A 72,089-nucleotide genomic window follows, 5' to 3' on the forward strand; every position below is an offset into this window, starting at 1 on the left:
TAATTTTTTCCGCAGCTGTATAATAAATCATAATTGAGTATGCTTAAAATATGATGAAAAATACTTTACCTAATTTCCAAGAAAAAAAAACTTGTAATCTTAATGTATTGACAATAAACACATTTAAACACAAACAGGCAATTGTGTGAAGTTTCTTGCAGCATAATATGTCTAACATGAACAGGAGTTGGTTTTTCCTTGTGATCAATGTTAGTGGTACTGGGTCTGTGGGCACCTGAAAACAAGCAGGCAGCTGAATCTTTCACCTGTGGTTAGTGAGCATGTGATGTATTCTTGCCTGCAGCTCTTCCCTGAAACCCCCAGGGTGGTTTCATAGATACTCAGAACTCTATTGTGTCCCTCAATCACACTTTAAATCTAGACTCATGCGAAATGTGGTGTAAAATGTTACTCCTGTTGTGTGGGAGATTTTCACCTGTGTTGGGCCCATCATTCTGGTTTTGGGCTGATGAGACTGGTAATGTAAGGAATAGGATATATACGGTTATATTACAATTTAAATATAGTTATATAATATCAGATGTCATTTAACCTTTATGCTCGATTAGTCCAGTGTTTACAGTACTCCTGAACTTGTTTACTGACTGAAATAATTAGATAGTCCAGAGACCAGTGGCCATTGGTTGTTGCCAACCCTGGTCTGACCATATACAGCCAGTGTCGATGTATGAAATGCCTGAAGCCATGTGTATAACATATGAGTGCACATGAAATAACAGCCATCACTGGCAGATACAGTGTACAGCAGGTGCAGAGACATGTATCACATTTTATTGACAGAGAGGCAATTTGGAAGAAAATAACATTGGATCTGCCCCATTTAACCCCCACACTCACGGCAAGGAACAACTACCCATAAAGCTCTTCTGGAGTACCTCCACCCCAAATAGAGGGTGGCCTGATGTCACGAGCACAAGCCCCTAGGGTTGTTTAAGGTCGGGGCCAAATGTCAGGTTAGTTCGGGTCATACATTTCTGGCTGGAGTTAAATCTGGGTCATGTAATAGTTATCTACACATCCCATGCAATAAGGTCCTTATCTCTGCAGCAAGTGCTCAAGACGGTGTCTCCAAACGCCTGCATTTGCTTTTGCCTAGTGATGCTTTACAGCTCACGTCCATCACATCAACGGCGATACTAATTATAGTATATCATATGGCACAGGTGGCTGATTTATCACCAAAAGATTGCTCTGGACGACGCGCCCTTCATGCGAGTGTGGCCTGCATCACTGTCTCCAGCCCCGTAAACACCGGCCTCTCAAGACTGACAGCAGCAGAGCTTTATAAGCCCAATCACGACAGTAATTACTTGATTCAGACTGCTAACGTCTAATTGCACCCTGTATGGGGGGGAACACATCCTGTTGTGATGCCTGTCTGAATCAGAGCCATCGCGGCGGGAGCCTAGCAGCCGTGCGCTGACATGGCGCTGAACGTGTCACTCCGGGGAGGTTTATAGAAATCCAGACGTTAATGAGAGTAACCTTAAGCTATGGGTGAACTATTTAACCAGCCTGTTTAATTGCTGGGGATAATCAGCACTTGTGATTTACACATTGTAAGGGACCTAAAAGAACACGTTGTGCTTCTAGTCAAACACTGAGGACAGGCACTGAGAAAAGACAGAGCGCTGTCACACCTTGACCTAGAAAGAGCTAAACGCAAGAAAAAAATGAAGAATTCATAATTTATATTATATGAGGAATATAATTTCACAAAAGTCTGTCCACAGGTTTCACTACAGATGTGTCATGGGGGTTTCTTTCACCATGTGAGAAACACACTGCTTGATGGAAACCTAAAAAAGAATTAGGAAGTACCTTCAGTTCTGTGGCAGTGTTTTGAAAGGTGTTTCTTGCAGCCCTTTATTAATAGTCTTTACAGGAAACATGTATTTTTCCTGAAATCAGCCAGGCCATGCCTCTGACGATCAAAGATGAAAAAAAAGTCAGAAACATAACACTATGTTTTTGTGCTTTTCATTTTAATTCACAGTCCAGTATAATTATTAGAACTATTGTTTACTGTTATGTATTAGCATTGAGTTGATGTTTTACGTCCTAGTAACTGTCATTTTCAGCATATACTGTCAGCGGGGAACTTCTACATTTCAGAACAAAGCATGACACCTCTTTGCACTGGTCTTTCAGTATGTGGTCGCTTGGCTGTTCCTGACCGCTCCCTCATATGCCTCTCGTGACTCAGCCAAAACACAGGAAGTTGTTTAAACATCCAGGGTCACGTCTTTCTCTCTGCTCAGAGTCGTGAGCTTTACATTCCCAGGCCCCTTGGCTGTGGAGATTTACACTGAAGTCCTCCCTCTTTGTAGTACTGTATACAGTATGTGCTTATTCAAGGGCTGCCACAAAATGGATGACAGTCCAACCCTGTGTCGTGCATCTCAATGTCAACAATTTCTTGGTCTGGGTTGTACTTCACAAAAGATTGTTGTAGAGGTAAACTACTAGTGGTCATTTGTAACAAAAACAAGTTGGAGTAAAAAATGTGCGATGGAGATATGATAAATATCTGCATACATCCACTGACAGCCTTCACACAAAAGCCGAAGTGACTCATGGTGCTGGGACACTGAGTTACTGTGGTGTTAACCCCTTCATGGGAGTTGGGATGGCTCTAAAAATGTGCTAAATGAAAAGGGATATGTTGGCAATTTTATTATGAAGGAATCAATCTTGACATGTTTGCCTGAAAATGAATAAATCACCCATTCTAAACATATTATTGTTATCATATTTATTTTCCCTTTGTTTAATTAAAGTGTGACCAAAATAAAAATGGGCACATTCTGAAAAATGTATCCTTCAGTCTAAACATGTACCTGACAAAAGGACATTTCTTCTTCCCCCCATGAAAACTGCAACTGCTCCCAATTATTTTCCACAGGCCTCTTCATTTTATTGGTCTGAGGTGGGTCATTATTCTGAGACTGTCGCCTGCCTTTTTGCTTTTTCTTGTCCATACTGGCATTCTTTGCAGCAGTGAAAGAGACAGAGAAAGAGAGGGGCACACAAAGAGAAAAGGGTGAGAGAGAGAGAGAGAGAGAGAGAGAGAGAGAGAGCACACACACATCCAGAGAGGGAGGGAGAGAGTGTGTCTGAGCAGTGTCTGGGCTAGCGCTCACAGTGCCTCAGGCGATCAGACTGGGACACGCCCAGACATGTCTCATAGCAGCTCTCCCTCTCTCTCTCTCTCTCTCTCTCTCTCTCTCTCTCCCTCTCACTCTCTCTATCTCCCTCTCCCTCATTCTCTCTCCCTTTATCCCTCTCTCTCTGCTCTTTGGACATTGCAGTGTAAACATGGTCATGCAATCTGTGCCAGCTGCTTGGGGCAATGCCTGACTCGGCTGCAGGTTGCTTTGGTTGACTACTCTTCAACATACACACTAGTTTTCTCACACTCACATCATACTCACACTTTACTCTCCCAGCTGTCTGTGATGTGACAATTTGCTGTTTTATTAACTTTTTAAAACCACAACTGTGGACAGGCTGCCCTGCAAACTGAACTACACCTGCCCCTCTTGATTATTGGAGCACAACTCCTGTTGTTTTTGTCCGCTTCCATCTCTAGGTTACAAAGGACATTTGCTGAAGATGAAAGAAAGAAAGGAAAAAGAAACATAGAAATGTATCAACTATCAAATGTAATGGAAGTTTTTCTTACCTTAACTAGCCTGAATAGAAAACACTTGATCAAGCTATTGACACAGTTGGTCATGGTATTTGTCGTGTCTGATTTATAGGTTTGTGATTTGGAAAACACTCATCTTTTCTGATATGAGTAAAACTCTAATTTTATGGTTCTTTGGTTCTTCAAAAACTTCAGGAGTCATGCAGTGTGGATCAAAAAAGGTTTATTTTGTTATTGCATTGCTAAGTACTGGCGTTACAAAGTCTTCCATTCTCTTTAAGACATCTGAAGAGACCCTCTTGTTGCTATAAATCACTTATGGCCCTCCCCGTGGGATATATGTGGCTGGAGTATTGAGGGCCTGGAAATGCTTGGTGTCATCTTTTGGTCAGTTATCACTGTCTCCCTTTCCCTTGCCTCCCCCCTATGTCTGAGCCTTAGCCACCTGCATCAAAAACACTCTACGTCACCCCTGGTTTGGAACTGTGCCCAGTTCAGTATAAGAAAAGGGGGGACGGGGGTTACCAGGCCTTCAGGCCGGCATATAGAGGGTTCCCACAGCTTTCTGTGTTGTTACTCCCCACACACTGTGCCTATACGTGACATGTATTTAAACATAGAATGCACATAATGTAATTAATATCAATAGTGTAACTCATTTTGTAGTAGTATAGTAGTTTTGATAGCTTGTTATTAGTGAATATCCTAGTGGTTATACGGATCGTTCATTTTCTACCCACACTGGTTATTATGATGATAGTTAGAAGTCTACACAGTGGTTTTCTACTACGTATTCTTGCTGGTAAAATTGAGATGAACCAGCTTTAGAAAGGCTTGCCCAATGATGCTTACAAGCTGTCCAATGTGAAGTATATGAAATAAAAAATGACAATTAATGCAAATGTCTCCTGTAAAAAATGAATCATGAGCACTGCATTTTCCCATCTTTGGGGTATGCAATGGATATCTTACAAATATTTTAGATGTCCAAGTTGTTTTAATACTTTTAAATTACATTGATTATGACTGATGTTAAACTACTAGGCACAAATAAATACTTATGCTTTTAAGAATAACAAAGCCAAGGCATAATAAAAACGAAAAAGCCCAACAATAAAATGGGGTCAGAGGTGTAATATACATCTGAAAAGGATGATGGCTCCACAGGGCAGGCAATTTTGCAGTTTGCCATTGGGGGACCTCTGGAGGTCACAGGGATCTCTGGGATAACTGTACTTTCTACCTTGGAAGGGCACAGATGACGCTACATCACTTTTCATCACAATGCAAGCAGAGCTTTTCCGAGAAACAGACGTTTTGTATGTTTTTCCTCATCCATGCTTCAATGATTTACAGGCCCACTTCATCAAAGGACTTTTGAGCATGAGCCAACACATGGCTCCCTGTTTCACATTTCTCCCTCTGTCTCCAGGGGTGAGTAAAGAGTCCTGGGTTTATTAAGATGACAGCTGATCTGCATGCATGTCCCCCAATCCCTCTGATAACCCCCCACTCAGTCTCATCCTCTGGAGCTGTTTGAGTGTCATTCCTTTCGGATGGTCACCTGCTGAGTATGGCACCTTTCCAGTGAACATGACCCATGACCTCTCCCTCATTTATGACCCATCATTATGGTGCCATTAGAAACCGAGGGCTGTAGACAGTCAGCACAAACACTGCATGCTGGGTGGCATGTACACCTTTACCCTGTGCTGACCCCTGCTGTGACGCGTGGTGGCGGCGTTATCTCTAAATTATAATAATAAAAACAAATTTGATTTGATTTATGTAGCACCAATAACAATTGAAATTGTCTCAAGGTGCTTCACAGAGCCCAGAGCCTGAACCCCCGAGAGCAAGCACTAAGGCGACGATGGCAAAGCAAAACTCTCTTTTAATAGGAGGAAACATTAAGGAGAATCCCGCTCATAAGGAAGGAATCATCTGCTTAGGGTCGGCCGGGTAGAGAGATAAAAAAGAGAAGGGGGGAGGAGGAACAGAGAATCAAAAGCAAGCACATGAATTTATACATGTATCAGGATAAAACCTATTGGCATTCAGGCGGCATATACATGATACACCATGTACCATTTTCTTTCTAATTTTACAAAGTCATAGTTTTTAAAAACAAAAAAATAGTAGTTTGTATATAGTAAAAACAATACAATGGTAATTATTGAGCCTCTGCAAATATTCCTGGGGAAGCCCGTGTCTCGGGCATGAGGCGTGCTGATAAGAGCCGAGGCGGCTGTCTGTGTGGCGTCGCGGTTCAGTCGCGTTCCAGGCATAAAGGCTGAGGGGCTGCCCTCACCGGTGCCGGCAGGCAGATGAGAACGGACGGGAGAGTGCTGAGTGGAGCCTTTTGTTCAGGGGCGCTGGTGTTTTGCCAGGCTGCTCTCCCGCGCCTAGGCTCTGGCACGCTCAGATCAGATATCGTCCGGTCTGGGAGTTCAAGTTCCCTGCAAGGCTCCTCTCCCCTGTGCTGTGATTAGCAATGGACCGGCACGCGTTCAACGCTTTCACATTGACTACAAAACATGTTTTGGTTTCTGATTGTAATTCATTGCTGGTAAGAAATGCTGTGGATAACACACGTGCACATGGAATGCTCCCAATGGCAAATACCCATAGCAACAATAGGAATAGGCCTTTAAACATCAGGAATGGGTCTATCAGTCCAACCCTGAGTTTAAAGAGTACAGTGAACTGAAACATCTACACTGGTACTCAGCAAATGCCTTTAAGCTGGAGCCACAGACATTAATCAAAAGAAAGTTATTTAGTGAAGTACAGTCTTGTTGATGTTACTCTGTGGGGCGCCAGATGAGTGGAGGAAGAGGGGTTAATTACCGGCTGAGCTTAAAAGCAGAAGCAAATATGACAGTGTTGAAAGATGGTGGCCCCAGTGAAACCGGCCCTTTGGTAACTGATTCTGATGACTCATGGGTGGCGCACAGGCAGTCCTGTTCATGGAGAAGGCAGAAGGAAGCAGACTTCCCTTTGATCATGTATCCGCCGCTGGACTCGCCAAAAGTCAGAGCCATTTCCGCAACAATGAAATGAACACACCATGAACTGATCTGATGTTAAGTTTATGTTGTTTGTTTCACCATGGAGCAAGTTGCTGAGCTGAGTCTGTGAACCTTCACAAGACGTACTGCTCAGAGTGGGTTATGGCACTTCCTGTTGTGTTTGATGATTGAACACCTCACACTCTGAGACCTCTTCCCTTTTCATCGCAACTGAGAAAGTTCTTCTAAAAAGGAGAAGAACAGCTTTCCTTTCAAAAGAAATCAAGGCTTACTGTAAAGTGTTTTAATATTACTAAAATTGGACATGAGACAAGCAACTGAATCATACAGGATGTCATTGAGACATGAGGCTGACGACTCAGCGGCTCAGCTCTCTGCGACTCAGCGGCTCACCTGGGCAGTTTTTATACCTGCTCAAAAAATAGCCCAGCCCATCACCTCTATAAACCGGCTTGGGAGGGACACTGACTCATCGGCCTACTGAGAGGAGAGCAATTGTGCTCCTGACTAAAGATAACAGAGCACTCAAACACACTGAGACTCTCAGTGAGGACAGAGGTGTGTGTGTGTGTGTGTGTGTTGGGGGTTGGGGGTTGGGGGGTAAAAGTCCAAACCATCTCCTAAACTAGACATAGAGTTTTACCTGCTCCAAAAATAGCTCAAACCAGCACCCGAGCCCCCCCCCCCAGCCCAAGCCCCACCCCAACAGGAATGGCAGGACCAGTGACTAACCACTGAGAGGAGACACAGGAAAGACACAAGAGCGCTCGTGATTTGTTGTGTAACGTCAGCAGACAGGGACATTACCACATATGACATATAGTCTTTATGTGTTTTAAAGTAAGGCCACATGAGACACCTCAGACACAAGCGCTGTGTTGTTGGTGGCGGTGGTTAGCCCCTAGCGTTCCTACACTCAGCCCCCAGGCACAGTGCTCCTCCGGCTTCCTGGTGGGGGAGGCTTTTTTTCATAGGTAGATGGTAGATGGTGCCGTGGGCTGACGCTGTGGGCCGCCCTGCTGGATGACTAAGAGAGCAGGAAAGTACCTTGTGCCCCGTGACTGAGCCCCAGGGGGCAGGACTGGGGCCCTGGCTCAGGTATATGGAGCTGGACTTGTTGCACGTACAGTGGGCCCTCAGGCCCCACCCAGGCAGCCAGGTGAACTCTGTTCCTCAGAGCAGTCTGAGTGACAGCTTTATGGCCCTGCACTTATCCAACAGGTTTCTCTCATACAGCTGAACTTTGGGTGCTTCCTAATATTAAGATACTGCACTATTTACCATGACATGCGGCAACACTGCATGTTAAGCAGCCAACATCACACATTTTGTAACTAATGTATTTGAAATAAAAATTATACATTTTATTTGTATAAATATATATGTTTGTATATATAAATAATTGTGTTTAATTTATATTTATATTCAAATCTAAATGATGATTTAATAATTTAGATTTGAATATAAATATACATTAAACAAAATAGATTTAAATCTCTTAAATATTGTTATTCTAAACTGTTTTGTCATTGATGTTTACACTTTTCCTGGTCTTACATACAAGTCAGATATTTTGGCTGTGGTGTGTGTGTGTGTGTGTGTGTGTGTGTGTGTGTGTGTGTGTGTGTGTGTGCGGTCACTTCCAAACAGCGTGAAGGACTCAATAAGCAACAGCCACCATACCCCCTGACACGCTGGCCACCCCACAATGAGCGATGGCTAAGATATGGGCAGTATTTGCTCTGCACGAACTGAGGGACTGTGACACACATTTTCCATTAGCGTGAGGACCAGCTGATGTGGTTGTCCTCTTTGGCGTGTCTCAGGCTCTGCCCCGAATGGGCCTGCAGCCCCTGCACCCTTCCTGGAAACAGCTGTGAGCCGAAGGAGAAGGAGAGAGAAAAAGGAAGGCAATAAACCAGACGGATGGAAGGGTTTGTTTGTTATTGGTCAGGATTACCAGTAGGGTATGGTTTCTCTTCCTGCACAGCCACCGGTGAGCCTCTCTGATGTTTGAGTTTGTCATGTCATCTGAGGTTAGCCATGTTGTTGATAGCAGTTGTTTTCATCCTTGAGCCATGCCTGTGACAATCTACTTGAGCCTTGCTTGTGAAGGTTGCTTAAAGACAGGAAACAAGAAACAAAGAAACCATCTTTTTCTCTTTCTCTCTCCCCCCCTCTCTTTCTCTCTCTGTAGTTATAATATAGTTCACAGTGTTATACCGAATTAGTTGCATATATTTATATTTAAGATCTGCACAACTAAGCCAGCGGTATAAGTGTTGTCCTGTTAGTAATTAAATACAGGAAGGTGAGAAAAAAACTCTAATCCTCATTTTCCTTTACCTCATGAATCCTTTGGGGTTTGTGGACATTTCACTGGGAATCCGTGGGCTGAGTATGAAACCACTGTTCAAACAAACAACTGCGGTTCAAGTGACTTCGCACAGGGCAACATCATGTCAGATCCAGGACTCTTTGGCCACATAACAAGCTGCTATGCTCCACAATATGCACTCACACACCAGTGTGTGTGTAGCGGAACAATTCAAAGCAATTATGTTATGTTAAAGGACAGTTATTTTTTTCAGTTTTTCTAATGGGACTTATAGGCTCTCGTTACCTAGGGAGCAGTCGTGCCCTGCACCTTCAACTACAGCTCCTTTGGAATAACCATCCATCACTAATGACTGACGAGCGTCACGTTGCCAGGATGCCTTGGGAACGAGAAGTTGGCGAGTTGGTGATTTGCTCTCTGCATCTCTGCCAAGTGCCACTCTAACCCCTGAAAAATACTCATGAAGAAGGTTTGTGTGTGAAGAAGGTTTGTGTGTGTGTGTGTGTGTGTGTGTGTGTTTGTGTGTGTGTGTGTGTGTGTGTGTGTGTGTGTGTGTGTGTGTGTGTGTGTGTGTGTGTGTGTGTGTGTGTGTGTGTGTGTGTGTATGGCCACTGTGTTTTGCAGCACCAAATCACAACCTGCATTATTTGCCAAACCAGGAGCACAACTGTGGGTAATAGTAAACGAGGACACGAACAGTGTAATTACAGTAAAGGGGCCCTCAGCGCTGCCACGTTTGGTGTAATGCACAGTGAAACTCGCGGCTATATTTGGAGTGTTGGTCAAATAAAATTAAGATTACATTTTATTTTGGAGTCTTGTGATTTACTTTTAAATTTTTGGTCATTCAGAAGAGGCTTAAAACTTGCCAGCCATAATTTACTGAACTTTTTTCACTTTAGCAGTGGATTTTGTTTTGCTGTAAACACATCTTCATACTGGGGGTATTCTTTGTAGTTTACCTGTCACACTATCCTCCACAAGCTCCTTTCATGCTGCGGTAGCACACAGGACTGCCACAGCATCCCCCTAAAGTCTAATCCAATGCATGGAGCAAAGTTTCATGCATCAAAAAACCTAGCCCTCACAGAGCTGATGCAAATGTGATGCAATCGTCGTAAGGTGCGGTACAGACAGAGAGAGAGAGATGCCCGCGTCTTGGGCAATGCTCTGAGGGCTTGGCTGGAGCTGTCATTCAAAATGGAGAGCAGAGATTTATTTCATGCATTCACACCCCACAATGGAAATGAAGACCACGTGACAAGCATGAACATCTTTTTAGACTGTGTTGATCTCATGGTTGAGAGGGAAAGTGCAAGTTTCCCTTTAGGAGCAATTGAAGCACAATTTCAACTGTGAGCCAGATAGTCACATGTCACCATCAAGCCATCAAGGGATGGCTGGAGTCCTCTGTTGTTTAACTCACTGGTCATGTTCCTGTGGTTTATGATCGGCTAGGGGTTTAGAATCAAACTGGACATTGTGCGTGTGGGGGGGGGGGCAATGCTTGAAGCTTGTGTTGAATTTATTTTTTGGACAAATCTATGCCTGCCAGGAATTATTCACTCAAAATAAACATGAAAAAAAAAATACTTATGAGGATATACTTCACCTGATGTCTCCAGGGAGATGACTGGAGCCAGAGTTCAGCACTCTCGCCAACACAAGCAGTCTGCTTTCTTCATTAGTCAGCTGAAATGGAGCTATTGAGCAACTAAATTACCATCTTCATGTCAGTTACCAGTCATACACACAAAAGGCAATTTTAAAAAAATGTGCTTGTTTTTAGATGAGATAATGTTCATTGTTTATGTTGACAGATCAATGAATAGCTGCGCAAAATAAAAAAACGGTGCTAAATTAAAAAAAAGTGTGCTCAACAATAGACGCAGTTGTGCTCTGTCAGGTTTGGCTGACTTGCGTTAGCTGACATGGAAATGGAAATTTGATAAGAGTGTACGTGTCCAACTGCCCATCTGGTGATCAGAATCAGAGTGCTTTCTTGCCAAGGTGATGGTTGCTGGAATGGCTGGTTGTGTTTTCACAACCTGGGTTTTGCTCTACTTCTGTTGAAACCTCCGTCTCTCTCTTCCTCTTCTTCCTCCTCCTCCCCAACCCCCCCCCCCCCCCCCCCCCCCAACCTCCCTGTGCCCCGATTCGCTCTCACACACATGAGCAAACATTATGCCACTGCTTGCTATGGAAACTGCTCCAGAGCCCCACTTCAAACGTGCCGTCAGATGAAAGGCTGAGAAGCAGCGCATTTCACCTCAGTGTTTCCAGAGCTGCACGGCCCCTGCCCCCCCCCACCCCCACCCCCATCATACACACACACAGACACTAGCGTGTGTGAATGTGGGACACATGTGACACACAGTTAAGACAACAACGCTGCGGGGGTGGGAGAGGCATATACGGCACCAGCGCCCCTTACCTCTCTAAAATACACACACACACACACACACACACACACACACACACACACACACACACACACACACACACACACACATAAAACTTCTCAGCCTAACCTAGCTTTTCTCCTGTGAGTGAATGTCACCACAGCAGCCCTGGGGAGAAGCAGCTCCTGTCCTCAGTTGACTTAGGCTCAGGCACACCTTCCTCCCCACCCAACCACATGCACCTCTCCTCTCCTCATTCACACATGCTCTCTCACATACAGTTCCTCCCCAGAGATCCTGCCCCTCACACGCTATGTTTCACTGCATCTCTGACTGAGGGTTTCACGTATATGTAACCCTGGGCCAATAACAACAACAGCAGGTGGATCAGTGACGCGTCGTAAAAAAAAATCACAAGGGGGCATGGGCCATGGTAAAGAGAGAAACGGAAGGAAACACCATTTTTAAAATGCTGACACACGCAGAGATAAACACCAGATGCAAGGTACTGTATGGAGACGTCCTTTTTTGAATGAGCTCAATAGAGGAAGACATTTGTCTGGGGTCTTTAACCACAGTATCCTGAGCATATTGCCCCAGACCCTGCAGAGGTCTGAGCCACGATGGTTGATGTAGACAGAGACGTCGGCTAGCAGTAGGGAACAATCAAGTGATCTTGCAGTTGTTTAGATTAATAACACAGATAATCCCAGTACCTGTCAAAAACACTAATAAATCATATAGGTGTTTCAAAGGGATAGGGACAGGCTAAATTGACTCAGTTGTACAAAGAGTCTCTGACAGCTCAGCATTGAAATTGGTGACAAGCGCACATCTCCTAATACTATAAATAAATACATTTAATTTATAACGCACTCTACATTCAAATTAATCTCAGAGTGCTACAGTAAAAACATAGTTAAAGCGTAGTTGAAAACAGCCTATAAAAAACAAAGTACAGTCTATATAAAAAAAACATAGTGAGTACTGGATACATGCCATCTGGTAACATGAGCTGTCATGGAATTAAAGTTTATTAGGCCCTTCTGTGCTCTTGTGAGGACTGGTGTCAATCAAGCTCAGGTATCATCGCCACACAGCTGCAAGTGAGAAGACATACCACAGAGCCGTACAGAGCAATTAACGTGTGCTGTGGTTTTCTTTTCTTCCTTGGACAGCAAAGTGACTAGAAGTCAGGTGTAGACTGACTTGCACTGTCAGGCGCCTGAATAACACCCAGAGGGATGGACTAGTGATAAGCATGATGCATCTCACATAACCAATCATCATTCAGTATTTTTAGATGAATCCCTTTTGTTCAAAGATCCTTGAGACTCATTCATTCCACCTAAAACCAAAAAATGCAGGTCAGTGTCTAAATATACTGTATGTACAATCCAAATAAAAGTCATTATTTCAAATTGAATGCAACTACTATTTAATACCTGTACGCCATATACTTTAGTAGAGGGATATTTGGCCAAAGTTTAACTTCTATGGGACAAGATTCAACCTGTTGCTTTAAGTGGTTATGCTAAGTAACAGCATTGCAGCCATATTACTGACAATGGGATGGAAGGGATAACGAGTGACTACATTACATCTATGTTTGTTCATGACTATGATGACGCACAGGCATGCTCCATGACTTGGCACAACTTGTAACAACTGCAATCTACAAGAAGTCACTGTGTCGTCCACGAGTTAAGAGTTCAAATGTCACTGGGACACTGAAGTTGTGTGTGGTTCAAGTGTAGATATATAATTATGAAAGTGTTTGTGAATTAGCAACTTTTGTAACAAATGGCATCAACAAAGAGCCACTGTGTCAGTCTGTCAGAGTGTGACCCTGTAAAGAGTTAAAATGTTTACTCTCAGATGATGAAGTCACTGGGACAGGCGCGTAGCTGTGAGTGGTTTAAGTGAGGGTATGTAATTATGTAAGCATGTTTGTGCCAAGTTGTGGAAGGTACCGTACTTTCCGTGTCCTGCAGATGCACCCAGATCGCCTGGCCATTAGGAGGAAGAGAGAGTGAACAGATATTCAAATGCCAGCACTGAGAGCGGGAGAGAAGGCATGTTCTGCACAAGACCAATACAAGATCTCTACTTTGAATGCATTCAGTATATTTAAAATATAATACGTTTGGCATCTCCTTAACAAGACCCCTGCAAGATCTCCACTTTGCTTGGTTATATTTGAGTCATTGTATTATTTTACATTGCTTTTAAAAGTGTTTTTTTTTGTTTGTTTTAATGTTCCCTTTCCTTCTTTCTTTGTCTGTCTAAAAGTGAGTTTTAGGAAGGACTTGGGGTCTGGCTTTGATAAACTGACAGCTTTCCATTTGTCTTTACGAAGAACGTTGATAACATGGAATGGATTAGTGAAAAGTATAAAGCATCTCACCTAAATCATCATTCTATGTGTTTTAAGATGAGTCCCATTTATTTAAAGATTCCTTGAGACTCAGACATCTCACAAACCAATACACATTTTTTAACAAATGCAATCTACAAGGAGTCACTGTATCACTCTGTCAGAGTGTCATTATTGTTATTTAAAACAAATATCTCATAATTAATAATTCTCTAACAATGACCATTCATATATTTCGCAAAGACCTAATTTCAGCTAAAAGTGACCTTGGAGTTCTGTGGGTAGAGTTACAGTCTGACTTTTCCATTCATGTTTAAGAAGAGAGTTTCTGACAGCCATGTTTATTTACAGCAGTATTGCACATTTATTATGAAAGCATAGCAAAATTTCAGTGCAAAATACAAAATAAGTTTTAAAAAAGAAACTGAAAACATTTTTGCTACATATGAACTGGGTCCCATGAGGTGGATTTAGGTCAGCTTCTCCAGGCCCTCAGTGCAAACGTCCTGAACATGCTGTCATATAGAGTCTGTCTAAAAGATGGCCTCCCACTGCCGCTAATGTTCAATGCGAGAATAGTTGTTCTGAAATAAAAGGTTACACAGTAATGGTGTGTACAACAATGCTAACAATATAAAATTACAGGTCAAATACTGGAGAAGCTGGCATAACTTGCCAACTGTAAGGGGAAATATCATACCGTTATGAACACGCAATGCATAGGAGTTAAAAAATGACACAAACAAGATCTCAAATTCACTTGTGTGTTAAAAAAGTCTGCTAACAGGTTCTCTTTCACAACTTTAAGTCTTGCTTAGGTACAGTACAAAAGAGGATCTTTGGTCTCATTCACTGACTCACCATAAGAAAGGTACAAAAGGCTCAGCGGTAGTCTTTTGGCACTGAGAAATACGCAGTTTTTTGGTTGTTTTCAAAGAGGTGTAAAAATGAGGTTGTGTCGGCTGTTGTTACTTTCTCACCCTCGCCCCTGGGTGTGACCAGGAGAATGTAAAAAGGAGTCATAATCAGATAACAACGTATATCTGTTACTCTTGGTTTCTTGCTCACAGAGCTCGACTCGGTAAGCGAGTACAATTCATTTTAGCTCCTGAAGCTACTCCAAGATTTTTACGGTCCAACAAAACAGTAACAAAAGTGTGCTTTGCCTTAGACCAACTGCTGACAAAAGCTTGCTGTTTAAAAGGACATATTGCATTATGGGAAGCATGACTACTTGATTGAACTATATAAATTGGATGAAGCCTCCAAAGGATGGCACACACACACAAAGTAGTAAGCACAATGCCCTCCAGTACTCTATTGCCTTCCTCCATTAACACACATACTTATTAATCATGACTACACAAAAAAGTTCTTAAAGATGCAGTCTGCGATTCGGTTTTGCAAAAGGTTGTTCATTTTTTGGGGCTGGGAATGTTTATGGCTTGGTCGAGCTACTGTGTTTGTTTCCCATTTACAGAGCCAGGGCTGTGTAAGAACACTGGAGTTTTTTTGAGCGCAAACACTGAACAGACAGCTAGGAGACCGTGAGCAATTTGCAGATTTTGACAAAAAGTATATTGGATTAGAATTGCAAACTGCACCTTTAAGCAAAAGCCTCAAGCAGACAGGTCAGGTGGTTATAGCCCTTACATTAGATATGCATGTACCTCAGTGTTGTGATAGAGCCTGTGTAAAACCTGCTTTTAAAACCCTGTTACCCTGGATCCAGTTCATTCAGTGGTTTTCATTGATGAAGCTACTCTCCCCTGTGGGGGAGTCTGGTGTTAGATGATCCTCAAATTACCTGACACTTCAGTGGTGGACATAACCACGCCAACAGTTATGTTGTGCTCGCAAACTGGCACGCATCTGGAGGCTGGGCCTGCCAAAGGTTACAACAGTGAGATGTTGGAAAGTGTAAAACCAGTATCAGTTCATATTTTTCTCAGCCAATCAGATGTCACTTTTTCTTTTTTTCCTTCACAAATCAACTCTAAAATCTGGACATTATTCAACATAGCTATCAACTGTAAAATTGAGTAATAAGGGGTTTTAAAAATATGGAAAGGCCTGAAAATAATAATTCTGCAATATCAACAAACAAAAACGGAAGTGCCAAATTTTAGACCAAGGAGACAACACTGGAGAGACAGCGCTGCCTGTGCAGGAACGTAAGAGATTCTGCTATGCTGCCTAATGACCACGTCAACAACAGAAATTATATCTATACACAAATGTACAAATTAAATACAAAAAAGGTGAAATAAATAGACGCAAAAGTCAAACAAAAAAAGACAGAGGAAGAAACCAAAGAAGAGGACCAAAAAGAGGAATGTTTGTTTCCGCCATGCTCTGCTCGGACAGAGGGCTGCTTGCTCAGTCCAGGCAATCCACAGCATGTTTGGCTCAGCTTTCCAATATCATGCAGGAAACTCATTATTTAAAAAAATAAGATGAAAAATATCCACGTGCTGCAGATTTACCGGAACAAACAAACAAACAAAAAAATAAAAATGCTCCCCTTGCCAGCATTCCAATCTTCAATCTCTGATCTGGTGAAGTTGCCATGACACCAGAACCCAACAGCAAGTCCCATTGCACAGGAGTTCCACCAGGATGGGGTAACCAACGGAGAGACAGCAACTGCAACTGCTTGAAAGCATGCAGGTCGTATTTACATCATGTACATTAAGTTCAGGTGCTACAAGTCTGCTGGGTTTTCCATCTGTCCAATCAGTCATCTCCTCCTCACGATATACTGAAACAGTCGTCCAATCAGCAGGCCCAGGAAAAGCATTAGGCCGGGGCTGTTGGGGAGCTGCTGCCGCAGACGTACTGCCTGGCCGTTCCCACCTGCAGGAGCCTTGTGGAGGAAACAGAGAGGGGTTGGATTAATGATGAGATAAACATAAGCCACAGGCTAGCATAAGGGTTCATTTTTTATTCTATTTTTTACAGAGGCAGCTGTACTCGTGTGAAAGTGGGGAGTGGAGAAAGCAAATCCCTGCTGGGCTTGAAATTACTCATGCTGAATTTCTGACAAGATAACTTTCAGTAAGCATTTCAATGAGCCCAAACGTAAACACTGCACACAAACTAGATCCTGCAAGGATTATAACATTTGTAAGTCTTTAGTGAGTAAAGTTCTTCACTGAGGACACAAAGGATAGATCCAGTGAAATGGATTGTGTATTGTCTCGCAAAAAGCTACGTGAAAGGAATTCGTCTTTTATGAAATCCCTCTTTTTATGTGGGGGAGTTAGCCTTGTATAGGTCAGCGCGGTCTGGGAGAAGGTGGGCAAATAAGGTGGTGGTGACTTAAGAGCTGGGGCCTCAACAGACCTGGCAGCCTGTGAGACTGGAGCAGGTGTCTGTTTTGGCTCGCCGTACTGCGTCCTTGCGATGCATTCGCTGCTTTGGCACAAAAACAGCAACTGCGATAAGCGCAGGGCATTTCCCCTGTGGGGGCCCTTGCCAAGTGGTGCGCGAGGAAACCCACTCCAAAACCCACTTCCCCCTTCAGGAAATAAAAAGAGTATGGAGGGAGAGAGAGAGCGAGAGAGAGAGAGAGAAAGAGCAAAAGAGAGAGAAAGAAAACACAACACAGTGCACTCCTGGGGAGAGTTAACCACCCCCCTCCCCCACCACTTGATTACAATCTCTGACTGCCAGGCTTTAGCTGGCTCTATTTAGGAGATAGACAAAAAGAAACGCAATAAAGAACAAAATGAGTCAACAAAAATAGCAGGTTGCCTGCCCCTCGCTACTTCCACCTCTCCAAAACCGATGAAGACACTATGATGGCAGGTGTGAGGATTTGTAAATGGTTTCAAGCTAAATAATAAGGATGTCAATCTGGGGAGCACATGGCACGAATTAGCCCTTGGACGAGCTGGACACTTTTCTCTAAACAAATGAAGAGGGAAGGGCAACAACTCTCGGTATGAATGGTGAAAGTCTGTGCCAAAAATCACAACGCGCCCCATCGAAGCAGGCAATTGTGTTGCTAGCCAGTCGGAGGAAACAGGTGAGCAGGAAGTAGGTTTTTTTACGGGAAGAGCTTGACCGCTCCAGTGAGAGTGACACGGGATGGCAGCCCCATGTTGCTAATGAGAACATGAGTGATGATATTAGCTGAAATTCGCACTAAGATGAGAGCCGCTTTACGTGGTTGATGCACACCAACATGACCTTAAACATAGTGCTCTTGGCACTGGTTTACAATATGAGATGTTTCGGTAGAAAAAAAGAGGAAAAAGACAGGGGTAAACGACCCCAAATGTGATTCCTTTTAGCCCATGTAGTTCCTGAGAAGCTGGAGCTCTTTTGTGTTTGTGATCTGTACCAATCCCAAAAAACTCAGTCACCTCATTTTTACGCATGCAAAGCTACTTGGCTAACTGCCATTGGTGTTCGCATACGCAAAGGCACATTTACCACAGGATTATCTACAATGCTTGAGTCTCAAATGCATTGAGAAATTAGTCAAATACTTCTCTTCTTCGCCCTTCTGAATGTCACTGTCTTCTAAGGTGTTACACCAGGACGTCAGATAGTGCCTGAGTCATCTCAATGGAACATTTACTCTGCCTGTGAGTGTGAGTGTGAGTGTGTGTGTGTGTGTGTGTGTGAGAGCGAGAACAGTGAAAATCTGCAAGACCACATGCAAGACAAACAGAAAGCCACAACTTACAAGGCCAGGGCGCTGAAAAACAATCCTCGCAAACTGGGAGAGCAGCCCACAATTTGGCAAAGATGACATGCAATTTCACTAACTTGCTAATATGTTTACAGAGGTCTGTGTGGAGTGGCCAGAGAAGGAAGACTAAAGCAATACAACCCGTGAGCTTATGCTCTCACTTTACCTAAGAGAGTTATGCAGCTGTGAGGATAGGTTCACTCATAAAAAACCACTCACACACACAGACTCTCGAACACACATACACACAGTCATGGCTTGGGTGTGCTTGCAAGGTAACACTCACACTAGCATACCACCCAACATACACAGATCATTTCTTGTGGGAATTAAACACTGTAGTAGTAACACAAGTACTGTAGTAGTAACACAAATCACAAGAGATGGGCCTATAAGGGGGAATCATGTGCACTGGCCGGTACTCAACTGACACACATGGAAATGTGGCTGCTGAGTACTACCTGCACAATCTTAAATATGTCAGGAAGGAGGACGTAAATATTATCTGTACTGCACTGTATTGAAATCTTGACCTTAACGGCTAATATGAGACATAAATCTGTGGTTTAAACAAACAAAAGCCTATAAAAAGGATTCAAAAGGGTATGTTCAGAGAGTACTATTACTGTGATCTAGGGTTAATGAGAGTAGTGACCTAAATGCTGCAGTGTATTTCTGTCTCCTTGGAGCATTTGATGGCATGACTCCTTTTGCATTATGTTACAGGTTCCTTATTAGCATTAGTGGTTAACAGTGAGGTGGCAGTCGTATCTGTATGCTGGTGCATTATGGGCTCACCTCAATGACAAAGTGGAGACATTGGCTCCTTTAGAATAAGAACCTCTCTCCATGAAGCCACACATCTGCTCTGCATTAGCCGAGCATTAGCATCTCACGAGGCGCTGTCCACTAATTCCCGCTACCAGAGCCCACAGAGGGAATTTCCTCTGATACAGTCACAAGTGAAACGGGGAGGGGGGGAGGAAGGCAAGGGATGAATAATACACACACACGCTGGTAAATTTGGAGGCCAAGTATGCCAGCCGCCCATGTTCAAATCCAGTGTGCACCTGCAAGCGTCACAGAAGGCCCAGAGTGCCTAAACTAAACACAATTTTGAGTGAGCAAAGTGAACGGTGTTGCTATACTAAAAAGCAAAAAAGAAATATAGCAGGGAATCCTGAAGAAGTATTCCCGCTAAAAAGAAGCAGCAGTGATAGTATCAGCAAAGCCCCTTGGACCTTGCCGGAAAAATAAGTACAGCAGGGCATCCTGAGGAACGGTTTCTTCCAAAGAGAAGCAGCCGCAGTGTTTACAGTGAAGACCAGTAGAGGTAGCAGTAGTAGTAGCAGTGGTAGCAGTAGCAGTAGAGGTAGCAGTGGTAGCAGTAGCAGTGGTAATAGTGGTAGCAGTAGCAGCAGCAGTGGTAGCAGTAGCAGTGGTAATAGTGGTAGCAGTAGCAGCAGCAGTGGTAGCAGTAGCAGTGGTAGCAGTAGCAGTAGCAGTAGCAGTGGTAGCAGTAGCTACAGCAGCAGAAGCGCCCTTTGGAACCTGTGTGCAGGCTGACCCTGGGAGATAATGACAAAGAGCAGGTCTGCTGGGGCCAGAGTGCGTCTCCATGGCGCTGGAGAGGCGGGCCAGTTGGATAATTAAAGCCCAGAGTCTAACCACAGGGTAAACATAATGAAGCCGCCATGAAGCCAGTCACAGTCACGTAGCCTGGCAGACGTCTGTCGCAGGATGGACGCCACCCCCAACCTCCAAACATCTTCTCTGACGTCCTGGCTGCCCCCTTACCCTGCCTCCCCATGTGTGGTAGCGCTAGTTAGCAGTGACACAGAATAGAGGAAACGGACACTGGGCCTTGTGTGCGTGTGTGTACGTAGGCTCTCTTTGGTGACTTGCTTCCTGTGGTGCTCACAGGCTGACAGCCCACACACACTCCATTCCACCCATCCCCTCCCTTCTGTCCTGACTCTGACTCATGCTATCCCACTGCCTATCCAGTTCAGTCTTCCTCAGTCTCTCTCTCTCTGTCACCTCTTTATTTCAGTCTTTGACGAACTGCAACCCTCTGGTCTGAGTTGGAGTGAATAGCTGAAGGGAGTCTGTGAGAGAGTCTCCCTGAGCTGTGTGGCACTGCCCCTGGGCATGACTACAGGGCTTCGCCACAGACACATGTGGACGACAGAGGGGGAAACTGTTGGACAGAGGCAGCTCACTGGTGGTGCATAACTCTTACTAAGTTCTACTGAGACATGGCATGGCATTTGATGGTCCAAACTCCAAAACTCCATTCCTATGTCCATGGTTGGAGCTTATTCATTCCTCCTCCAACACTACAAGGTAACTGCACACCATGCGACACAAAGGGTTGATCCAGACCATGCGGACCACATTTCTGTTTGGTGCAATGAGGGGGGTTGTGACAACCCCTACACTACCTGATCTGAAGACAGCCGTATGCTTAACTGGAGCAATGACAAGCCAGCTGCCTTCTGAATGGTAATGATAGCATAATTAACCATGATGCCACTGTCAGGCAGTGGCGCAAGCAACAGAGAATGCAAAAGGAAAACTCTGGTCCACAGAAGAGTGCATGCCGTAGTACACAGGGCTACCTATCTTCAGTATGTTGATAGGGAGTAGTCTTTAATCTTTTAAAAATAAAGTGATGCAACATAAGGAAACTGAATAAAAAAAATTAAAAAAATCTTTGCTCCTGTTTTAACAGCGCGTACATCCATTACAGTGTTAAGTAACTCTCCATCATAGAAAATACGCAAACAGTTTTGCAACTAGCAAGTAAGAAGCTGACAATTTCTCCTCTTGTGCCCGCATAATGAGGCAAACATGTAAATAATAACCTGCACATCAAAGATGCGATAGCACCTAGCTGAAAACTGCATATATTTGTGACAGTTACTTTCCAAAAAAAGGGGGGGGGGGAAGAAATTCCCTTGGTCATAGGTAAGCAAATGTTGCTCCATACAGTGAAAGATTTCATCACCGCTTTCTTGATTTAATCCTCTGGTTTCCCTGCCTGGATGTCGACACTCATTTCTTGTGTCTCTCTCGAACATTTCACGTTACTCACTCGAAAATACAGTTGATTGAATTCATCGCCGATGCGCCGCAGCTCTCGAGCCATCCACTCCTCTGGTTGCATGTCCCCCCCAGGTGTTGCTTCCGGGTGTGCACTATTGGGGGGTAGGGGAACAGACCATGGCTCTGAGGAGAGAGGGATAATGGAGGGCAGACAAACACACAGGCAATAAATATCATCACACTGAATTGGATATGAAAGTCCACATTGCTGCTACATTAACTAGAGAGCATTCAGAGTGTGGGACTGAATTCTAATCATTTAGTGAACACATTTTGGTTTTCAGCTAATAGCAAAAAGCCAGTCTGGCTGAACTTGCGCTTATCTCTTGCAATGACTCAATGTGTTCTGCTCTTTCTCATACCAAATCATAATACGACCACAAGGCAGATTGCCTCCTGGACTCTAGAATAGTATATTACCAATTTCATTCTCATTATTACTCAGAGACATAAGGCAATTCACAAATTATTATTATCTTGTGCCAACCACATTATGTAATAAATCTTTATAATACTGCAATTACTACAAAAGTATATGACACATTTTTTTGTCACAGACTTAAAAAAAAAAAAACTGACGGTATGGCTCTGACAATTTTTTAACTTTTCTTCTTCTTACAACAATATATTGCTGATTGTTGCACAACACTGGTAATAAATGAAGCTATCTAATGCAGCACCTAATCTCTTTTTAAAAGGATTTAAAATGTATGTGTATGTCTTGTGTGTTCTGAAATCTGAAACACTCTCGAAAACACACACAACCTCAGTTGGGCAACCAACCTACCTGGCTGAGATCAGAAAAGTTATTGCTGTTTTTTTCCATTAAGAAAAGCCTTTGTGGCATGATGCACAGGAAACACTATAGCAGGAGATGTATGGAGAAGATAGCAGGGAGATATCTCCCTCCTATCTCTTTGGCTCTCCTTAGGAAAATGGCCAGAGCTCAAACTCTGTCTAGGGCACACAAAAGCCACAGCCCTCTATTTTGACTGCAGTGGTAGCGTCCACTGAGACCCCCTGCTTAAGGGCCCCATGCAACAGACTGCATAAATAAAACAACAAATTGGTCCCCTCTACCACGCCCATCCAGCGCTGCTACACTCTCATGTTGGTCTTGGAGGAATCGGTCTAGAATGGTTACAAAATGTTTTAACCCCCCACCTCCCAACCACTCACACACACACACATACACACACACACACACACACACACACACACACACACACACAAATAGACAATATCTGCACATGCCAACGTAAGAGACACACGTCTTTTCTAGATGCTTGTGAAAGTTTCAACATATCGCGACGCATTGTCCTTTACAGTAATTATATACAGTGTACAGTGGCAATTCATGAGATATAAGTAGGCGTTGAAAAATATTAGTGACACACTTTAGCATGATAATGTGCGATGATTCAGGCGTGACATCCAAATGAACCCAGTCTGTGTTGACCTGAGGGTGTAGTCAATGACTAGCTTCACAAGACTTTGCATGCACAACAAATGCGTTTAATGCGCAGGATAATAAACAGTTAGGTGAAGCATATAGACGTCACGCAGCGCGCATGCAAAGTGCTTAGAGAAAACGCGTGAGAAGGAGACGAAGAGATGAACTAACTGACCCTTATTACTATGACTAACCTAAACTGTTCACACTAGCTCATCTCAAGTGAGATACCAGATATTCAAATGTGAGTTAGTAGACTTGACGGGGCACAGTGCAGTTGCATGAGCACACCTGCAAGACAACCATCAGTCAGCGGGTGCTTACCATGACTCCGACCATGTTGAGTTTGAGACAAGCGCTGGACGGCATGGAGAATGACTTGACTAGACGGACTTGGCGTTTGTGTCGATTTGTTAGGCCTACTGAACGATGTTAGTGGAGAGCTTGGCACAGAATCAGACGAAACATATCCACTGGAAGAGCTGGACACTGTTCGGTAATCATGGGGAGTACGTGACATGGTTAATCCAGACCGGCTCTGCTCCCCTCTGCTCAGCCGGGGATTGTCAAAATGCTGGGGTTTGGAGTCGGCTTCGTCAACCGGATGAGTCTCTCCACTGCCCTCTCGCTCAACTACGGTGGTTGGGCCATTTGACGGGTTCTGTCGTCTGCAGGATACATAAAGTGTATATTATTACGCACTTTACTTTGAATGCGCCTGGCTTTTGATTTTTACATTCCTGTTCTTATTAATCATCAAACAGACTACACCATCTCATGGACGTCTGAATTAAACCTGATAATCGATACGATTTCAAAAGTGGAGATCAACACAGATCTCTGATTTATTTGATTTTTTTACGAGTCATAAACTGGTATTAAAGCAGTTAACGCGTTCAAACACAAGATATCCATGTGATATTGATGTAGAGGTCCAAGTGAGTGACTGTAAGTTTTTTCCTGAGCGCATTTAACAAGTCCGTTCCCCGGCTCTCATTGTTCAGCAGAGCTGATTGCAGCTTGTTAAAAAAAAAACAGAATAGCTGAGCCGTAGCCTTGTAAACTGCGTCACAAATAAACTCAACTTTAAACCAAGTTTACTTCCTAATTCTCCCTTTGACGTGAAACATTGTTGTTCCTTTCCACTCCTCTCAACTTAATACCTTAGTTATAGCTGTCTTTACGCCTCGTCCATGGAAAGTGACAGCCATGCCATACGCAATACTGGAAATTATATTCAAAACAAATTACGCAAAGACATTTCAACGCGCGAGGAAGGCAAATATCACCCGTACGTTGTTTAAGCCCACAAGACCTACGTATATGGGCCGACCTACTTTGAAAGATGAATGCATAAAGCTGTAACTGAAATGTCAGATAGACTACTTACTGTCTCAAATACGTGCTGCTTAAACTGCAGGAAGCGGATAGTCGACCGTAACGTGAGGTAGCCAAGGAGTCATTTTAAAAGCAAGAGTAGGGTGCGGGCTGTGACAATATTGGTTTCAGAGGCTCGCGTGTTAACGCCGCTTTGTTATGAAAAACTTCACAGCTGCGTCAGAATATTCATAGCGCCACAGAGAAAGGTGCAAATGTGATTGGATCGCCAATTCGGTGAGTGGCAGCGCGAAAGCCAAACGAAATGTTTCCAAAGAAATTCCCTCTAGCTCGTCTAAGGACACCGTGCTGCCCCCTGCAGTGACAGACTGTAGACTACATAATAAGAAAAAGATAACACCGAAAGGAATAAAGGAAAATCGTTATAGTCTCTCCAAGCCGTGCGCGCGAGGGACCATTTGTGTTTTTTTTTTGCTGCTAAATCTTACGCTACTGCTATGCCAGCAACTGACACACAATCAAACACCATCACCACCAACTCTTGCAAATGGGTAAAGCTGGGCTTTACATTTACGCACGCGGGTGCGAGGTGCTTGCCGAAAACGATACTATATGCCTAGTAGCTTGTCCTATTCGACACATATGCTTCTGTTGATACCTCTATTATAAAAATTGGAGTCAACCGACTTGCCTTTCAAATTTATATTAGCGCTCGTTTAGATATGCCAGTTCGTACTGAGTTTCCGAAATAAGCCCACTTGGTGACTAATATTGCCTAGACCACTGCCGTAACTGCGCTCTCAGCAGTTTTTACTGCGACGGCAGAGCGATGGAGCCCGAGTAACATCACGGAGACCGCATTTAAATGTGATTTAAAAGTAAACGTTTATGTGTGTTCTCTGCTTGTGCGCCACACGAAACAGTTTATAGTATAGTTCAGTATTCCATAGATTCAAGATGTTCCCACTGGTCACTCTATTCATCTTGGTGTGCTTGTTTACCAAGTGCAGGCTACAGCCTATGGATGTTCTGTGCAAAATGCCTTACGCGACCAGTACGCTTTCTGTTAGAATCACAGGGTGGAAAAAGTAGCCTACCGGTGAATATAATTGGGATATCTTAAGCAAATGCGTATCGGCATTTCGGTAAGTAACGTTATGGTCTAGGCTGACATTGTTTTTAAGTGAAAACAAATCGAGAAAGCTAAAAGTTTTATCCACTTACCTATGCAAATGTGACATGGCAAAAGTTTTAAGGGATCATGACAGCTGTGAAATGGACAAGACAACTTTTTTTCCGCTGTTTAAACTCCGTCTGACCGAAAAGTGTGAGGTGCAAAAACTCTATTAGTGCTGTCTCCAAAAAGTTCTAAGCGCTGTTCAGACACGAAATAAATGTTCTTATTCTACGTTCTCTGTTAAACAAATCATCTTAAGTACATCGCATCACAAGTCTAGGTCTATTGTTGTGCTGCCGGGGTAGTCCAAACGATAGCTTCACCGCGTCTGCTCTGCTGAGCGTGCCCGTCCCTCTCGAGGCGTCTACCAATATGTCCCGCCTACATTCTGGGTGGAGTGTACTGTTGGGCTGCATCATCCTGAAAACTGCACGACAATAACTCAAATTAATAAGTGAATGCAGTCATGTATGAAAGTAACTTTTTACAGGGCAAAAAGTTACCGTCAAACAATTTCATTGCGCAAAGCAAAGCATTAAAGATTTCTTGCGGGTGGGTGATCTTCATTAGTTGTTACAGCTTCTTCAGGTTGTGGCTAGTGTGGTGGAAAACATGTGAATGAAAAACTCAATAACTGTGTAGACTACTAACCATCAGTATAATAACCCGTGTGGGTAGAACATTAACCATCAGTATGACCACTAGGATATTCATGATAACAAGCTATCAAAACTACTATACTACTACAAATTGAGTTACACTATTGGTATTAATTACATTATGTGTATTCTATGTTTAAATACATGTCACATCTAGGCACAATGTGTGGGGAGTAACTACACAGAAGGCTGTGAGACCCCTCTATATGCCGGCCTTTATCCCCCCCCTCCCACCGCACTTTCTTGTCCTGAACTGGGCACAGTTCCAAACCAGGGGTGAGTACATTTGATGCAGGTGGCTAAGACTCAGCCACATGGGGGAGGAGTGGGGGGCAGTGATGACACCAACCATTTCCGGGCCCTCAATACTCCAGCCCACATATATCCCACGGGGAGGGCCATAAGTGATTTATAGCGGCAAGAGGGTCTCTTCAGTATAAAAGAGATGCAAGACTCTGTAACGCCAGTATAATCTCGCAACCTGCTCAGGTTTATGCTGTTGGTATTGTACTGACAAAACCCCACAAAGTTTGCTGTTGAAGGTCCATGAGCTTTCAGAACATCTCATGGATGTCAGAACAATATCCCATGGTTCTATGTGAAGGGCGTTATGTTGTTTTAGTATGAAATGTGTGATTCACATGTTTTTAAAGAACTTTTCCATATGGGACTCTAGTGCTACAAGTTGACCATTTATTTCATTTTCATTCAGTTTACAAATGAGTTCCAAGCTGAGGTGTATGTGTTTCCTTTTTTTTTCAATAGACGTCTAGAGCAGTCAGTCATTTCGGTATTAACTCAGTTCTTACCGATGGTGCCATCGCCCTTTCAAGTTGTTAACACTTTTGGGCCTTGACTACTAACATTAGCAGTAAGATCCATCTGCAAATCTCGTTCACACATTTAAAAATCTATTGCTCACTTGTTTAAAATATGTTTCACACCTTCGCCCACATATTTTCATAGGATTTCTAAAAGCACATGTTGGCCAGTGATTTGTGCAACAACTGAACTACAACATAAACCGGTCATGATGTGTCGTGTTTATTGATCTTTATTATGACCAGTAAAAAGTTTACTTTACAAACCTAAAATACATTGCATGCCCTGGCAGAACATGGCAAATGTAAGAATGATATTTGGAAAATGACAACTTATGTAGATATTTTCAGAAATAATTCAGGGAAATTCATTATAACAATATAATAACATAATAGAACAAAGTATGTGATTCTCGGTCACGCTGAGTGGAGACAAACAAAAACAAAAAAGGAACATAAAGTCAGGCCATCGTCAGTTACAGACTTTATGAAAATAGGGTGTAAAAGACACATCATCGCATATACAAAACATTTGGAATTATATTCTTCCCGGCACCTTTTACAACTGAAACAACTACACTTCAAGCTATTCACACAGAAGTACTCCAAATACTTTTAAAGCGCTATGGTTGAAGCTGTTATGGGATACTGCAGCAGACATATTGTCTCTCCTCCATACCTGTGATATGACAAGACCCTCGATTGCTGTACAAACCATAAACATTTAGCAACCATTTACTTTACCATTTTTTGTGGTTAAGGACCCTTTACTCACGTGCTATGGCCCAGGTTATATTAGTTGAATGTTGATATAAAAGAAACCACTAACTGGCTCAATCTGGAAATATGGCTAAAAGCAGTCTTCGCAGTTATCAGGGGAAACAGTTTTAAAAGTCTAACAAGAAGTGTGCAATGGTGAGGGTCTAAAAATTGTCTTTTCAAGTCAAAGAAGCCATTTCACACAGAACAAAGCATCTGACAGCCTGTAGGCTATATGGATCATGTTTTAGCACTTCATTGGCATCCCTGCGTATCCCATAGCGACGAAGACACTACATAAGGCATATGCAGCAAAACAAACACAAAACGAAAATTTGTAAATGAAATGAATCTCGACTTCTTCATGATTAGCTCCATAAGCTAATGCCTCACAAATAACGGTGGCACAATACAAAGTCTATCTTGAGAGGTGTGAAAAACTCCACATATTTGGATGAGTTCCTTTGGACAGTCATACATCAGTGGTTAGGTTTCCCTTTGTTTTGAAAGCCTGACAGGGCTCAGAGCTTAGATAGTGTTCCCTGTGCTGACGGGATCTGAGGTTGGGAGTAGAACGCCCATTCGGCCCTTGGGTTGGCCACTCCAGCAATAGGAGCCTGAATGCAGCAAGCCGGGATGTTGAAGTCGGAGACCACCTTCAAGGACGCATCCTTGACCGACTTACAGAGCTCCAGCAGCTACATGTCACAGGGAACGACAGAAGACGTGAGTGCTGTGTCATAATATCTTCTCACACTGTAGGACATTACAGCAATGCAGGTTTTAATGATAAGAGACAGTTGTGAAGAATGACAGAACAAACAAATAAAAAAACAGATGTTGGGACGTTCATGAAAGAACTGTTTGTGTCAATGAGCATTTCAATGATTAGGTGAACTTGACCTGCCATTTATTTGCACAGATGATTTTGAGTAACTGATGTAAATGTATTCACCAATTCATTATGAATGTATTCATTACATGTTTGTATGCATTCAAAAGCAAACAGGAGGGTATGCAACATTGTTAAAATATTTTTTTATGAAATCAGAGGCCTCCTCGTATCCAAACATTGTTTTGTTTAACCAAACTGTTATTTCCTTAAAAACAGTGACGCATTCTCATTGTGAAGAGAATATGTGACCGCCGTTTGCTGAGTCAACACTTTTCTTTTTGTACATTTTAATGTAGTTTCACAGCTGGCCAAGGACACGGATTGTAAATGATCCAGATAGAGGAACTGCTGTGGTACATGTTCTCCGCCCTTCATGTGAAGTGACTTCATATAAGTCACTGCAATTAGTAAGTCTACTGTTCAACATGGAGTGGAGGAAAACAGGACTGTCAAATACCCAGGAAACTTCCAACAGTGAGGGTGCAGGACATACATAAGAGGCCATCAAATACACACTGGGGGAAAAGTCCACAACAACCTAGACTGCTGACACCCAAAACAGATTTTCCATGGAAACTGTCTCTAGAGATTAGTGTTACAGTAAGGGCTTAAGAATTGACAGAAGTCATATAGTTCCTGAAAGACAGTGACTGTTATTATTAAATACCGGCTCTCTCACTGCTTTGATGAGACACAAAGGAGAGGTATCGTTAAAAAGCTCCAGAACTATGGAGCAATGGCAATGTCGTTTATACAACAGTGTTCAAATGTATAATCACACCCTTTTGCCTCTGTGGACCAACTTGTAGATCATGTTCCTAGCAATACTGACGTCATGTGTTTAATACCCAGGGGACATGCATAGGGCTTAAATGTAGCATCTACCACACTATAAGTATAGTACATTAAGTCACTTTGCATTTCTTCATCATCAGTTTCAATCCTACCCTACCCCCTAATGTACCTAACCCAAATAAAGTTTATTCTTCCCATCCAGCTACACTTAAAAACCTTACTACTCTGCCCTCTAGTGGCCAGTATTGAGGATGTGGAGAAAAATACAACAAATGTCCCACTGATTAATCAGAATCTCATAACTATTAAATTAGTGCAGTGACAAAATTCCCAGAAGTGAATGGAAACACAAAAACATGATCTGGGTAGTTATGATACAGAACCAAACACACTTAATGTTAAACCGTAAGTCTGCTCACATGAAGCACAATTGATAATTCAAAACAGCTCAAATGTATAAAAATTACGATAAAGTGAGATACCAACAGGAGTGTGAAAATAAAAATGGGTTGTATAAAACAAGGCATCCATCCAAATCATTTAGCTCAGTTCCAGTTTCAATTAAAAACGGTTTAAAATCTTGAAAATCAACTAGTCTGTATTTCTAAAGTGTTAAATCATTATGTGATCCAGGCTGATCTCACATCTGCTTTCATAAAAAAAAAAAACGCCGTCATGTTCCATATTGATTTCCCTTAATAACTAACCGAGATGTCTACAGCCTACAGCCTTCTTGGAATGAGACTACTCAACGACTGGGTATTTACACTAACTATAGCGATAAAAGGTAGAAAGGATTGCAGTAAATTAGCACTTGGGCTCTGCTCAGCTCATTTTCTGACATTTATAGCCTTACCTTGACAAAAGAACACTCATGGTTGCTCTATTTGTGTAACCTTGCTTATCTCAGAAACATAAAGGGCTAAAATATGTTTGGACATGTCTGCCTCAATAGTCCTCTGTCCTGTAAAATGGCCTCAGGTGTGGCAGCCACTGCGCTGGTTGCTGGGTTCCCTCTTTTACCCTTTCCTGAGATGAAAGGACCTCAGTCCTAAGACTGCTGTGTAAAGACAAGGAGTGCCACTTTTGAACAAACAAAAACAGCAATGATGAGTTAAAAAAAAAAGCAAAAGAGAGAGAGAGAGAGAGAGAGAGAGAGAGAGAGAGCGCAAAGCTGAGGTGTTGGAATAACTCCCTTATCTTGAGATCCCCACTAGTGTTCGCTGTGTGTCTATATTAAGGTGTTCAAAATATAAATAAGTGTATGTTCGTGTATATATGTGTATGTGTGTAGTGTGTATGTATGTATGCACTTACTTGTCGACTTGTCCCCAAGTGACTGAGCATCCATATGTGTGAAGGTATATGTTAACATGTGTGTGTGTGTGTGTGTGTGTGTGTGTGTGTGACTAAGCCCTGTACACCAAGATCTGTTTCCCATGCAGCCAGCTGTGACAGCCCCCCCTGTGGCTCATTATTGACTGGTGTAATAAGAGAGCTCGCCGCCTAATGACACTGGCATTCTGAAGGGTTCGAGACACGCTGAGAAAAGTCACACCAGTGTGTCACCACGGAGGACCTCCCTTTGTCCACCATATGACTGGGCTCCCTGGAGATTAGGCATGAGTAAATGACACACACACACCCTCACACACTCTTCTCCCTCTCTCTCTTTCTGTGTGTGTGTGTGTGTGCTGTACTCATGTCTGATGTGAAGACAGAAAATGTCATATTTCCAAAGGGAGTACACCAATGACCCTCAGAGAAGGTAATCATTTTCAGGGGACAGCATGGGTGACAAGCACCTTTTTTCCCTCCCCTTGTCAAAAATTATATAAAAAAAAATCTTCAATTTCTTCAATGGCTTCTTTTTACAATCTAAATACATATATTCGCATAAGAGTTACGACCATAAAATTGAATTCCATCACAATCAAACCCAGGACCTACAACCTTTCAGTTCAATTAAATGAATACACTGATAACCCTTGATAATGGCACCACAGATTATTTACGCTGCCTGATAGCCTTCAGTACGCCTGACTGTGACCACTATCAGTGGACAGAAGAGAACGAGTGCATGTGTGCCAGTGGGGCCTATCTCTGGGGACGATCGCGCAGTGTAAGCATGACGGACTATCGCACAGCCGGGATAATGAGGCCGGTGGGCCGGCTCGTTTGCATGGTTTGTTTCAGAGCACGACATGAGGCGGTGATAAGCAAAGATGGCTGCCCTTATCTCGCCTGATGCATTTTCATCCACTCTGGCTCTGCCCTGGTGCAACAGGCCTGTATGTTACATCACAACAACACATCTCTGTGTTTCTGCCTTATCACTTTCCATGTCTACACAAGCCTGTGTTTGGAGCAGTTACCCGAGGTACCTGACTCGACTTAACCACAGGCATGGAATAGAAGTGAATGGCATGGATTTGGGCATTTGGTTATTCCATTTAGGAATTTTCCTAAAACAGGTTGTGGTGTAAAAGTGAAACCTGCACGGGGTGCTGTTTGGACAGTGAGAGGCCATGTTGGTTTATGGCCTAGAGCAAACAAGTCACCTCAGTGGCCTGTGATTGGACCGTGCCAGAGCCGGCTCCATTGTCCTCTCGGCCCTGCTCCAGAATGCTAAAAAGGTGAGAGGACAGCTCTCGTGGGACAACCAGCTATTTGATCTCAGCCAACTGTGAACAACTGTTAAAACCCAGAGAAATATGGAGGGAGGGGGGGGGGGGGGGGGGATTGGATTTCCTGATCAATACTACAGCTGCAGCTGGCATTCCCTCACAGCTAGTAAATACCCATGGTGAATCATTACAAGAGACAAGCCTCACAAAGGCAGGGTCAGCTGAGAGGCACTTTACAAAAAAGAGAAGAAGAAAGAGATGAAATAAATAAAAAAACAGGTAGTCAGTGGTCAGTACATCTCTGCTCACAACACCTGTTTTCAGTTCTCGTTTGTCGACAGAACTCTTGCTATGAGTCAAGCCTGCTTAAATCAGCATTCCTGTGAAGTTCTGTGTAAAATCACTCAGTGGATATGGTCTATGCATATGTGGTTATGTGGTATTTTCATAAAGTGGCTCATACCTAGTTAATGCATTATGGACATGTAAATAATGACCCAACTCTGAGAGTATCATCAAGTTATACCAATCTGGGAGAAAATGTGCAGAGACAACACCGGTGATCCTAACAGACACTCTCTCTTGTGTAAAAAAAATACTGTTAAACTTACCTGGGTGCGAATCTGTCGGCTAGTGCTTGGGGTCAGGTACTTATGCTCCAGGTACCAGGCTCTCTCCTGGTACACCAAACTAGTGCCATGCAAGAGGCAGAACTGGAGGGACACAAATAACAGACAAACAGAACAGCTTACACAAAGAAGGGCAAAATAATTAAAATAAAAGCTATAAATAAAAAAAACACAAATTTTTTCCACTCCTGGCATTTCCTGGAAAAAGTACAAAGCGTGTGTTTGTGTTCAGGACCTTAAATGTGGGTTTTTTCGCGACACTCAGTGGGGGCAAAAACATCGAGCCTTGCAGGATGTGCTTTAAGCAAAAGAAAGGCAGTGGAAAAAACAACAAGTGGCAAGCGAGCTAATATCTCGACTTGTTCAAGGTGAGAGTGAGAAAGTACAACCACCAGCGCACATCAAAGAGCTGGACAGGAAAAAGACAGAGGGGCTGCTGTGTCTTCAGCTCTGCAGTGTGGACACGAGGCTCAACTGAAAGAGACAACGTGACCTCTGAACTCTCCGCTTGACCAAACTACCCATCACGGACAGCCCTCAGCTCGGCTTACACGACCCTCAAGTTGTGCTTGTATCCTGAGCTGCAGCCAATTAGCAGATGGAAAATACGTGTGTATGTGCGCATGTATATGTGTATATATATTAGTGAGTGTATTCATGTGCATGTGTCCATGTCTGTTCTGTGTTTATTATAAAGTGTCTATGTTTAAGCATAAAGTTTGTATGAATGTGTGTGTGTGTATTGGTTTTAATTGTGTATTAATGAGGGCATTGTGTATTCTATGTCTATTAATATCTTTGTGTGTGTGTGTCTTATGTCAGTGTGTGCATGTGTGGTTATATATTGGTGAGTATGATGAGTTGATGAGTGAGTTAATGTATATTCTGTTTATTCAAATATTTGTATCCATGTGTGTGTGTGTGTGTGTGTGTGTGTGTGTGTGTGTGTGTGCATGTCTTATGTCAGTGTGTGCATATGAGTGTGTAATTTCTGTGTATGTATTTGTGTGCATGTGTCCGACACGGTTCTTGGTATTTAGAGGTTTGTCCACAGCCAAGCCTGCCACACAGAAAGCCAAGCTTTCTTTTCAACCAGTTCACTCTCTCGCCCTCTTCCTTGTATGCAAACGAGGGAATCTGGGGAAGAGAGTAAAGCTTAGCAAAGAATTATCACAGCACTATTAAGTCCCTTATCACCTGGGTGGCATCCCTGAATGGTCTTTGAAGGCTGACGCCCTTCGGTATGCTCCGGTCAACCTGCTGTGGAAGGAAGCCTGGAAGTGATTGAGTAACACATACCTCTGCACAACACGTACTGAAACTACCAACCATCGCACGCAAAAGGGAAACAGCCACTGCCAGATAAAAGCACAGAGGTTACTGAACTCACTGAGGACTGGGTGCATCAGGCTGGTAAATGCTAAGGCTCAGATTGTGAGAGACACACATTAACGTGGATATGGGCCAGTTACACTGGCCGCTGGACTTGACTGGGCGCTGAATCCAAAGATAATGACCATGGCCTGGCAACCTCGTTGACAGACATAAAATGAGTCTGCAGCGAAAAATAGCCAAAGCTGCGTGTTGCTCTGGTTAACCATTCAATGGGTCACGCCGAGGAGGTACGGCCCAAAGAGGGATGACACCCTTCATTCTGAGGCCAGGGCTTTAGAGGCTAACGGAACATTTTATTATTCCACTGCCCTGATTTAACACAGCTGAGCGCTGAAAATGGTGGAGGAGAATCGCACAGTGGATAAGGATTAATAAATAGAGATATATATTAAAAGGCCTGAACGCTACAAGGAGACAATACTTTTACAACTATTATAACATGCTGTTTTTTTCACCATTTGAACTATATTTTGCTGAATTAAAGTCACGTCTTTCTCTGACTTCCTAAATCCCCCTGCGTGAGGCAGAGACAGGTGAGCACCAGAAACAGAAACAACAAAAACAGAACAAAACAAGAACAAAAAAAACCCCAAACAAACAAAAAAAAACGAGACCCCTTGAAACCACACTCGGGGTTAGGCACATGATTTGGTGAGGGATCCACTTCATCTCGTGACTACTCGTGTTCCTGGGCGGCGTCACGTGAGCCCCGTGTGGGCGGCTGCTCTCCCGGGGCCCGGGTTGGCCCCACAGGTGTGTGCGATCTGCTCTGCAGTCACCGTCACAGGTCCAGTTCCAGTTCCGCTCCGCCGAGCCCAGCTGCAGTGAGGTGTTACTTCTCCACTGACTCTCAAATGACAGGAGAGCATGTGACGCTCCTCCCTGTCCCACAGCTCTTCCTCACCCTTAGAGTCAGCAGGCTACAGGAAGGTGACTGTGAACCAGCCTGTAACAGTAACATTTAACCTGTGGCTGGATGCTTCATTTCCTCAAAAACAAATCGACCAACACAGGATTTCAACAACCACTACAACAGCAATGTAGGGGTCTCCCACCTCTTCCCAAAAATGCAACAGTGGATGTCCCACCCTGTAGCAGGCATGCTGCTAAGATACAGGGGGAGCGTCCTCTGTGCAACACCACAGGCATGTGCTTATCTCTCGGCCACACACCCCCCACCATCACCAACCGGCTTGCACCCCCCCCCCCCCCCCCCCCAGCTGCGCTGAGCGGACAGGGGGTACTGATGGGTGTGGCAAGGTGGGTCACAACTTACACAATGGCTGATGCTCAGGCCTGGTGGGCCCCACGGCTGCAGAGTACATACACGTGCCTTTGTGTGTGTGTGTGTGTGTGTGTGTTTGTGTGTGTGTGTGTGTGTGTGCGCGCCTTTGTGTCACATGGCCCCTACACCTCAGTCTCTTCACCAAGCACAGTGACCGCCGCCCCCCAGTGTAAGAGAGGGCTTCAAACAGACCAATGAGAGAGCAGTGGAAAAACATGTCACACATCGGCTGGGCACTGCTTCATTACGAGAGGCCTTGTTAAGGTGGAGGAGTAGGGGTGACATGTATTAATACATGAGAGGACACACGGTTACCACTTCTGTGTGTCTGTGAATAAGTCGCTGTGTGCATCAGTGTGTATGTAAATATTCATCTGAGAGAGCACACTACTTTGTTACCACTTCTGAGAACTTTCCATAGGAACTGTCTGATGATTCAAAAGGTGAGCACGTGCTTTCATATCTTGCGGTGCGAGACTGATTTAGAGTGGAAAACTGGTTTCACACATACCTTCATGAGCAAGGCGTGGTCTTCTGCGACCTGGCACTCTTGAATAGCCAGTGCAAACTGCTCCAATGTCACTATGGAAAATGAACACAGAAATGTCACAACTGTTCTCTGACAAACAGACCCTTGAACTGGCAATTAAGCCTTCTTAGATGTAGCCCCACTATGCATGTATTGGTATGTAGAGTACAACAGTACTTGGCGACTAGTGTACATATGTTCACTTAAGCGATACAAGACAACTATTCATATGTGAAGTAATGAGTAACACAAGTGAACAAGTGTAACCCGTACAAAGCACAGACCGCTGGACTTCGAGTGACCTTTAGTCATTGATCTTGAATTTAAAGTAATTCACTAGATATTTATGAATATATACACACACACACCTATTATATCTGGGAGAAATATGGCCATCATTTAACATATCATTTTTCAGAACAGTGAGTTAAAGTGTATTAAAGTATTTCAGGTCAGACAGGGCTAGTTCATGATAGGCTATTTTAAGTGAAACATAGCAATGCAAGGGAGAAAAAGCTTTCTGCTAAGGCAATTTCATTTTTTAATAATTAAATTCAGATTGAAATATGCGATAATTAAGAAGTTCTATTTTGTGTATTTGGGTTAAGTTGAGTTGTGAGCAAGAGACTGTATCTCTGCTCATGACTGTGGTATGCTCTATTCATACTATTGGCTTGTGCATGTGTGTGTGTGTGTGTGTGTGTGAGTGAGTGAGTGTGTGAGTAGGAGAGCAGTGAGAGAATGGAAAGATTATGATGACAGGGGGTAGATAAAGACCCACACTGCTCCTTGGTTGAGAACTTGGTCACAGATGAGTACATAAACAACAGCAATGACAGGCACACACACACACACACACACACACACACACACACACACACACACACACACACACACACACACACACACACACACACACACACACACACACACACACACACACACACACACACACACACACACACACACACACACACACACACACACACACACACACACACATAAAGTTAACTAATCCATTCCAGCCATACACAAGGTATGAAAATGTCATAAACCATTGCAACATCTGGCTTTGATAACATTTCCCTGCATCTATCGACCAGTTCCACTGCCTACACATATGAAGACCCACACATGTCATACTTAAAATACATTTTTCAATTACTCAACACAAACATATTTGCCAAATGAATCCACTCCAGCAGTGAAGTCTGCTCTTTCCACGCCTGAAACAGAGAGCTCACCTCGATGAATGTGAGCCAGGGCCAAGCCAGTCACATGATGGAGGCAGGAGTTCCAGGCCCCGAAAAACTCATCTTTGTTCTTTTCAACCTACAGTTGGAAACATGTCAATGTCAACATGCCAATCAAGAAGAATGACTGAAGAGTGACAATGGCAGTGTTGTGTTCAGGCTCATTTGTCATTACATGAGGCAAGACAGGTTTCCAATATGATGGCCTAATCATATGGAAATATCAAATGGAAATTCTTTCTTTCGTGTCAAATAAGTGATGCCACTGTTTAAGTTGAGTCACAAATACATCACGTGTGACATGGAAAAATGATGTGTACCTTATTGTAGAGTCTGGCTGCCAGGCTACGCTGTAACACTCTCTCCCGATAGCTCACAGCCTTCAGAAGAAAACACAAATCTCCGACCTTATCCACGTTGAAGCCTAGGAGACTACCACACACACACACACACACACAAACACCTACAGTCATCACCACTGAGGAGCAATTAATTATTAACAAACAGCCCATTGGATCAGGCCCAATGAAATCTACACTGTTTTTCAGCATGTTATATGTTCACTATATAACTGTGATGCAAATAAACATTTTCAGAAAAGCTTTTAAAATTGAAACCTGGTTGGTTAGGTAATCCAGAAAACACAGTAAGGAAGCTACCTAGCAAACTTGTCCCTTATTCTAAATCTCAGCCCACACTGTATGGGTATCAATACAAATTCTCTAGGGCCAAATATTTACATGGCAGGACCCATTTTACACCATGCCGCACTCTAGTAAACAAAAGCCACATTTACATTTACATATCTCTGTCTCTGACATTTACAACAACAGCCTACTGACAGCAATAGAGCAAACAAACAGCGATGATACACTTTTTGACAAAAATTCACAAAGGCTGTCTGTGCCGCAACAGCAACATAAATGCACCAGGAAATCACTGGCTTTGCAATGAGCAATTACTTAAATAGATGATCCATGTCTGCAGCCAGACAGCTTTTGGCTGTTTCTATTTAAAGGCCAGAGTCAAAACCAACTACTGAGGAACAGCAGGAGCATGGTGTGAAAAGGCTGCCTGTATTCTTGGATCAAAGTTATTTATGGCAACATAAAACCTCAATGATTCAAATAAAAATTATTATCTGTGAAACAGCCTTCATATGAAGGGAACATCCAGGCCACTTTCATGGAGAAATATGCATGCAAATGGTGGGTTGCTTACTCGCTCTCTAAGTACCAGTCTGAGCATTGGATTGAGCCAGAGGGCCAACACAATTACTGCGCCATCTCAGTGCCAACTACCGTTTTCCTAGCATAGGGGCACATCATTCTAACTCGTCCTTGGAATGCCCAATGGAATTCCCATTGTGAATGCATTGTAAGATGACCATAAACACCATTAATCTAACATAGAGGTTCATTAAACATGCAGCTGTTTGTCTCCCTAAGCTTTGTATGAGCTCATATACAATGGGATCACGTGTGTATGTAGCTGTTGTTGGCCGTTTGCAGAGACCAACATTTATTCTTCCCTCCCACTTCCATTTGTTTTGTAGCCAAAGCTCAAAAAGGCTCAAAAGTACCAATATTATAACCGATATATGAACATGATTCAAATGGCCTATGAAAGTAGATTGCTTAGAGAGCCTGTGGTCTGCACATACAAGCACAGCCACACCACAACTTTGGTATATTTGCTTAACCATAGTGTGGGGAAAAACATTGGGCAGCGCAGCAGTCTGTTGCAATTCTGGTGGGACCGGTTTTTACCTAGTTCTGAAGCTGTCCGAGGCCGAACTGGTCCAGGTTCTGATGAGACCGGCCACTACGCTGTCACCCAGCTGCTTGGTGTACTGACTGAGAAGCTCACGCACCACCACCTGAGGGGGAACAGTTAGGTCAAAAGTCAGTGCTATGATGTGGTATGTTCCTGTGGCTAAACTAGTTATGAAACTGGTAAAAAAAATAAAAGATTCCCAGGAAGCACACATAGACTACTAGGGGTGGGGGGAAAAAATCGATTATTCGATTTTTCTCAATTCTCTCTAAAACGATTCTCTCTCGATTCAGAAAAGTTCATAATCGATTTTGTAATTTAAAAAAAAAAACAAAAAAAGCTTTTTCTTGTCACAATTTTGACTTTCTATGAGCAATGCAATAATCGATGCAACTTGAATTTCAAAATAAAATGGATGTGTTAAAAATAAATAAATAAATTAATTAATTAATTACAAAATCGATTTAAAATCGATAATCGATTTAAAATCGAATCGTTGACCTCTGAATCGGAATCGAATCGTGAGGTGCCAAGAGATTCCAACTCCTTTAGACTACTGATGAAAATGTATATCTGTGTAGCCAGTCGTTTGAGACAAAAGCATCTGTTCAATGTGTAAATGCAGATACATTTAAGTCACTCTGCTTTGACTTTGATGTCAGTATGACCCCAATATTTTGAGGTCAACATGTGATGGACGAGGCACCTGCTAGCTTAGGTTCTTTAAGGGCATTGTGAAGATGCTTTATAATGACTGTTGCTATTAGGCAAAACTAAGAGAGATGGCGAGACTGATACAATTTTATGTGACGAACACATTTCTTCATGACATTCCTTTCAGATACACAGAAGTAAGTACACTTTCAACTTACTGCAACTACACCCTGCTGGTGCTTCAAAACACTTCAACTTCTACAACATCCAACCCCTTATGAAACTAAGGGTGGGAATCTCTTGGCACCTCACGATTCGATTCCGAGATCAACTATACGATTCTTAATCGATTATTGATTTTAAACCGATTATCGATTTCAACATTTTTATTTTTTTTTTCATCCATTTTATGTTGAAATGCAAGCTGCATCGATTATTGCATTGCTCATAGAAAGTCAAAATTGTGACAAGAAAAAGCTTTTTCTGTAATAAAGCAAATAGAGAAGGTAATTCATCTGTTGATTTTCTTTAATTATCAAACACAAAGTAGGAAGTGATTTTAGACTCTGAGCTGCAAACTCAAATGATTTAATAGTCGAAATGCATCGATAATCATTTTCGAATTGATAATCAATCGATAATTGCATTTCAACATAAAATGGATGTGTAAAAAAAATTAAAAAATCATCTAAATTACAAAATCGATTATAAACTTTTCTGAATCGTTTTAGAGAGAACCCCCACCCCTACATAAAACCATTAATTAAACACTACAACTACTACAACATCCAACCCCTCATAAAACCATTTATTAAACAGTACAACTACTACAACATCCAACCACTCATGACACCATTAACTAAACACTACAGCTACTACGACATCCAACCATGTATGAAACCATCCGCCAACCTCTCCAGGTTCCTCTGGCCTTTATGACTCACATGGCAGGCAGTCATACTGCTACTACTAGAAACACTGCCACCTTTACTCCCACTCCAGTTTGACTTTTTTTGCCCTCTCTTACTACTACCAGCAGACACCTTGTCCTTAAAAGTCCATGATGCTAGCACCCTTTCTTAGGTCAGCCAGTGGGGGTTTTGGATCTGGCCATGGCAAACTAGGGGTCTAATAAGAGTCTTGTGACAGGTAGTACAGCAATGGCCTCTGGCTACATGAACCCTTCCAGTCCTAATACACTTATATGGCCGGCATCCTGTTAAACTCCAATACTCGATCCAAATAATTAATATCCAGCTGGGATAACCACAACTGCTGTTTACTATTTAAAAATACCCAACACAATTAAAGGCCAGTGGTGTGTCAAGCCTTTTTGATTTTTAAATCAGACTTCAGAAGAGGGGGATTGTGGGACAGTGGGCTTTGGCAGGACTTGCGCTCTCCTTGTGACTTTGGTTGAAACAGCAGCCTAACATCCTACGGGTTAATTTTCACATGCTCTCTCTTAACCTTGGCCACTGAAAAAACAGACACCCTCCCTGGCCATCTTATAACTTAATCAAATCAAAGTGTTTGAATGTCCAGCCGAGCTCGTTTAATGACTGGCAGCCATTTTGTCAGATGGTGGGGGAAAAAATAGGCACATGATAACTATTATACAGCAATTATCCTTACTACGTTACTACTATCCACATAACTGTAATTTATGTGGATATTTCTTCCACTTCATTGGCCAGGGCGATGCAGAACACAAGGCCCATATTTACAATTTACAACCATCATCATGGAAGCATATAAAAAAACTACCATTAAACTACCACCCCCTCTGTCTGACACATTACTACTGCATCCAGTGTGAATGTGTGTTCTCTCGGTACTCCATTCACCTGTTCTGAAGATCCATGCCTATAACATGAACACTCGGCTAAGCTGCGAAAAAAATAAACAAATAAATAAAACCCAATATGCTCTGTGCTGATATTCCCATGGTTTAAAGGAATAATTTATTTTTGTATGTGAGAATCTAATCTAATTTAAAGAGAGAGCCCATTATGTGGGTGTGTGTGTGTGTGTGAAGCCTCCCCAAGCTGGCTGTGAATGGTGAGCTTGTGTGTGTGTGTGAGCATCTGTGCTCTGTGAAGGCCTGTGTTCTCCCCTGCCTGAAGGCTCCCTCTCCTCTCCCCTCTGCTTCAGGGCCCCCAATTACATGAGCATTATTGAATAACCAGCTCCCTGCTCAAAACATGCTATTATTGCCAATCGGATTGTGTGCAACAACAACGAGGGGAAAAAATCTAATAAAACATAAAAACATCCAATTCATTCAGTGATCACAATCCTGTCACAGGATTGTTAAGGGAGGGGGTATTATTTGAAAAATGTAATTAGTCTCCACCTGCATATTGAGATCTGTCCACTTGGCTTTGGCCCTGGGCTGGACTTATTTGTTTGTTGCTTGGCATTGAAATTAAAAAACCCAGACAAAAACACACAAGTGGTAGTAGACATGGCACTTCCCCAGTAACAGACTTGCCAATGACACAGTTTAAACAAAGGCAAGTTTTAAAAAGACATACCCCCAGTTACTGAGCATTCTGTACAATTTTAGTTTAACAATTAAAAATCCTTGAAACTTCAGTAACATTTAAAGTAATGTAAAGTGAGGCTTCAACACACAGCAAAGGGTCACAGTTGTGCTGCGGAGACACTGCTCTTGAGCTCTGCAGACATGAAGATCTTTTACCTGCAGCATGACCACATTGTCGCCTTCAAATGTCACAAAGACATCAGAGTCACACTTCAACGATGGGATCCTGTTTTCCATCATGAAGCCCTATGAAAACACAAGGACTCTTAGACATCTCAGGTGAGTGTCCATTCAGTGTGTGTGTGTGTATGTGTGTTCCATGTCAATATCATCTCATATTCTTGAAAGAATGTCTTTAGAAAACTATACAAAGGCAAATAAATACATGATCTAGTCAGGGGTAGACTGTGGTGTCACATGTGAACCAAAAGTGGAAAATGTCACGAGTTTGGGGTAAAACATACAGCACACCCTCTCCCTAGCTGATGTGCGAATGCTGTGGTTTTTCAGAGTAAAAAATGAAGGTCTGTTTTTCCAAGTCAGATGATTTGGTTAAAGTTGGTGATGCATTTGAGAACATATGTAAATAATAAAAAATTTGTTTTAATTTTTTTAATCTATGTATGAATTTACCATTCAATTGGGGTATGACACCAACTTCAACTTGAGTGAGACAATGAATGGAAAGTTTCAGTGGCCTCAAAAAAAAAACCCACAGCCACCAAACATATCCCCAAACTTCAGTGAATCACACAGACATGGGCTATCAGTTTGAAAAACAACAAGCACCAGCCCATCATCGGTAGTGTTTTGCTTGGCTGCTGCCCATTCTAATGATGATACGAATGTACCTCATATACACACACACACACACAAACACACACACACACACACACACACGTCACCCCACTTATGTACACAGATTTTTGCACATGCACAAAGCTACACCCACACATCCCCCCCCCCCCCCCCCCCACACACACACATAGCTGCTCACCATGCCGCCTGTGCATTCACGGCACTCCTGGAGGCATGCCAGGTTCTCCCAGGTGCTGTAGGCTTTCAGGCCAGCCACCAAAGCCTGCAGGGAGCGATTACTCTGGAGGTCCTGCCCCTGACTCAGGACCTCGTCCATCAGCCGTGCTGCGTACCTGTGCACATACGCGCAGCGCAGCGCAGCGCACACACACACACACACACACACACACACACACACACACACACACACACACACACACACACACACACACACACACACACACACACACACACACACACACACACACACACACACACACACACACACACACAGGAATATCCTCACCATCCAGTCACTCCACCCCCACCCTCCCCACCTCCCAACTAACGGTCTAGTCAAAGCTTGAGGAACGAGACACCTAGTGGCAATAACAGGATATTGTCATTCATTTATATTACAAACCCAGTAATATCTACCTGTTGTCTAGGTGATTTTTACTTATTTCTGAAGTGGTAAGTGGTCACCTGAGCCAACCTGCAGGACAGCAATGCCATTACCTGATTGTGAATGTCAGAGCCAATGCGGCTGCCAGGTGTGGCATGAGTCTCAGGGATTGGGTCTGGTGCTCGATGATCTTCACCTCATCCTGGTCCTTGGGCCCAAACTGCCTCCGACTGTGAGGAGGTTTAAATGAAGACAGAAGGCAATGGAAAAGTGAGTGTGTGGGTGTGCACCGGGCCATGCTTGCATACATGTGTGTATGAGAGAGACAAAGAGGATGTACTGCAAAGGAAGAAGGCTCTGTGTGTGTGTGTTTGTGTGTATGTATGTGTGGGGGGAGAAGTGTGTGTACATGTGTGTGTGTGGCTGCTGAGTTAGGGAGTTTGTGGCTGTGCAGTGGAGCCGGGTGCACCTGTTGCACTGGGACCACCGCAGGGCTTATCTGTTCATCTGACAGGCTGCAGGTGGCTTCCCCTCAGACACAACAGAGTCACTTGTGTGTGTGTGTGTGTGTGTGTGAGTGTGTGTGTGGGACAGGGGGTTGCATGAGGAGAGAGGAGAGTGCTTTAGACCAGGGGTGTGGTGGGGCAACATTGGCCTGGCTAGCATAGTTATTTTATGAGGACTTCAATAACCCAAATATGTTTGTTTTTAATGACTGACTGTCAATTGTATTGTCTTTCGGGTGTTAAAATGGGTGAGAGTTTAAATACCAAACGTAACAGTATTCTGGAAGCATTCTGATAAACATGGTGTAACGTTTGCCAGAGGAACTGCACTTATTGGGTTAAAAGCTATACAGATGCGCTAACCAGAGAGATTTACAGGTCTGATGGAGAGTTTGGGTTCTTCTGTAGAGGTTTGTCAGCCATCTTCTATGACCCCTCTCCTGACCACAGAATAGAGCACACCTGTGTTTTTGTACTCGGAGAGGAAGTCCTTGCACACAAGGGCCCCCACCCCCTCTCTCTGACACATAACTACTGCATCCAGTGTTGCTTGTGGCAGGGGAGTGCAACCAAACAGATGAAAATGACTTCATTCTGGGGAGCCAACCTTTTAAACTAGTTTAATAGAGAAAATAGAGCAAAATGCTTGGGCTGGGTGTAAACAGATCAGCTGAGAGTCATCCGATAACCCTCAGTATGCCTTAACTACTACTAGGCTCTATTTCACTCAAAGACCTAACATTGCAGTACGCCCTAATTTCATTGACGGGCAAAGAGCAAAGCAAAGTCAGTCACGCATGAAGCTATCGGGGGGGGGGGGGGGGGGGGGGGGCGTTTAGGATCCTGCTTCATGGTATGAGTGGCAAAATTCTATAGTTTTTTTTTTTGATTTTGTCAAATTATTAAAAAAGCTTTAGCTCATGCACTCGTAGCTTTTTGCTCGTGGTTGTGCTCGTTGCTAGCTGCTTGTCAATGAAATTAGGGCCCACAGCTCCACTATATTGTAAATGTTTGAGTGCGTTCTGTTTATGGGTGATGCAAGTGAGACTATATGTACAACTTTCTCTTTCTATGCGTGTGTCATTGGGAGCCCTGTGGGTAGAGTTGGGTAGGTCTAGTGTGAGGATGCCAAAATCTCCCTCTCTCAGGGCTCAACACCTCTGTGTGTGTGTGTGTGTGTGTGTGTGTATGTGTGTGTTTACGGGGATGCCAGGCACACAGACAATCCCCTGCCCACGCATCCGCCCCCACCCCTGGCCCACGCTTGTCTGAGACGAGGCCAACCACATGTGAGGAGGAGGCAGCAGCAGCAGCAGAGGGGAAGAGAAGAGCTTGAAAACCGAGTCGGGGAACACACACTCTGAGCAGAGACTCCCTCTGTACGGGATGTTCTCTGTGGCAAGCAGGAGCTCTGAGCGTCACAACTACGCATTGTTTTGGGCCAGATTTAAGCTGATTTAGTTCATTGATGTTCTTGTTGCATATTTTCACAGGTGTTTATCATCACTTTATCGAGTCCAGTGCTAGCATAATTAATATATTCAATCCACCACCCGAATATCTAGAAAACAACAATTATGGACTCACCTGTAAATCTATTCACTTACAATTAAAAAAGATTCAGAGCAACTCAGTAACTGCACACTATTGTGCATACTGCATGCATGCCATGTTGCAGCTCAAAAGGCCCCAGCCAGTCAGCAAGTCATGACATTTATGCTCAGAATGTTTAACTGGATGGTAAACAAGTATGTGAATACCTATGCAACCATGGCAAGTACACACGTTTGGTGATCTAATCAATTTGTGTGTGATGTAATACAATACAGCTATGCAGTAAAACACATTACATGAGCATTACCCTATGGGCCAAAATAAGGGAATGGTACTCAGCTGGTGACAGGAGTTGGCAAGAAAAAGCTAAAAGTGAAGTGAGCCAACCTGTTAAACTATTTCAAAAGAGAAAATAGAGCAAAATGATTTGGCTTGGTGTTGACAAATCAGCTTAGAGTCACCTGATAACCCTCGGTACGCCTTCACTACTACTAGGCTCGATTTCACTAAAAGACCTAACACTGCAGTACCAGCCTCTAAGGACTTCAGTGGGACACAGGCCTATAGCAGGTTTTCAGCTCTATTCTTCACCATTGAGAACTACAAGAGGAAATCAGACACTCTACCTGTGGCTGTAGCGTACTGCAATAATGAGCCCCAACTGCAAGAGAAGGAAAGACAACATCAAACGTAAAAAAAAAAATTCACACCCACATGCCACACACACGTGCGTGCACACACATGCATGTACATACATACACAAGCACACACACACACACACACACACACACACGCGCGCACGCACACACAGAAACTTAGTAAGATCTGTACTAAGACACAGACTTACTAAGATGCATTTATCTAAAAAACAAGAGTCACCATGAACTAGAAAAATCACTTAAGTAATGTAGGTGGAAAACAATTTTAATGTGTTACAAAAAATCCTTGGTGTGTGTCAAGAGTAGATCAAAACATGACAAAAGAAGGTAAATGAGCAATGCTCTATTTCGATAGCTACAAGTAAGAGACAGCCTCTGTGTTCAGTTTCAGTGATGTTGGCTGTATGTCCTCGTACCAAAAGACTTACAGTTCTGGATGTGCTTTAAGCCCATGTTTAACCTATGTAACTTAAGAAAATATTCAAGTGTAGAGGTATCTGAAGCCCAAAGCCTTGTCATTATCATAAACATGTCAAACAACAGTGAACTCCACAAGGAACTATTGCAACATTTCTAAATACGTCATTTAAATGAAATAAGGTGTAATAAAACTTGCTAATTCCTGGAGGTAACTGCAATTTAATGTTTACTGATTATAATCCAGTCAGCTTTGTTTACCAGTGTGGCCTACCAAACAAGGAAATCCTGTCTGCAGCTCAGTTACCATGACACAATAAAAGGGACTAAAAAATAAAAGGGACACTAAAAAAGTTTTTATGGCAGTGAATAATCGACCTAAGAAAACAAGGTGACTCAAACTCATTTAAGAGAATGATATTCCAGTAGTTTCAATCAGGCCTGCATAATGTCTTATGACTGTATGACTCTGACCCTAATCAAAACATGGTATGTCTTAGTACTTACTCACTTACAAGTTCAGAAAAACAGTTATATGCGTGATATTAATCACAAAAGTGTCAAATAAACTCTATGCCTCCAAATATGGCATTATTCTGACTCCGTAGCGTGGCCATCCTTGTTTTTAGAGCTCTCAATATCAAACCTTTTTGGCTTGTTGTCCCAGGTGGGAGGCAGCTAAGGTTAATGTGACACACACTGTAATCTCTACAGGGGCATGATGTTCTACAGCAGGGACCTTGAACCTACTCCATATCTTTGAAGAAGAGCCCCGAGCACCACTGAAATTATTCAAGGTACTTCTATGGATACTTCTTAAACAATGTCTTGTAACACATTTTTTTTTTTTTATTACATGTGCCTTTTGTATGGTTACAGTGTCAGTTGTTTTATTCACTGAAGGTCTAGTCATACTTGAAGTAATGGTACAACAGCGCCCTCTAGCAGCCCAGCTATACAAATATAATAGAAGCGCGTACCCTAGTTCAGGGGTCTCAAACTCAAATTACCAGAGGGCAGATGAGTGTCCAGTCTGGTCATTGGGGGGCCAGATTTTTTGCGGTAAACGTTGGGGTAGCCCATTTAAATCAATGGAACTTTTCTATTTTTTTCTAATTAAATGGAAGTTTGCGGGCAGGATAAAAAGCCGGAATTGGCCCCCGGGCCTGAGTTTGAGACCCCTGCCCTAGTGGGTAGCCAGCTCACTCTTTTACACCAGGGTTTCCTTCCCCAAATCTTTGTCTAATCTGCATGGCAAAACCTTTATTCATCCATGGTGGCTATATATGATGGGACATGACCGGCCCTGCGTGGTTAAAAGCCTTGCCCTTACCTTCATGGCTGCCATAGCCTGGACAGTGAGGCCTAGGCGGGTGGGGGTCAGAGCGGCCAACATGGCATTGAAGCGGCTGCCCTTGCTCTGAATCGGAGAGGAGTAGACCCCATCCTCAGACACTGTACCAAACCTGGACCAAGACAGGGCACACACACATACAAATATAAGTGATTGGAGAAACCAAAAAGACCAGTTGTACAACTCAAAAAAATGACACAAACCTCAGTGAAATCTTCAAACTCACTTGCTAAGGAGGTTTTTCCGTGGTATCCGAACTTTGTTGAATATCAGTATCCCATTGTCAACTCCGTGAAGGCCTGTATTAACAGAGACCTACATATAACTATCCCAATCATAACCAAAACAGGGAGGAACAGATGTGTAACAAAGATGAACTAGAAAATGCATTTCCTGAAGGAAATACCAGTGCATGAAATGCAAAAGTTAAGAAAGGAAGAAGAAAAGATAGAAGAGTGAAAGAAGGAAAGGAGAAAGAAAAAAGAGTGGAAGAAGGAAAGAAGAGTGAAGAAAGGAAAGAAGAGTGAAGAAAGGAAAGAAGAAAATAAAGAAGAGTGAAAGAAGAGTAAAAGAAGGAAAGAAGAGTGGAAGAAGAGAAAAAGAAGAGTGGGAGAAGGGAAGAAGAAAGGAAAGAAAAATGGAAGAAAGAAATAAAAGTTGAAGAAGGAATGAAGAAAGGAAAGAAGAGTGGAAGAAGATAAGAAGAAAAGAAAGAAGAGTGAACAAAGTGGCTCTGGATAAAGCCAGTAGAGAGAGTGAAGAGGGAAAATATTGAAAGAAGGAGAGAAAAAAAAGTGAAGCAGAGAGATGGAGTGTGAGAGAAAGTAGAGTGAGAGGGATAGAGAGAAAGAAGGAGAGAGAAAAAAAGGTAGAGTATGGAAGGTGTCTCTTAATATTTCTAGTTATACAGTTGAATGGAGAGGGACAGAGAGAAGAGGAGCCTTTGAACCTTGGCGCAGGTGTCAGTGAAGCACAGGTGCAAGCCAGTTTAATGACCCTATTATGATGTCATAATGGCCCAATGTAAGTCAATGGGAAAATGTATATTCGTTTTTCTTTAGTATCTTAAAAAGTATAAAGTTTAGAAAAGTGAAAAATACATAGCATAAGTGTCTTTACAAGACCTACGCGACAAAGTTTGAACAAAGTTTCTAAGTTAAGCGGTTCGAGCTGAATTAATCGCAGAAAAAGGTGAGAAGAATAAGAAGAAGAAGAAGAAGAAGCCTAGGAATAACAATACAGGGCATTTCATGCACTGTAATTAAATCAATCCAACCAATACAGTGTCCAAATAAGAGCCTTCATTTACTGATACAATGAACCTGTAAACTAGAAATGGGCTTTATTACTTTAAATAAATAAATATATGCATATTGTGCGTATGTTCATCACATATGTTCTTCACACACACACAAAACAATCATAACCAATCAGGGCATGGCATACTTAATTTATTGTGGTAAATTAACTTTTGTTTTGTGGGACATTATCTGTAAATTTTCATTTAATTGCCCAGCCCTACTGTGAGCCTATGAGGAGAGACCACACCTTCCTTGTGCTTCATGTCAATAGCTGTGACTCCAGGATGCATGACCCCATGCTGGTCTCGGATGGGTACGATGAAACAGTGCGGACCTGAAAGGACACACAGCAATCCTTAGGACCACCACAGGCGGATAGAAATGGAAAGGTTAAGGTTAAGCTTAAGGTTTCTTCCTGATTAACAGGGAGTATTTTCTTTTCCCTGTCGTTGTGCTTGCTCTAAGGGGGTTCAGGCACTGGGCTTGTAAAGCGCCTTGAGACAATTTTATTGTTTTGGTGCTATATAAATAAAATATAATATAATTAAGCAATATAGCACGAGTGGGAGTGGGGTAGGTAAGGGATAATCCCACGGGTGGTGTTCGGCCGTAGCCACCGAGGCCGCCAGGCCGAGTGGCGCAGGCAACAACACCCGTGGGATTATCCCTTACCTACCCCACTCCCACGAGTGCTATATTGCTTTTATAAAACAATTCTACAGTCAACAAATTAACATTTCAACACGAAGTTATTGATTCAAAATGGTTTATTTCGCCATTGTTTCTCCGCAACAAAAAATAGTTCCATTGTCAACGTCTTGTTTAGAATTTTAAAAACTTTGACGGTATATTAACGGTTATCATCAATGCGAATGTTTCATCGCGGAGTGATTTATTTTTAGCTGTGAAAAGTCCCGTAACTGTAGGTATGTTGACGAATAACCTATAGCATGGAACGTCTCTAGTCCAATCAGAAACAGCTAAATTACGCGCTAGAACCCAATTGTTTTATAATATAATATAATATAATTGAATTGAATTGAATTGAATGGAAAGAGACAGAGAGAGAGAGGTGGGCAGACATGAGCACACAACATTGTGGCTGTGGGCGCTGCAAAGTACCTTGAGCCTCTCCATTCACAATAAGCTGAGCAAACACAGCAGCAAAGTTTCCCTTCATGGCATTGCCAATGTACATCTTCTGGGCGTCCTCGCATGGCGTGTGGATGATGAATTCCTGTGGAGAGGAGAATCCCAAAACCTCAGAGGCTCATCACTGGAGACAAGAAGGTGAATGTATTAAGCCAATCATTGAATAAAGTACATACACTATGCTTACGTGTAGATTATTATATCTTTTTTAACATCTATGAAGTAAAGAGTACTGAGATCTGATTGAAAGTATTTCATAAAATTAAGCTAAACTTGTCTTAAATAGAAATGTTTAAATGGGCATTATCATGACTTGAGTTTGAAGCGAGTTGTCCTTCCTTTTCTTATATCAAAATAATATTAGCCTGTAGAAAAAATTGCTATGCTTTAAGGAAGGTTTATTAATATCATGAGGCCAGTTATGAGATTATGTGTTCTTAAGTCATTCCTGTTAGATTAATAAAGGGACTCCTTGGCCAAAGTATATAATTTGTATTGGAAAAACTGTGTTCATTGTATGACTATATGATCTCACTGTTCCCATGCATTATTGGTGTCTTGAAATGAATGTCATCATCAGCCACAATATATCCATTCAATATATTCATATACCATCCCACTGTCAATCCCTCTACTGGCTATACTAGCCCCTTGCAGAAACTGAACAACTTATATCTCTTTGCACTATCCACACACACACACACACAAGCACAAGAACTCTGAGAACTCTATCTTTGCGCTATCCAAACAAGCACACTATCTCTGCACTTTCCACACTTGCAGCACAAGACCACTTGTCTATGCATACTGTACCATAGGGTCAGATCCATTCCTGTATCTGTAAACACCCGACTCCTTGTGTACATGTTCTCCCTATGTGTATGTGATTTATGTATGTATGTCTGTCTGCGAGTTGCACAAGTGCAAAGTGTATAAGCTACTGGATCACATACATTTCCCTTGGAATTAATTAAGTATCCAATCTATCTATCTATCTATCTATACTCTTTCAATTTACTGCGCAGTCTTTCCATACATACAGATGTAAAAGGGGAAGAAGTGAAACTCCTCAGACAACTCTAAGTTGTGACTTTATATCCACCGACCCTGAGCCATCAGAGCCGTATCGATATCAAAGCAAATCCATATCCATAGCACTACTTTTATCAAAGCTGAAAAATGATCACCTTCTCTGCACTGGAAGATAGGCTGGAATACTTTTACACTGTTACGTACTTAACTTATAACCACATACCCATGTCATTACAACCAGATGATTCATGCTGTGACTATAAATACATAGGGTGTCAGAAGACCAGTTGCTATATTCAGGGTTAAAAGAGACAAAAGATAGACGCAACATTTTGACAAGCTGTATAGTATACCTTCTCTATAGCACTGGGCTAGTGTTTAGAGTGAATAATGAATTGTTAGAAACGGAAGAGGGAAAGAAGAACAAAGAAACAGCTATTGGGTACTTGGTACATGCTATCTGTTGATGGGTGAACTCTGCCACGTCATTGTACACAGACTTGTATGTCAAAATATTCAAATCAAATTTGCAAATGATCCACGCCATTCATAGTGGATTCATGCCTGGGATGTTCACTACGGTGGACTGTTGGCCTGCAAATACAAAACGTTAGATGTGGTTTGTGTTAAAGGTGGAGTCCGTGATTCTTTGGCTGTCCGTTCAGTGTGTGCACTCAAAAAAACTCTGGTGCTCATACACAGTCCTGGCTCAGCACGTGCCAATTAACTTGTTGCTTCAGGAACACAGAAGGGACGGGTATAATTTGATTGGCTGTTAAGCCCAAGTATCAAAAACCTTTCAGCAGAATAATGGACTTTAATGAACTCTAACTTTAATGGAGCGATTCAGGCTCTGTTCCATGACTTCCAATAAACGTACTTGAGTGGAGGGTTGATAATGGGCTTCAGTCAGGATTCCACGGACGTTGCTCCCGTGACCCCTCTCGGTCATGGCAAACATCCCGGTAAACTCCAGCTCCTACCAGACAATCCAAATATTGGCTTAGATTCGACATTATTGTCATTGCACAGAGTACAAGTACTGAGACAACGAAATGCAGTTTAGCATCCAACCAGAAGTGCCAAATAGCAATAAAAGTGCAGAGTATGTGCAAATGTAAAGTGGAATAAGTGAATTAATATGATATGATATGAAATATCAGTACAGACACACAAAAACACACCAGGGCCATGGTTTATGCCATGGAAATTATTCACAATGTATTGCAGAATCGAATCACAATACTTGTTGTATTGTAAAATGTAAAGACTCCCAATAATATTTCATGTGGCCCAAATATCATGATAATATCGTATCTCTGCCTCTGTTGCAACTCCCAACCTTAACCTATACCATTGCTAGATTAGGTCAAACATAGTTATAAAGTAACATTCTTGCAACCTAATGCTATGGTGAACAGAAAGCGACATATTCTATTGAGAATCATGTTAAATATTTGGTTCTGACTGGGACCATACCGATACAGGGAGGTACCACTGCTCCTTCTGTTCCGAGCCCCCTAGCTTGGTGACTGCACCGCCATATAGTCCACACACGACACCCAACTGCAATTCAAGACATGCATAAGGAATATAGTGACATGTCAAACAACTGAATTTCACATGAAAACATTACACATGAAAATTCAATGCAAATATTCCCAGCTATGGGAAAGTGGCGGTAACAAAGGTAATGTTTAAAGTCAGTTGAGATATATAGGACTGAATTCATATTGTGTAGTATAACTAATATAAACCGATGTGAGCAGATTGGCTACCTTTACACCAGTTGCCATATCTGCAGAGCATAGGAGCTCTGTGATTCCCAGGCTTTTAGCCAGAAAGGAGTTCTGTCCATCCTTCACCTGTAGTTTAATAACAAGATGGATTAAAAGCTGCCAACATCTGCACATTAACAATTTTCAATTACTGCTGTTCGAGGGGTTTTATCCACCTGGTCTATGAGCTGGCTTCGTATCTGTGGCAGTTTTAAAAAGTAGTGAAGTCTCTCGACCGTCAAGTCCCTTGTCTGGTCCAGAGTGAGGTCATAACTGTTGATCAAATAGAACGCATATTATTCCGGCCTACAATGGGGGACTTCATTGAAATGGACCGCAGATGCGAGTTAGATCCAATACGATACATGAAAGCATATGAGCAATGTAAAAATACAGTATAAAGAATACATAAACGTTAAGATAAGCACAACCTCCCGACTGGTTTTAACTGCGACGACGTAACAAGTTCTGCGAACCCGTATAGACTACTTTGCTTTAGAAAACGGCCGAGGACAGAGAGAAAATTACCCTAATTACTTACACAAATAAAGTTTACACTGGGCGGCAGCAAAATCAACAGCTCGTAGTGTTTGCAACGAAATCCGTTGACAATGTAGCCTAAATAGGCTAAGTTACCTGTTTGACTGAAACAATTCACAGCTGGAGATTTGTCTCCGAATTTGATCCTTAACTTCCCAGAATTCTCCATCAAGGTAATTCGCGAGGGAGCTTGAGGAATATTTTTCAGCCATAGAGGCGTTATTTCCAGGTGTGATTTCCCTATCTGTCGGCACACCATTGACAGAGTAGAAATTGGCTGCATAGAGCGGAACTTCCGTGTTGTAGTGATGTCACTGGATAGCTATATGTAACATTTTGCGTAACCAGTCATAGAAAGGTTTTTTCTCTGTGTTGTAGTTTGCGCCGTCTATTTGTGAATTATAGACTGAAACTGATGCCTGAAACAGTTGCGCGTAGCCTTTTAGAATCGTGTTTCGTTCGGCTCACGATATTCACAGGAATAACAAACGTGCCAAACGAAATTTAATCCTCCGTTTTTAGGACTTCTTAATTCATTCACGCACTGCGGTAGGCTATTTCATAGCGCCTACAATACAGTTAAATGTGCCTTTTCCTGCCTTTTCTGTCTAATCCAAACATGGATGGTGAATATAAAACCCATATTTAATAAACATGAGGAAATGTGCAACTTGCTGTGTATACTAGGCTAATACTAGAATACCAAAATCAACAACAACAACAAAAATATTGTTATTGTTGTAATATTATTATTACTACTCATTTCTTCATAGTAATATTATTATTAGTACTATCTTCTTTTCTTCTTCCTCCTCTTAGCTGTCGTCATCATCACCAGCTCTTCCAATTTACCTGGCTGTATCGGTACCCATCTTTAAGCATATGAATAAGAACATGTTTCACGTGCTTCACAATTCAGTTCCAGTTAACCGCAAGTGACCATTGCCTAGCCAGGCTAATTTATTCTTGGATGAGCTCAGAATTCCTATAAAAACTAGGGACTATCCCAATAAGAGGTTGTTGAAAATTATGATTGTAAAACAGTGCCGTGGTGGTCATAGAGCAGAATTGCAGCTACAATTGTCATTAGGCCCGTGTGCAGGGATGGGTATCATGTAAGGTCAAGCATGAAGGCCAGGGTGCAGGTGCAGACCAGTGGAAAATAACAAAGCAGTCAGAAGGGGGTCTCACACTCACACTCACACTCACACATACACACATACACACATACACACATCAACATACACACACACACACACATTCACACATACACTCACTTACACACAGATTCACACACATATACACACATACACAGATTCACACACACATACGCACACAACCATACATATACACACACAAGATGATGCTTTTCAAGGCCAGACATAGCCTTTCAGCATGTGATACCAAGAAAATTGGCAGGAGGATCTATCCTCCCCAAAGCATAAGTCCCCTCGCAACAGGTGAGCGAGTATATTCTGATTGGCTAAAGCGTGGATAAAATATGTGGAAATATTAGGGAATATTCTGATGGGTAATTTGAAATTTTAAAGGTGTGAGGTCCATGACTTGCATAAACTAACGAATTATGAGTATAAAAGGTGAATGCATTGGGTCTTAGATTCAGAGTTGCTCCATGGACCCCCACTCTCGTTTTGAATGAACTCTCTGCAAGGATTGAATAAAACTTCAGTTTATCGGACTCCGGACTTCTGACTCTTCTGACTGATTTGGAAACAGTTGTTTTTCGCTACAACAAGGTGTTAGCCAATATGTTGTCTGCATGCACTGTGGCAGTCAAGCCTCTTCAGTTTTTGTTATCATCCAGAAATATTGGCTACATTTTGGGAGTAGCGGTATTCTAGATACTACTGTAGCATGCACGCGTAGAGCTTCCGAGTGCAAAACCAGAGACTGTAAGTTCCCAGAATGCAGTGTGAATGTTTAGGTAGAACTTAAATATCTAATTGTGTAGTAGCTCGAATTTAGAATGTAGTTCCTGTTCCCCTTTTGTGTCTCATGTTGGCAAGCATTACTGTTATCATTCCTGTTCATGTTATGTTGTAAAATGCCTGTGTATTAGCCCTGTGTTGTTTAGCGTCTTTGTGCACCGTTACCATCTGTGTCATACAGAGACTAGAACTGCCTCCTGTGTTTCTTTACTCAATGCACATTTACTTACCTGGTGTTGAATGATGCACAAGAACAGACTCTGGTCTACTTGATAAAACGTTGTAGTGGTTATAGACAGAGATATATAATACGATGCTTCATTATTTCTGTTACATGTATTTCAGTGTTTATATAAGTAAATTGCTCTGAAAGGAGTAAAATCAAGGCAGAATACTTATCACTCTTCCTTAAAGACTTTTATAATTATTTATTTAAAAATCTTATACTCCATTACACAGGGCTCTCAAGTTTTGAAGACAGGCAAGAGCGACATCTCCCCCAGCCCGCCCACCCGCCCTGGCCCTGCTATATGCCCACAGACCTGCCCCCCCAGGTCTATTCACATTATTTATCAGATATAGGGAGAGGAAGAGAGTAGAGAGTTATACAAGTGAAATAATTCTCAAATTGCAAGACTACGGTCCTAATTAAAAAAAGGAAAAAATAAGCATTAACCTGTGTTATTAAAGCATTGCTCCATATTTTCAATGATGACAGAGAAGTATTAAGGTTTAAAAGTGCTTTATTTGAGCACGATCATGAAGCATATTATTTATCATTTGACAACATGAGCAGTTGCGCAGTGTGTTCCCTTCAAAGAGGAAAGAGCAGAAAGCCACTGAAGGTGCTGTGGTTATTAGAAGTATCATAGAGCCTGTAGCCTGCAGGCAGTTGCATGTTACCCACATCTCCCACTTCCAGCTGCAGAGTCACACAACTGGAGAGATAGGTGTGATTCCCATAGGTATCAGTCTCAAACAAAAATATGACCTGCTCTCCATTCTTAACAATCCTGATATACATTGTGCGTGAAGATAGTATATCCATGACTGTGAATCTAAAGTAGTAGACTCCTTTTACTGGAGCTGTGAAGAAGCCGGTAATGTCGCTAAAGGCCTGTCCAACATCGGTGATGATTTTAGTGAAGACCAAGTTAAGATCAGTATTCCCAGTCTGTATGTATCCTGAGTTAGTCAAACCTGCTGAGAATGCCACCTTGGGTTTCTCTGTAATCTCTTTCTCCAGATTCACTACTTCAGTCTCAGTGGCTGTCAGTCTGCTCTTCACTGCTGTCAGATCTGCCTCTTGTGCTGCTTGTTCCATCTTCAGCTTCTCCACCTCAGTCTCACTGGCAGAAAGTTCCATCTTTAGGTTCATCACTTCAGTCTTTATAGTCGTCATCTCTGCCTTTTGGGCTGAATACACCCTTTCCAGAGCCTCCACTTTAGTCTCAGTGACTGCCAGTCTTTGTTTCACAGCTGTCATCTCTGTGTCTTGGGCATCATTTTCAGCCTCTATTTTATACAGCAGATATTTGGTGTTCTGTAGCTCATTCTGAGTGACGCTCAGAGTCACTCTCAGTTCCACTACCATGTCTCTGACTTCCTTGAGCTCAGCAGAGATGTCCAGCTGGGTAGTTGACACTGATAAGAATTAGAAATTGTAGATTTTCTAGGACGTATCTGGTTATCAGTGTTGTGGGAAAATACAAACCTGTCACCCATAATGTAGGACAGGTGGGGCTTAATTTTCTGTTCATCTGAGGCTGCAATGTCATACCAGAGAGTAGAGAAGTCTTTAAAAAGATATACGTAGAATAAAAAAGGAAATGTTTAGAATGTTTTTTTTATTTTGCCTCTCTCTCGTCTGCTGCAGTCCTGGAGGGAGCCCGGGCTCTCTCTCTCTCTCTCTCTCTCTTTCTGTCTCTCTGAGAGTGGGCCTGTGCCTCTCTCTGGCCTGCCAGGACGTGGGTGCCTGACAAGCTTGTTGTTGTTGAAAAAACATACTTATATGCAACTCCTGAGGTCCTGAATTTTCAATCAACACTCCCTCTCTGACACAATCAGTAGTAATAGTAGTGGCAGTTGCAGTAGTGCTGTATGAGACCCTTTAGTGATTATTTATAAAGGTTTCATCACTTGAACCTGTCACCCATCATGTAGGGCTGGTAGTGCTTTATGTCCTAATTTAACTTCTTCATCGATTCCTTCTGGGAATGCTAGTGAGTATCTAGACTTTAAGAATCACATCTATTCCTTTTTCAAATGCTAGTGAGGATCTAGCTCTCACCACAGACAAATAGTCATAAATAATTGCCAAAACTCTAGAAGAAGAAAAATAAATAAGCAAAATTGATCTTTGGGTGACTTTATGGAATTATATAAATATTGATAATGGAAAGTCCAGAGAAACTGACTAGATTTAGTCAATATACAGCCGCGGAAAAAATTAAGAGACCACTTCAAAATGATCAGTTTCTCTGGTTTTACTATTTATTGGTATGTGTTAAAGTAAAATGTACATTTTAGTTTTATTCTATAACCTACTGGCAACATTCCTACCAAATTTCAAATAAAAATATTGTCATTTAGATCATTTATTTGCAGAAAAATGACAATTGGTCAAAATAGCAAAATTGATGCAGTGTCTTCAGATCTCGAATAATGCAAAGAAAACAAGCTCATATTCATTTTTAAACTACACAATACTAATGCTCACACTTAGGAAGAGTTCAGAAATCAATATTTGGTGGAATAACCTTGATTTAAAATCACAACTTTCATGTGTCTTGGCATGCTCTCCACCAGTCTTTCACATTGCCGTTGGGTGACTTTATGCTACTCCTGGCGCAAGAATTCAAGCAGCTCGGCTTCTTTTCATGGCTTGTGACCATCCATCTCATCAGGACTCATCAGAGAAGACGAACTTAGAAGAACCTCCAGTCCGCTTTTTCAATCCTTATGGTCTTTTACAAACCTCAGCCAGGCAAAGTACAACGTTGTCCCGGAAGAAAAACTTGCTTCCTTTTGCTCTGACAATGTTCCCCAACTCTGAGAAGTGTTTTTTCCAGCAGGGCAATGCTCCATGCCACACAGCCAGGCCAGTAAAGGTGTGGATGGAGTACCACCAGATCAGGACCCTGTCATGGCCAGCCCTATTTCGAGTAGCATAAAGTCACCCAACGGCAATATGAAAGACTGGTGGAGAGCATGCCAAGACACATGAAAGTTGTGATTTTAAATCAAGGTTATTCCACCAAATATTGATTTCTGAACTCTTCCTAAGTTAAAGCATTAGTATTGTGTAGTTTAAAAATGAATATGAGCTTGTTTTCTTTGCATTATTCGAGATCTGAAGACACTGCATCAATTTTGCTATTTTGACCAATTGTCATTTTTCTGCAAATAAATGATCTAAATGACAATATTTTTATTTGAAATTTGGTAGGAATGTTGCCAGTAGGTTATAGAATAAAACAAAAATGTACATTTTACTTTAACACATACCAATAAATAGTAAAACCAGAGAAACTGATCATTTTGAAGTGGTCTCTTAATTTTTTCCGCGGCTGTATATAGTTTGATTTAAATAATATTTAAAAAAAAAAATTATCAATACCGATTTATTATCATTTCCTTAATCCAGCCCTCTCCCTCTGCTGTTTCTGCCATCATCAGTAGGTGAATTAATGTTACTTCCAAAAGAGTTACATTTGTAATTGTGTGAAGAGAGTAAAGTGTATACATTTGAACAACATTAGCTTTATCAGCACCAGGAGGTGTGTCTGTCTGCCAGTCCCTGAACCTATCCAAACCTAGGCGGCATGGAGTGGGGTGGGCCTTGGAGAGAGGTCATGCTGGGTTTCAAAATGTAAAAACTCTGCCAGTTCAACTGATTGTAGTGTAGCTTTGATATGTGTGAGGCTGTTATCAGACAGATAACTTGATTACTTTCAGCATTAAATATATTCATGGCCAGTAATCAAACAAAAAAGAGCTGAAACATGGTGTCCCTCACCTGTAATCATTTAATCGCTGTTTTTAAGACTTAAACACCTGTCACTGGTAAGATCAGTTAAGTAAGGTATGGGTTAATGTCCTTATTCAGCCTCATTATAACTCACTCAGTCCAGTGCCAAGTTGGGCTGATGTGTCAAGCCCCTGTGTTCAGACAGACCCACTCAGTCCAGTGTTAAGTTCAGACAGACCGACTCAGTCCAGTACTAATCAGGGCTCTGATGTTTTGAAGACAGGCAAGAGTGACATCTCCCCCCCCCCCCCCCCCCCCCAAATGAACAATAGAAATACACATTACTGAGCAGTATTCTGTCCATGAATGTCTTATATATGCCATAGTCATAGAATTTGATTTATTAATTTGGAAAAATGGTATTCATGAACATCTTAGTCAACCTTATGCATTTAAATGTACCTTGACCTCTTACACACTCATCTCTGCAGTCACTGGCAAGTCAAAGTTTTTGACTGTGCTGGTTGACTTCAGTGCCTGCTGTTTGGCCTGATGCCCTTTACTGCCTGTGTGCCTTGTCACATCCCTCACACCTTGATGGGCACAGGAGTTCTCTTGGCGGCAGATAATATGAGCTGGTGCTTCCTACAGTAATAAATGGCCATTAAGAGGACCATTCACTATTAAAAGGGGTTTTGTAGGTGGCTACTCCTGGGACTTTGCTCCCTTTTGTTCTAGCCATCTCCTCCACTGTTTCTTCCACCGTCTCCTACTCTTCCACCTGCACTGTCTTTTCCTCTTCCACCTGCACTGTCTCTTCCTCCTCCACCTGTTCTGTCTCTATGATTACATTAGGCTACACGCATTTTGCTACTGTTATGTTCAATTATTGTAATACATACATGCACATCTCCTAGGCAACAACGTCAACGGCTAAGTTTTGGCTACATAAACATATACGTTGACACCTTATTGGCCATTGGGTTCGTACATCAATGGTGTAGCTGTATTGAACAAGGACACTTCCCACTTGGAAATCTATGGAAGTCAATCCCAAAACATTATATTAGTCCCTGAGTGGAAATTGATGGGAAAATGGGTTTGCTGGGGGTTGTGCACATTGTACCACTGGATCCAGGCATGGTATGAAATGCCCAAGGTTAACTAGCTGATGTTAGAAAGCTTAAGATCTTTTTGGCTGAATTCAATGTTACAAGCCTCATTCATGGGGCAAAATGTTTGTGAGTGTGTGATTTATTCTAAGACTGATTAACACGTAGGCCTACCATCCGTTGAAAGGCTACTGTAACTTCAGCATCTCATCTGATCGGTCCTTCCTCAAAGTATAGCATGACTTGTAGCACTCCTAAACTCAACAAAGACACAGCGAAGTTTAGTTTAGGGCAATATGTAATGGAAAATTATTTTGTAGCAGCCTATTAGGTTCACATCACTTCAAGTGTGTCCTCCCAGTAGTTTGACATAATTGATGAACGCCAGCTGCTTTTTTGGTATCACTCATCTGTCACATTGTAAATACATGACTAACCATAAGCTGTAACCCTGCTCTCCATGTTGGAACAACAGACGTCACTCAAGGTGCTTAAAGCTGAGCCAGCAGAGAATGGGAAAAGCTCCAATCGGCTCAGAACTTTCAGACTCAGAAGCATCTAATCTAAACAGGTGGCATTCTGTTTTTTGTAAGACTTGGAATTACTTCTACTTTTTAGTGTGTGGATAGTGATTGGAAATAGCTACACATGTGATGTACACATAGTTACTCGTTTCGGCTGTTTTAAGTCCGAGATCACATAGTTAACTATACAGGCTAGCAAAAATAACTTTCAGGACATAACGATGAGGTATACAGCTGCAATTCTACGCCATTTTCTCTGGTGAGCAGAACTCTGACATGTAGCTTTCTCACTTTAATCATTCAGGTATTGTTAAAGTGTTAATATTCTAATGATTCTCTATTTTCTATGGTAGTTTTTGTTGTTTTGGGGCGGTCACCGGGTGACACAGCTGTGAAGATGTCACAACTTAAAGAGGGATCAGGGTCAAAAACTGACTAGAGGTGCACATGTACACACTAATAATTATTACTAATGCACCACTTTATATTATGTAAGAACAGAAACCATAGAATAGAATGTGCTCTTCTGTCAGGAGCATGTGTAGGAATGCAGTAGGTACCCTAACAAAAATTACTTTTTGTCATATTTGTTGAAACTGTCACTATGTCCTGACAGTAGTACATGAGACAGACAATCTGTGAAAAAAAAATCAGGTTACAGTGGCTTGAAAACAAGTACAACTCCAAGGTTCCAAGTTACTCGTCTGGTAATTAAAGAATTTAAGAATTCCTATTATGTAAGTATAATGAATCATGTATTTTTAAGGGCATGCCAGAGCAGAGCGCAATGTAGCTGTGACCACAGTTTTTGAAACAACAGATGTTCCATTCCAGTGTGTAACGGAGGGTGCACAAAGTGCACTGGAACCCTCGCCATTCATCCCACAGCCTCCAGGGAATATCTCCTTTGTTGCTGAGGACACTGTTGTCTCTGCCAGGATCATTGCTGGGAATAATGTTGCCATAAATGCTTGCTTGAATGCAAGTATGGGGAGTCTATATCTGTAACTTAAAGTTTTCACTGAAAATAATTCCAGAATATGTCCTGGTATCCTAGAGTGAAACACCCCTTATAAACGTATTTATTAAAAACAGAGAACTGCAAATGGACAGTATTGTTTTTGTGAATAAATGTTTATGTCAAATCCAATATGTGTTTTTGGGAGGCTGTGAGTTTATCATGGGTTCAAAGTGTGCCAAAACTGCCACACATTGCTTGGTTCTTTGGTGAGCAGTAAGAAACATAGTAAAGTATTGACTGGGGTACAATGCCTGCATTGTAAACATGCAGGAGTTGGGGATAAAAAGACGCTTTCCACTGGATGCCGCCAACCACATCCTGCCTGGTGTAATGACACCAACTTCATTAGATGTGTTTCTCACAAGCCTCGTGAGAGGGAAGCTGCTGTTCTCTGCTCATCTGTGGATAACCACTCACCATGCAGGAGCAGCTCAGCTCCCAGAGGAGATACTGAGCCAAGGAGGCATCACATAGATACAAGGTTACGATTTCTAGCACAAGGAGTACTACTTCAGGAACAAGTTCAGAATTAGAGTGAAGCCAGACACATTGTATCATACCTTAGCGAAGGGAGAGCGTAGTCACAGCCCCCCCGGACTTGAACTCGGGTCTACAGGGTGCCAAACATGCACTCTAACCTCAACGCCACGGAGCCAGGCTCGATTGCATGGCAGTCACATACTTATCTGTAGTGTCGGCACATCGTCACATAACTCTTTAAGTTCTCTGCTGATATAAATGTCTTCCCTTATTCTACATCTTAAATTGCATTGGTATCACTAAAAGGATTTGTCCTAAATTGACTTCAGCGTTTTGTGTGCCAAATGACAGAATTGGACCTGAGCCACAACTGTTTATGATCTGGAATGATGCTACTTTCACAAGGTCTCTGCAGTCCAAACTGCAAAATTGAGAAACTGAACCTCAGTCACAATAGACTGAACTACCCAGATTTGATTGAGATCTCCTCAACTAAAGGATCTGGACCTCAGCAACAATGATTTTGGACAATCTGAAATGAATACTCTCTGTGCTGGGCTGCGTTCTTGTCATCTGCATGTCCACAGGTATATATTATGTGGGTATAAGCTATCCACTGATACGGCTAACTCAATTATTAGGTAAATTATGTGTTTGTTGAAGAGAGTTGCTGGTAATGACCACAGAGGTCACTCCTGTTTAGGCAATGAGAAATCAACCTTGAATTCCTAGACGCAACAGGGTTTTAAACTGTAAGAACTCATTGGTCATCAAAATGGTGACATTCCATAATCTGTAGTTGTTTTCCACACAGCTGCATCAATAGCTTTCGATTTAAGACTGCTGCCATATTGTGTCAGCTCTGAACATGCTTGATTGGAAAGTGTATTTATTCTCATCCATTCATCATCCATTTTTTCTACATAGCAGTATGTACACAAAGAAACTACACATTTTAGACCACACAATCAGCAGCATCCTCTTGGGCAAAGCAAGGGCAATGGATGAAGTGACAAAAGAGGAAGACAAGCCTGAGAGAATTGTGGGCTATGGATGCTCACCGCATTAAATTCATTAATGGAGCCGCTTATGATGTCCTCCCAACTCCATAGTGAGTCGGTGGGTGAAGTGGGTGGGTGAAGACGGAAGCTGCACGTTGTGTATGGGTGTTGGCTCATTAATTATTCTGCCTGGATGTAAAATTATCTTGACCCAGGGTTGCTACATGTGGAGACATAATCAGATTTTTAAAATCATTGGTGGATTTGAGAATAGAAAAGTTGAGATGAACTCTTTGTCGGTTTATGTCAAGGACAGAATTTCTTTTATGTAAGAGGTGCAGAAAAGTCGACACCTAGCATTTTCAAACAGTACTAGCAAATGAGAGAAAGCAAAGGATTAGAGATTGCTGGCTGATGATCGAAGGCAACTTCAAGTTTTACAGCTTAATTTTGATTGTGCTGCATTGGCACCAGAGGTTTACATTAAATATATTTTTCAAAAAGGTTGTTGGCTTGTTGCTTCTCCGATACCAGCTGCCGTTCTCTGGCCTTATCTCTGAGTTCCGATCAGTCGCATCTAAAGCTGGACCTCAGAAACAACCACCAGCAGGACTTGGGAAAGGGGTTACTTAGGACAGTTCCGGCTTTTATGCAGTGTTTATTACGGATATCAAGGAACAGTGAGTTATTCTGTGCTTAATTTACCTGCAATTGCAGAGAACCAATGTTGTTTCCCTTTACTCTGTGTATGAGGGTTGGATAATTATGTTCATGTTCTGTTTATGTATTTATGTCTTCATTATGGACAAAGCAGAAGAGTGCAGAGAAAAACCATGGTTTCACAAATGTAAGTTTTATTTATTGAAATGAGTACAATATTTCCTGCCAAACCCTATTCTAATTCATGTGTTTTTTCTCTGTGTGAGTGAGGTGTAACTCTGTTTCGTATCACCATGGTCTTCACTGCTTTCTGCTACCCAAACAATCTGTGGTCCTTTATCCCTTACTTATTTGTTTTAATCTACTTTGACATTTTAGACCTAGTATAGGGCATGCACTCTTGATGGGTGTAAACAGTGAGTGGGTTTTGTAGTAAATGAGGCTTGTTGATTATATATACATGTATATATACATAGGCTGAGAATGTCATCTTGGTTTATCCAAATTCTCCAGTATCATATCTGAATGTAGGTGCCATTTTTGCCAGGGTTACTCAAACGTAGATATAAAGTTGGTAACAGCTGGCGGTTGGATTGGTTAAGAGAGCCCGTCCAGTAATGAATGAGTCCATGATAGCATCTACTGTGTAGTCCGATGACCTTTGACCTTCTAATGGTACTTTTGTGGTATGGCATCAATGTGCTGCTTATTTGCTTAAATGAAGATTCATGTTTGTTTTCTATTTGAGGGAGAGGGATACCCAAAAGGGACTCCCTGATAGAGTACGCTTTTGTTTTGCTGTAGGGAGAACATGAAAACATAATGGCATCTTTCCGGAGAGCAGCCTACTTTGTGCAGAACATTAGATTTGCATCTGATTCCCTTGACAGTAGACACATTGATGAAGTTGCATTTCTCATGAAAGTATGTCCTCGCTGTCATAGACTAAACCACATGCAATAGCTTGTTGATTGGTTCTCCAAATCATAACATAATGAGCTATCAGCTCTCATCTTCTCATTTCCACATTGTTATAATCCGTGAGAAAACTGGTCTGGAGACGCGTAATCGGATTTAAAATCTGGCCATAGGCGCATATTCATTTTGCTCCGATTCATAACATACACCAGCGTTCACCTTGCAGTGCTTTTGTCTACATCTAGCCATGTTAAGATAACACTGGTTTTAACCCATGTGAAATGTTGTGTAAATGAATGAATACAGTACATGTTAATTGGTTAGCCAGCGGTTTGTGTAATAGGCTAATGGGTCTAGGAGGAAAAGACTAGTTTGGAGAGGACTTAAGTTGTGAGTTGAAGACAAATAAATGAAGGGACTGCGTTCTCAGTGGATGTGAAATTGATTATACCTATTTATTGTACAATTCACGTTATAATAATACAAAACAAAAGTCTGCAGTCTAAATCTTTGTAAAAAAAACAGGACGATAAAAAATAGGTTGGTTCTTACCCTTAGATATGTTCGCTTCTGAAGTCACAGTATGATCTTAAGAAATGCCCTAGTTTAATATTCAAGTGTTGTGATGCTGTTCATATAAGACACAAATGCAGTTACTTTACTTTCCTCTAGGCCCATTCATGTACCCATCGTGCTACACCATTACCGTTATAGCTTGTTTGCTGATGATCAGTGGCATGGAAGGCTTTTTTTCATTTCTTCACCATTTACAATGCAGGTCATACTTCAGCTTGGCTCCCAGTTTAGTTCCAGAGAGGTGTTTCTCAAATGCAGCATCCATTTGCTCGCTTTGAGCTTGGCTGAGATGATTTTTCCAGTCACCAACCTCACCTAAAAAAGGATGTTTGTTCTAGTCAGTGTATTATATTCAGAATTGTCCATATAAATATATACTACCCATAACAAATATGAAATATCAGTGTGTATCTGACATGGATGTATGTGGTTAAGTGCTTAATGATTAATTCAGATATTACTTCATGCTCTCTACATGTCGACTACAACTCATCTACCTCCATAACATGAATGGCATCCTTGGAAGGCAAAATATATAACCATAGATGTTCATAATGACATTACAATTATATTGCAGTACAGCCAAAAAAAGCCTATAAAGTGTACCCCAGTCACCAATTTTATTCCGATTTGGATCCATACAAAAACATTTATAGTAAAAAAGTGTCAGGGACCTAAAAAAATGTGTTGGTGTAGTTGGATCCATTGCAGTCTGATTTAGAGTTTTTACCAAAACCATAATCACTTTGTTCAATATGGTCTGGAGCTGATTTTGTTGCATTCAAATTGGAAGGTTGATTCAAATACTATTACAAATATTTGGATCAGCTAGCAGCTCTTATCAAAAACAACCACTGCAATCAAATCCGCACCCACTAGGCAGATGTAGCATAACATCCTTAACCCCGAAAAAGATCTATTGCAACTTTCTACTTCTACTGAAGTCTGTCTATGGTAAGTTGACTTCAGTTATAAGGATGAAGCAGTCTGGGATGCAAGTTAAAGCTAGAGTAGGCGACTCTGGAGGAAACATTAGGAGTAAGATCGATTTTTAAAACGTGATATGTAGCCCACTTCCTTTGCGTGTCAGTCATCTACAAGTGAAACCTAATGTTGCTTTAATGGCCCAAACACATTCTCGTTCACAGCAGTAATCAGTATCTGGGGCCAATGAAAATATACTTACTTTTTAAAAGAAAACACATTCCAAAACCAAAGCATTCCAAACCATGATTGATCAGCTAACTATGGAACATTACAGACACTTTTCTATTGAAAACAAAAGTGCTCGCCCTCAGTTCCACCCAAATAGCAGGCCTATGCTGCCAGCAGTGTGTGCACGAGCAATGCTTGACTCTCAGGCACGTCAGACAGTCTTCCTGGCTGTGATTGGTTGTTTTGATTCGGTCGTGGTGGATTCTTGCAAATGGCATTAGGAGCACTGGAGGCAAAGGAGCCTGATTTTTGTTATGATTACCTGTCTCATGTACTGTACTGCTGTCGGGACATAGTGACAGTTTTAGCCAATATGAGAACAAGTTCCCTAATAGGTTCCCTGGGTTCCCTACTGCAGTTTTAACGGTTCAATCCTCAACTTAATATGTGACATGTCGAAGCCTTCATAACGTGACACTCATGTCGTCCTCAGGTCTCTAGTTTGAGCACATGGGAGTAGTACCTATCACTTCCGGTCGTACCTCGACGTGTGGTGTGGGGTGGTACTGCAGATAAGAATATTAACAGGATACCACCCCTCTCTTCAGCTTTACCGAACCAGGTGACCTTTGACATCACATTTAACTAACCACACTTAGAGTACTGCAATGGAAACAACTGTCATTCTTTAACTCTATAAGGCACTCAACTAATAATCAAGTTTGATCCTGTATTTGGCACAATAACAAAAATCTAACATTTGCATGCTATCTACTGTTTTAAGAAAAAAACCTAGAAACGTGGGTAGAAAACCCGCCTTTCACATTCTTGCTCTTCTTGAAAGATCTCACTATTATCACACAAAGTCTTTCCGCAAGTCTTTCTCATGGAGCAGCGGAATGCAGATGGAGGCTCTGCTCTCCTGCCTGGCGGTGTATCTGTAGGTGGTTGTTCAGGAACTCTTACAGGAGTGGTCACTCTCTCACTGACTTGTTGTTGCGTGACGCTTCCTGATTTGGTCCAAATATCTTCTTTTTGAGTGTCTGAACCATCTGTCTGAACTATAAACGATAGGGGTTCAGTGTTCTCCTCAATGATAACTGGTATCCACTTTGGTCTGTGGTTGTAGTTTTGAACATACATGTCATCACCATTGGAATTACTCTGCCACTTGCTGTGTGCATCCTTTCTGCTTGAGTTGTATTGTGTTCTTCCCGTATGGCAGTAGCAGATCCAGTGTGGCCCATAATCTCCTGGATATTCAGCTGGTGGCAAGCTAGTTGATGTTGTTTGTGGTGTAATTCTGTAGCAAAACAGGAATCTGGCTATTATTGTCTCCAAGGTTCTTCATCCCTTATTTGAATGTTTGAACTGCTCTTTCTACTAGGCCGTTCAATGCGAGTGGAATTGAGTGTATGTTACATGCTATATGTCATTCTGCTTCAGGATCGCCCCAAACTCAGCACTTTTATCGGATACGAGCATCAGTGGCTGAAGCACTGTCTTAGCTTTTCTATGTTGTTGTGCTGGTTGGATACATGTCTATCCATTTTAAGTGCAAGTCCATGATGACAAGGAACATCTTCCCAAGGAAAGGGCTTGCATAATCAATGTAAAGTCTGCTTCACGGCATCTCAGGCCACTGCCATTTCTGACTGTATGGACTGTAGGATGGTAAACTATTTTGTACTCGTATGCTCTAAGCAGGACTGCCAGCCTCTGCACTCAGGAAAGTGCAATAGACAATAAATATAGAATATATGTACAGTATATAGAATAGATAAACAATAGATATTTAATATAGTCTAATTGAGTATGAGTAAGGCTACGCAGGTTACCGTTTAAAACTGACCGCATTTTAACAAGGAAGAACGGTGCAGCACTCACTCTATATCGGTAACATCTGTTGTTTTGTTGTAGACTGTTACTTCTTAGTGTGCCTATGCAAGAAATAGCCTATACTATAGCTGCAAAACCATCTAGCTAGCAACAGTAAACTAGGCATTTCCATTGTCACTCTCGTCTCAAAATGCTTGAAAATGTGCATTTAAACGCTATAATGGTAAAAAAAAATGGACCAGCATCCTAATAGATAAAACCCATGGTCCTAGACTGGTTTCACGCAAGATATTTTCCCATGTTCCCATTAATTTAGTTGCCTCCCATTGTGAAGTACCCTGATCATATAAGGTAAATCCACTGGTAATAACACATTCATAAAATATTTTTTTCAATATCAAACACCCATTATGCCATTGACTGTACTTACTTTCAGACTTTACCCTATGGCTTTATGATTTATGTGGTGTTAGTAGGCCTACAGGTATCTGATGTTTGTTCTTTTAATCCTTTAAAATTAGTTGTATTTCATGTTAGATATTTCAGCAGTCTTTGATAGCACTTCATTTTGTGTTAATTTAATGTTTCCACCATGAAAAAGGTGTGCTTATTGAGTTCAGATGGTGATGCCTTGAGTTTATTGTATTGATTGCATGTGTTCACTAAATGAGCATAAAGTTTGGAAAATGTGTGAATAGTGTTTCCAGAAATGTGCATGTGTTTTGAGAATTGAGGCAAAGCTATATGTTTACAGTGTGCTACCGATCAGGAAAAACTGAAATCATTGCCTGAAGAAATAAATCATATTCTATCCTAGACCTACAGGCCTAAGATCTCAACCCTTTGACAAACCTCCGATATAATCTGTATTTTAAATGTGCCTTGGCTACCACTCTATAGCTCTTCTCATGTTCCTATGCTGTGTGCAATGTGGTGATATTTCACAAACACACTACAAGGTTAACTATAAATATCGATAGACTGTTTTGATAATTGCACCTTTTGATTACTTCATACCATTATGGAGTCTCCCATAAGGACTCCATATTTTTTAAATATTGAACTCAGGTGAGGAAATCAGTGAAGGCTCCTCTGTACTGATGACATGCAATGCTGTGAGGGGTATCTTGATGGAATGATAATGAGTTGGAGGATAAAGCAATGAGGTTAAAGCCTTTCCAGGATGTTCTTATCTAGTGCAAAGGTGGGCATGCCAAAGGTTGGACTTCGGATGGAGAAGTAAGGCCAGGACTCAGAAGGCATCTGGGCCAGATGAATGAACTTTATCAGCAGAAGGCCTGACTCATAAATAAGTTACAAGGATGACTTGAAAAAAAAACATGCCAAACCTTTATATATATGCTGGCTCAACAATGACAGAGATTTAAGTTAGGCACAAGGTAAAGCCAGTGAAAAGAACACCTTATAAATGAGTAACCCAACCATAACGCATAGATGACCTATGCACATTCACACGTACATTGCATGTTCAGTGGGACAAGGAAGCTTGTGAGGCATGTCATGCAAAATATGCAGTCTTGGGAAAAAAAACCTGGAATGAGGACTGGAATGGATGAGGACTAACCTTTCCTGAAAAAAACATTGCCCATCTGCCCATGAGAGTCCTGTGAGCTCTCCTTCATGGCCCGGAAAGTGCTCTCCTCAGAAATCGTTTGAATGGTGTCATCACTTAGGCTGAAGCCAAAGAATTCAGAGACTCGCCGAACCCCTCCACTCAGGTCCTAATAGAGACAAACATGGCGTGAAGTTCACATTCCAATTAACATTGTTCAATGTCATAGGGGTCATTGCAACTGCAAAGTACCTGCTTCAACTCTTCATAGGTGACAATCATAACATTTGGATCATCCATTCGCTTCTCCCAGGCCAATGCATGGTCAAAGTATGAGCCCCATGGAACTGAGGATGGATTAGAACAGCTGTTTTGTCATGGAGAAGACACTTGGTACCTTATATTTTCTATGCACAACTATGCACAATTGAAATACACACAAACAAATATTTAATTTGGTGGTTTTTCTCCCATCACATCCAAAATAGAAGCATAGAGGATTGAAGTTTATGTAAGTCATCTTAACAGTTAAAGGTGCAAGTCTAGTTTTATGGTCACCTTCACCACTCATAAAATCTGAGTAGAAACTGTCCCAGGACTCTGCAGATGGCAGAACAGGGTTCTTTTTGGAGAAGTGATAAAATGAAACCACTGTATCTTTAGGATTTCGGAAAATGACCAGCATCTGTGAAAAGAGAGAACACCAAAGAGAGGAGACATTAGTTCAGCACACGCAATCTCAGAGAGAACTAAAGATGTTTTGTGTTGTCCTGCCTTAGACTCCTCTTGGGCTCGTTCATTTTGCCCCCAGCTATACTCTGACTGTCTGTTTGTTTCTGTGCCATGTCTGGCCGTGGAATTCTCATATGCATGGCCTTAAGCCTGCTCTGATCTCCATGGAAACTGTGCATCCCCATAACGCTGTTGTTGTTGCTCCCACTGTATGTCTATTTCTGTTGGGGGTCTGATGCATTTGTTCAAAGTTGACCCATTCTATAGGGAGTCCGCTGCGTAGGCTGCACAGGAAATGCTTGGCCTCTTATGTAACGTGGACATTTTGCTGGTGGTGTGTAATGAGGACGTATGTGCAGACATGCTCTTTAGGATCATTTGATAAAGAGAAGTTCCTGTGAAGCAAATTCCAACTCAGTGTCTCATAGAGTGTGTATGTATATTAATGTGTGTGAGTGTGTATATGTGGGGCATGAGAGGTAGAAGGCTTAAACATGGAGAAACATTTACCAACCTTTGTTTTATTCACACTGAACGACACTGGAATGTTGTCAGGGTGCATGTGGGTTCCCAGAAATCTCGGCGATGAGGCCTGAGCAAGAGGCTGCAACGGTAAACATTCAAAAGGGGTCTCAGCA

At 42.1% G+C, this 72,089-nt stretch overlaps 3 protein-coding genes across 3 annotated transcripts in view; all 3 read right to left on the reverse strand.

The window, feature by feature from the left end:
* Positions 1-15,464: 15,464 nt before the first annotated feature.
* On the reverse strand, positions 15,465-25,664 carry bcl2l11 (BCL2 like 11; the record flags this gene model as incomplete). The annotated part of the gene is made up of 4 exons (XM_080848515.1): positions 15,465-16,688; positions 21,622-21,755; positions 23,410-23,753; positions 25,648-25,664. 4 exons carry the CDS (start codon positions 25,662-25,664, stop codon positions 16,563-16,565), a joined length of 621 nt encoding a protein of 206 aa, XP_080704641.1. The 3' UTR covers positions 15,465-16,562.
* Positions 25,665-28,306: 2,642 nt separating this feature from the next.
* On the reverse strand, positions 28,307-54,153 carry acoxl (acyl-CoA oxidase-like; the record flags this gene model as incomplete). Its single annotated transcript, XM_080848508.1, has 19 exons — positions 28,307-28,537; positions 32,768-32,869; positions 35,977-36,047; positions 37,239-37,326; positions 37,568-37,679; positions 39,017-39,126; positions 42,382-42,471; positions 43,223-43,376; positions 43,762-43,878; positions 46,335-46,369; positions 48,118-48,250; positions 48,365-48,437; positions 49,687-49,773; positions 50,562-50,676; positions 52,504-52,602; positions 53,103-53,189; positions 53,402-53,488; positions 53,578-53,674; positions 54,038-54,153. 19 exons carry the CDS (start codon positions 54,151-54,153, stop codon positions 28,361-28,363), a joined length of 1,950 nt encoding a protein of 649 aa, XP_080704634.1. The 3' UTR covers positions 28,307-28,360.
* Positions 54,154-66,336: 12,183 nt separating this feature from the next.
* LOC308373580 (sulfotransferase 6B1-like) overlaps positions 66,337-72,089 on the reverse strand; it is a gene marked incomplete at both ends in the record, with an annotated part of 7,833 nt that continues 2,080 nt past the window's right edge. The window contains 5 exons of the mRNA XM_080849151.1: positions 66,337-66,467; positions 70,732-70,888; positions 70,972-71,066; positions 71,278-71,404; positions 71,966-72,055. Coding sequence (XP_080705277.1) covers positions 66,337-66,467; positions 70,732-70,888; positions 70,972-71,066; positions 71,278-71,404; positions 71,966-72,055 — 600 coding nt within the window. The remainder of the gene's footprint in view (positions 66,468-70,731; positions 70,889-70,971; positions 71,067-71,277; positions 71,405-71,965; positions 72,056-72,089) is intronic.

The sequence above is a fragment of the Sprattus sprattus genome (genome assembly GCF_963457725.1).
Source record: "Sprattus sprattus genome assembly, chromosome: 12".
Taxonomy (NCBI): Eukaryota; Metazoa; Chordata; class Actinopteri; order Clupeiformes; family Clupeidae; genus Sprattus; species Sprattus sprattus.